Source organism: Miscanthus floridulus, chromosome 9 (genome assembly GCF_019320115.1).
Source record: "Miscanthus floridulus cultivar M001 chromosome 9, ASM1932011v1, whole genome shotgun sequence".
In the NCBI taxonomy this organism is placed as follows: Eukaryota; Viridiplantae; Streptophyta; class Magnoliopsida; order Poales; family Poaceae; genus Miscanthus; species Miscanthus floridulus.
The window spans coordinates 138741180-138813268 of NC_089588.1; the positions used below are offsets into that span (position 1 = coordinate 138741180).

General features: G+C 43.1%; 6 protein-coding genes and 2 pseudogenes across 6 annotated transcripts; all 8 read left to right on the forward strand.

Moving 5' to 3' along the window:
• Window positions 1-2980: 2980 nt before the first annotated feature.
• Window positions 2981-7376, forward strand: LOC136483089 (22 kDa alpha-zein 8-like; annotated as a pseudogene).
• A 6820-nt stretch (window positions 7377-14196) lies between these two features.
• On the forward strand, window positions 14197-14904 carry LOC136483090 (kafirin PSKR2-like). The gene has a single exon (XM_066480195.1). It carries the CDS (start codon window positions 14197-14199, stop codon window positions 14902-14904), a length of 708 nt encoding a protein of 235 aa, XP_066336292.1.
• A 3685-nt stretch (window positions 14905-18589) lies between these two features.
• On the forward strand, window positions 18590-19279 carry LOC136483091 (22 kDa alpha-zein 8-like). Its single transcript, XM_066480196.1, has one exon. It carries the CDS (start codon window positions 18590-18592, stop codon window positions 19277-19279), a length of 690 nt encoding a protein of 229 aa, XP_066336293.1.
• Window positions 19280-22947: 3668 nt separating this feature from the next.
• Window positions 22948-23655, forward strand: LOC136483092 (kafirin PSKR2-like). Its single transcript, XM_066480197.1, has one exon. It carries the CDS (start codon window positions 22948-22950, stop codon window positions 23653-23655), a length of 708 nt encoding a protein of 235 aa, XP_066336294.1.
• Window positions 23656-27338: 3683 nt separating this feature from the next.
• Window positions 27339-28028, forward strand: LOC136483094 (22 kDa alpha-zein 8-like). Its single transcript, XM_066480198.1, has one exon. The coding sequence runs from the start codon at window positions 27339-27341 to the stop codon at window positions 28026-28028; it is 690 nt and encodes a 229-aa protein (XP_066336295.1).
• Window positions 28029-31698: 3670 nt separating this feature from the next.
• Window positions 31699-32406, forward strand: LOC136483095 (kafirin PSKR2-like). Its single transcript, XM_066480199.1, has one exon. It carries the CDS (start codon window positions 31699-31701, stop codon window positions 32404-32406), a length of 708 nt encoding a protein of 235 aa, XP_066336296.1.
• Window positions 32407-36091: 3685 nt separating this feature from the next.
• On the forward strand, window positions 36092-36712 carry LOC136483096 (kafirin PSKR2-like). The gene has a single exon (XM_066480200.1). It carries the CDS (start codon window positions 36092-36094, stop codon window positions 36710-36712), a length of 621 nt encoding a protein of 206 aa, XP_066336297.1.
• A 2585-nt stretch (window positions 36713-39297) lies between these two features.
• Window positions 39298-40013, forward strand: LOC136481083 (22 kDa alpha-zein 8-like; annotated as a pseudogene).
• The last annotated feature ends 32076 nt before the right edge of the window (window positions 40014-72089 follow it).

Sequence of the window (72089 nt, forward strand, 5' to 3'; positions counted from 1 at the left end):
ATCAAAATAAAAGGATTAGAAATTTGATTTGGGTGGGAGTGGCTGCTATGTGTTGGGCTATTTGGAGATGCCGTAATGATGTTGTTTTTAATAAAATAAAATCTAACTCTATTATGCAGGTCATTTTCAGGGGAGCGTACTGGTTACGCTTCTGGGCCCAGCTGCAGCGTGAAGAGCAAGCTAAGGACGCGCTCTCGACAATAAGCAAGAAATTAGAAGTTATTGCTCTAGAGATATCCAATAACGGATGGAAACAATTTTATTGTTTAAGTTAGCGTCTTGGTCATGTTATAAGACCTTGGCTTTCTTTTTGGTTTTATCATTTTCTGTAATTTTGGGCTGTGTACATCTACGGATGTAGAGGCCGGATGTTTATCCATTATCTAAAAAAAACAGCTGGGCGACTTACGTGATGGCGAGTTCATCCAGGTAGAGTGACGATGGTTGCTCGCGATTGAGGCGAAGAGACGATGAGCTAGCCGACGGCAGGGCGGCATAGAGGCACGGAAAGTGGGCGCAGGCGAGACTGAATGGCAGCAGGGCTCTCGGTTGGGCGTACTGCGGCAGGAAAAGGCCGACGCTCGACATGGACTGCGATAGGAACAATCAGGAGAAGCAAAAAAAAGAGAACCTAAAGGAATTGAGAGGGAACAAGATGCACCAGGGCGTTGTCCAACCTTCATGCAAACCCAGCGATGAGGAGAAGAACGATGACGTATAGCTCGACGAGGCGGCAACGGGCAGCGCGACGGCAACGGAGACGGCGAGAGAAGGATGAGAAAAATCTGATTTACTATACGAGGGATTTCCCAAACTAGGGGCTTCCCTTACGGTAGTTTTGGTGTGCTTTGCCCAAGGGGTTGGTACAAATTTATAGGAAGAAAAACTCCCCACATCTACATCAACTAGCAATATGGTACTAATTGATGTTGCACGCCCTCCACATTTACTAATGGGCCTAAATAAACACTAAAGCTCATTAGTAAATAAAGACGTGTGTCTTTAGGATTTATTAGGATTATTGCACATGGGCTTTGACCCCTTGGGAAATATGAGAGATTTATTATTTTCAGAATTAATTAATTTCGTGGATAAAATAATTCTAGGAAAGTCCAGAATTGAAATTTAAGCCGCGAAAAATACTCCGAAAACTCCAAAAATTCGGGGAAAATTCCTAGAGACACTTTGGAATATGATGAACCCAAATAAAGTATTTGGAGCTCACAAAAATATTGTTGGGAACTTGGAACATAAAGATTAAGGTGAAGGAGGCAGGAATTAAATTCCAGGAAGAAGATAGATATTTGTCTCCTAAACGTATAAAAACACACACACTTTGCACATAGAAACACGATGTGCGACCGGCATGAATGCAACAAACAGGTTTCTACCTTATGATAAATTTTGAATTAATGAATTTTTTTATTTTCCTATGTTTTCATGTGCACAAAAATTCACAAATAAATCATTTTAACTCTATTTTCAAAAGTGACAAATTTTGGGGTGTTACATAAGCATGCCAATTTTTTATATTCTACTAGATATATGCCCGTGCATTGCATGGAGGCCATGAATTTTTTCCCACACGGCTATCAAATATTTTTTATTGGAAACCCTAAATTATTTCTGAACCCGAGGCCTTTTTCACTTCTCTAATTAACCCTTAACCCCAACACATGAATCCTCTATAAGACGTAAGACACCAGCATCGCCAGGCAGAGCAGTGGTCGTAGCATAAGGACACACTGCAAAATCATAGTGCACGCAAAAATTCTTCTCTAATTATTATTCTCTGGGACACCAAGCGTGCTTGTTTCGCTGACATATTCATCTTCATGTATTACATTGATGTAAAATCAACTTTTGGAAATGAAATAGCAGAGCAGAGCACGGGCACCGCTGGGCCGGTGTTCACCGCTGCGGGCATGCGTGCGCGAAAGTGGTGTAAGGAACTGCGCAATGCGCCTGGCCGGACTCTCGACGTCTTGGTCGCAGGAGCTGCCAGCGGAATGGCACCCGGCGGCGGCGCAAAGGACGGCCCAGCTCGGCCGGCGTTCGGCTTGGTGCATGTGGCCCTGTGCGGCGCTGGTGCGCGCGGCACCCATGAGCCTGGCCAGGCGCAACAAACCGCCCATGGCCGATGCTGTACATCAACACGGGCGACTCCAGCACCATAAGCGCGACCACGACGGCTTGGAGATCGATGCCCCTGGCGACAATGAACGGACACACCTAGGAAAGGACGTACATAGGTAACCAATTTGTGTATTACACTCCCTTGTTCGATCTAGGTTGAGTCACGTAGGTAAGTAGGTAACAGACGTACGTAGGAAACGAAGTCATGTAGGAACGGAGAGAAGAGTCGAGCGGGGCGAGTATTTGCGCTGACGATACCCCTAGGTATTTTTTAGGTGTAGAGATGCGTGTGCATGCATTTTAGACATACGGGGACTTCAATTAGCCATGGTCTTGCAGCATTTGTTCACTCGCTGCTTCATAACTTATCACATAACTACTGTGTATACTTTAACCATGAGTACGATGCTACAATAAATTCCGTTGATAAAGGTGTTGATTCACATGAGCAAGTCATAACTTCACATACTCATCATGTCTATAAAGTGGAACAAATATGATGTGGCTAAAGCTTTGTCATGTGTAAAGGTGAAGTTGTCACGTATGTCATTCCTCATGTATCTAGAGAACTCCTATAGAAAAGGGCACATTTTTATAGCATGTAGTGGACACTATCTTGCCAACACATACCATATAATCCAACGATAACTAAAAGTCCAAGTTGACTAGGTGCCATGTCATCTCTAGCTCATCCATTTTTTGGCAAAATCCAAGATCTGAACATATATACATGAGCTCTCACTTGTATAAATAGGCCCCAAATCAATAGCTAATCCACCACCTGTATCATTGAGAGCAATCAAAAACTTGCCAAGTGAAACGCATTAGCCACATCTTAGCAACAATGGCCGCCAAGATATTTGCCCTCCTTGCACTCCTTGCTCTTTCGGTGAGCGCTGCAACTGCGTTCATCATTCCACAGTGCTCACCAGTTACTGCTGCGGGGTATGAACACCCAATTGTGCGGGCCTATAGGTTACAACAGGTGCTCGCGGCGAGCATCTTAGAACAACCAATTGCCCAATTGCAACAGCAATCCTCGGCTCACCTACTAGTTCAGACCATCGTAGCGCAACTGCAACAGCAACAGTTCCTACCAGCGCTCAGTCAACTATCTGTGGCAAACCCTGCCGCCTACTTGCAGCTGCAACAGCTGCTTCCTACAAACCCACTGGCTGCGGCGAATGCCATTGCATACCTGCAACAACAACAGTTACAATAGTTCCTGCCAGCGCTCAGTCAACTAGCCGTGGCAAACCCTGCCGCCTACTTGCAACAGCAACAGCTACTTCCATTCAACCAACTGGCTGGGGCGAACGCCGCTGCATACCTGCAACAGCAGCAGCCACTTCTGTTTACCCAGTCGGCTGTTGCAACCGCTGCTGCCTACCATCAGCAACAGCAGCTGCTACAAGTTAACCCATTGGCAAGGCCAAGGGCATTAAATCAACTAGACCCTATTAGTAACAATTTTGAAGTACATATATAACAACAAAGTATAAAACTCGACGCCAAACTGCCATCCACTGCAGCAGAGCCGTTTCATGAGAGGGGGGCCTAAGTGCAGTTCTTTGAATCAGATCAACGTGGAGTTTAACATCCCACGAATATGTTAGAGCAATTTTTTACAGAGGGACACCAAACTTGCGTCAAATTGGCTACTCAACACGGTAGCTCACTTTTCTGCTTGGCAGCATTACCAATGATGGGATCTTTGCTGATGGGCACCGCACCGACTAAAATATGATTTAGAGTGGGGCTATCAAAACCCAAAAGTAACGTCCCGAGATTAAAGTACTAACCGTCCACCGCCATACAGTTCTCTGTAGAGAGAGAACCCATTTGGAGTGCTATTCTGACACCTAGCCTAGTCCAATGGATTGCAGTTTTCATCTATGTGTAGAATACGAAAAAGTTCATGTTATAAAATCTTAAAACTAAACAAATCCAGAAGTTTACTACTGACATGACGGTTTACTAGGGGTAGCTCATAACACTAGAATCAATGTAACTTTAACTCACATGTTATATAAAAGTAGAACAGATATCTTATCATATCTATTTGAGCACCCATAAAGCAAATTATTATAGAATCATGAAATACATTCCTTTGTAAATGAACAAGGCATAGTAAATGAAGCTATGAAGATTTTGTTGGTCTCGCTCTGATTATGTGTCATCAGAAGTTATTATTTTTAAATGTTTTTTGCCATATTAAATTTCCTTAGCCTAAAAATAATGTCCAGTCCTAGAGATTAAGGTTCTTATCCCAATGTTACTGAAATTGTTTTAGACAAGATTCAGGTCGTGTCTAGGGAAATCCAAAATATCTTTGTGTCGAATCCACGGAATTAAATATGTGTACCTATGTGCTCACTGTTCTAGTTAAAACGAATATGAACGAGTGCGTTGTCATGGAACTTCGAGACTTTTTCGCCTAAAATCAATGCAACCCCCATCTTAGTCTCCTTTATCTTGAGTTTTTGCAGCATAGCTGAGCATGGTTTATGTTAATGATCACGTTTTTTTTCTTGAACGGATCTATGCCTTTGAGCCCAAACGACTTTTTTCGGACAGCTAGGAGGTTGGCCACGATCCTCTTCATCTGTATATTGAAGGGAAGATTCATATCGTAGATGGTGGAAGGAACAAAAGTGGCATGAAACTTATCATTCTCCAAACCATATGGAAATAATTTAAGTATGAGTTTATTGAAAATTAGATGTACATCTATTTGAATCAAGAGGTAGAGTTCAACATATACGCCCTCCGCTCCAGTTTATTACTTGCTCTAGCTTTTCCCTAAGGTAATCTTACCTAACTTTGATATATTTCCTAGAACAATTACTAAAAATCTTGAACATCAAGTTTGTTTCATTGAATTCTTCAATGCATATGTCTTGATAGTGCATTTTTGTTGTCGAAATTTATTTAAAACTTTTTCAAAGTTTGACAAGCTTGCATTTACACAAAAATAAAGTGAATTGTAATCCAGAACAAAGGGAGTGTGTGGCAGTGGCCAAGATAGTAATAAGCATGCCAATTTTTTATATTCTACTTGATATATGCCCGTGCATTGCATGGAGGCCTTGAATTTTTTCCCACACGGCTATCAAATATTTTTTATTGGAAACCCTAAATTATTTCTAAACCCGAGGCCTTTTTCACATCTCTAATTAACCCTTAACCCCAACACATGAATCTTCTATAAGACGTAAGACACCAGCATCGCCATGCAGAGCAGTGGTCGTAGCATAAGGACACACTGCAAAATCATAGTGCACGCAAAAATTATTCTCTAATTATTATTCTCTGGGACACCAAGCGTGCTTGTTTCGCTGACATATTCATCTTCATGTATTACATTGATGTAAAATCAACTTTTGGAAACGAAAGAGCAGAGCACGGGCACCGATGGGCCGGTGTTCACCGCTGCGCGCACGCGTGCGCGAAAGTGGTGCAAGGAACTGCGCAATGCGCCTGGCCGGACTCTCGACGTCTTGGTCGCAGGAGCTGCCAGCGGAATGGCACCCTACGGGATGTCACCGGAGCTGCCAGCGGCATGGCACCCGGCGACGGCGCAAAGGACGGCCCGGCTCGGCCGACGTTCGGCCTGGTGCATGTGGCCCTGTGCGGCGCTGGTGCGCGCGGCACCCGTGAGCCTGGCCAGGCGCAACAAACCGCCCATGGCCGATGCTGTACATCAACACGGGCGACTCTAGCACCATAAGCGCGACCACGACGGCTTGGAGATCGATGCGCCTGGCGACAATGAACGGACATACCTAGGAAAGGACGTACATAGGTAACCAATTTGTATATTAGACTCCCTTGTTCGATCTAGGTTGAGTCACGTAGGTAAGTAGGTAACAGACGTACATAGGAAATGAAGTCATGTAGGAACGGAGAGAAGAGTCGAGCGGGGCGAGTATTTGCGCTGACGATACCCCTCGGTATTTTTTTGGTGTAGAGATGCGTGTGCATGCATTTTAGACATACGAGGACTTCAATTTGCCCCGGTCTTGCAGCATTTGTTCACTCGCTGCTTCATAACTTATCACATAACTACTGTGTATACTTCAACCATGAGTACGATGCTACAATAAATTCCGTTCATAAAGGCGTTGATTCACATGAGCAAGTCACAACTTCACATACTCATCATGTCTATAAACTGGAACAAATATGATGTGGCTAAAGCTTTGTCATGTGTAAAGGTGAAGTTATCACGTGTCATTCCTCATGTATCTAGAGAACACCTATAGAAAAGGGCACTTTTTTATAGCATGTACTGGACACTATCTTGCCAACACATACCATATAATCCAATGATAACTAAAAGTCGAAGTTGACTAGGTGCCATGTCATCTCTAGCTCATCCGTTTTTTTGGCAAAATCCGAGATCTGAACATATATACATGAGCTCTCACTTGTATAAATAGGCCCCAAATCAATATCTAATCCACCACCCGTATCATTGAGAGCAATCAAAAACTTGCCAAGTGAAACGCACTAGCCACATCTTAGCAACAATGGCCGCCAAGATATTTGCCCTCCTTGCACTCCTTGTTCTTTCGGTGAGCGCTGCAACTGCATTCATCGTTCCGCAGTGCTCACCAGTTACTGCTACGGGGTATGAACACCCAATTTTGCGGGCCTATAGGTTACAACAGGTGCTCGCGGCGAGCATCTTAGAACAACCAATTGCCCAATTGCAACAGCAATCCTCGGCTCACCTACTAGTTCAGACCATCGTAGCGCAACTGCAACAGCAACAGTTCCTACCAGCGCTCAGTCAACTATCTGTGGCAAACCCTGCCGCCTACTTGCAGCTGCAACAGCTGCTTCCTACAAACCCACTGGCTGCGGCGAATGCCATTGCATACCTGCAACAACAACAGTTTCAACAGTTCCTACCAGCGCTCAGTCAACTAGCTGTGGCGAACCCTGCCACCTACTTGCAACAGCAACAGCTACTTCCATTCAACCAACTGGCTGGGGCGAACGCCGCTGCATACCTGCAACAGCAGCAGCCGCTTCCGTTTACCCAGTCGGCTGTTGCAACCGCTGCTGCCTACCATCAGCAACAGCAGCTGCTACCCGTTAAACCATTGGCACGGGCTAACCCATTGGCTGCCGCTTTCCTGCAGCAGCAACAATTGCTGCCATTCAACCAGATGTCTTTGATGAACCCTGCCTTGTCGTGGCAGCAACCCATCGTTGGAGGTGCCATCTTCTAGAATACAAATCAGTTGTACTTGATAACAATGTTCTTGTGTCGCCGTGTTCAACTTCCCAGAAATAATCAATACATTGATTGAGATTTATCTGAGTCTATTCCTTAATTTTACTCCCGACATAATCAATTGAAAAATATCGAATCATAACTACATCCACATGCTTGATTAATACGTAGACAATACCACATTACATCATCAATATCAAGATGTGCCAGCGTGACCTCTTGAATGGTCTCATTTGGCTGTGTGCGTGGGTGTTCATAAGATAGATGCGACTGTACGTGCGTGTAGTTGAGTACTTGCATCTATTGTATGTTGTTTTAAGAAAGTCATGGGCACATATGCTTTGGACATTGTCTTTCAAGTCAGGTGCACGTATACAAAGGAAAACATAATATAAGTTCATGAGTAAACGTATTTGTGCGTGCAAAGCTGGTATGCAAAGTCACACCTCTTAATTATTGTTTCTAGTAAATATTTGTTGCATGTGTTTTTATCTTGGAGCAAAATTGTGCAAGACAACATAATATTGTAGAAAAATAAGGAAATAATCAGAGCCCATGAACTTGACAAGGCCAAGGGCATTAAATCAACTAGACCCTATTAGTAACAATTTTGAAGTACTATATAACAACAAAGTATAAAACTCGGCACCAAACTGCCATCCACTGCAGCAGAGCCGTTTCATGAGAGGGGGGCCTAAGTGCAGTTCTTTGAATCAGATCAACGTGAAGTTTAACATCCCACGAATATGTTAGAGCAAATTTTTACAGAGGGACACCAAACTTGCGTCAAATTGGCTACTCAACACGGTAGCTCACTTTTCTGCTTGGCAGCATTACCAAAGATGGGATGTTTGCTGATGGGCACCGCACCGACTAAAATATGATTTAGAGTGGGGCTATCAAAACCCAAAAGTAACGTCCCGAGATTAAAGTACTAACCGTCCACCGCCATACAGTTCTCTGTAGAGAGAGAACCCATTTGGAGTGCTATTCTGACACCTAGCCTAGTCCAATGGATTGCAGTTTTCATCTATGTGTAGAATACGAAAAAGTTCATGTTATAAAATCTTAAAACTAAACAAATCCAGAAGTTTACTACTGACATGATGGTTTACTAGGCGTAGCTCATAACACTAGAATCAATGTAACCTTAACTCACATGTTATATAAAAGTAGAACAGATATCTTATCATATCTATTTGAGCACCCATAAAGCAAATTATTATAGAATCATGAAATACATTCCTTTGTAAATGAACAAGGCATAGTAAATGAAGCTATGAAGATTTTGTTGGTCTCGCTCTGATTATGTGTCATCAGAAGTTATTATTTTTAAATGTTTTTAGCCATATTGAATTTCCTTAGCCTAAAAATAATGTCCAGGCCTAGAGATTAAGGTTATTATCCCAATGTTACTTAGATTCTTTTGGACAAGATTCAGGTCGTGTGTAGGGAAATCCGAAATATCTTTGTGTCGAATCCACGGAAGAGTGCGTTGTCATGGAACTCCGAGTCTTTTTCGCCTAAAATCAATGCAACCCCCATCTTAGTCTCCTTTATCTTGAGTTTTTGCAGCATAGCTGAGCATGGTTTATGTTAATGATCATGTTGTTTTTTTTTCTTGAATGGATCTATGCCTTTGATCCCAAATGACTTTTTTTCGAACAGCTAGGAGGTTGGCCATGATCCTCTTCTGTATATTGAAGGGAAGATTCATATCGTAGATGGTGGAAGGAACAAAAGTCGATTGAAACTTATCATTCTCCTAACTATATGGAAATAATTTAAGTATGAGTTTAGTGAAAATTAGATGTACATCTATTTGAATCAAGTGGTAGAGTTCAACATATACGCCCTCCGCTCCAGTTTATTACTTGCTCTAGCTTTTCCCTAAGGTAATCTTACCTAACTTTGATATATTTCCTAGAAAAATTACTAAAAATCTTGAACATCAAGTTTGTTTCATTGAATTATTCAGTGCATATGTCTTGATAGTGCATCTTTGTTGTCGAAATGTATGTAAAACTTTTTGAAAGTTTGACAAGCTTGCTTTTACACAAAAATAAAGTGAATTGTAATCCAGAACAAAGGGAGTGTGTGGCAGTGGCCAAGATAGTAATAAGCTGTAGCACCCGGTTTTAAGGACAAAACCAGATACACATCATATGGGAGCCCAGGAAGTCAAATCTCAGATATAGCTACAAATAACGGTAATATCAATAGACAATGCTCAATATATAACGTACTTAGTATAAAGAATATAACCTCAGAGTATAGACAGCGGAAAGACAACTCCGATCTTCAGGCGAGTACTCCAAATCCACAGGGACAATTGACTAGTTGATCACAAGCCTAATTCCTCCAAACTCTAGCAATCTGGTACCCATCCGGGATTTTTATCCAAATAATTGAAAAAATAAAGCAAGCGTAAGTAGGTTCATGAGGCTCAAAAGGCTGACACTGGTTAACTGCGATTAGCTTTTAATGAGTCATGATTTTAGCAATTGAGTAGCAACAAGTTTATCACAAGCCCATATAAACACATGATCAGGTAAACATGAATAATGAATAGCATAAACAATTAACCATTAATGAGCATGTTCATCATCCGTATCATCTGTGTTCATCATCATGGACCATTAGTGATCATCTATTCCGTTAGGGTTCCAAGGCCGCTCGTGACCGTGAGCATGGCTGATATACCAGTTTTACATTCTGCAGAGGTTGTACACTTTCACTGTGAGTCGTGATTTACCCTTTCGTCTGAGGTAGCTAATCTCTTGACCCACTTCCAAGGAAGGTCGGCAGGGTTCACTATGAAGCCTTTCAAAGGTTGATCTAACAAGTTAGGGCCATTAGATTCACTCATCAAACAGATGTAGGAACCCCCTTCCCGATGGCACAATGACACGCAGCCTATACACAAGGGGACAGAGGCTATCCTATACCCGATTCGTTCTTACGCCAATAAAGGTAACCACTAACAAGCTAGAAAAGGTCCTCATACTGAGCTAAAGCCAGAGCCATGTAGCCCTCATAGTTGTACTGTAAGTCCCGGATGATCACTTACAGATAAGTCCTTAGGGAGAGGAATCTAGAGCACCATAAAACAGCCCAATGCTCTAGCCCCCTTGTTCCATGTTGCTAAAAAGCATCTTTAAATGTTTATTGCATATACCATTAGTCAAGTTACAAGATCATGGTTGTAGTTGAGCACTAGCATCATACTACCCAATGCAATAACCCAAAGGCGTCAAGGTACAGGGTAACAAAGTACTAGGAAATCCTTAGTGGCAGTCAAGGTAGACACATGCAGTATGAATTAAATGATTAAAGATGAATAGGTAACAAGGATGATCACATGCTATACTTGCCTTTTACTCTTGCTCACATTTTTCTCATACTTTGCTTCTGGCCATCACCTTCTGATCTTCAGCACCCATAAACGGATCTTGTTCTACTCGTAGCAAGCACCACACATAGGCAAACATACAAGCAACAAATAAAAGCAACTAAGAACAGCAGAGCAAGAGCTTTAAAACAGCGTGCTAAGAGAGAACTCGCTGCTACGATCGAGAGAACGCAAGAAACGCCGATAATGGAACTATCGATAAAAAGAAACGACTATCAAGAGTTTTATATTATAAAAGAAGCAACTACGGGTTTGATTTATTTTAATTAAGAAAACTATATGAATAGTATTACTTTTGATTAATCAAAGCATATTTAGTTTTCAAAAGTCGAGTTATAGCTAATCATGTTTTAGTCATCATATAATTTAATCAGATTAAACTTTAACTTTTATAAAAGAAAAGTGCATGTGAAAGCATCTAAACGTGTTTGTCATATATGCAACATGTTTAAACTAAGCGAATTATTGCTAAAAGAATGTTTAATTTGGTATTAATCGAATTGACATTTGACTTGTGAAAACACCGAGGTTAAACTTGTTTCAGTTACATGAATATTAGTCATTTTAATATTTAAATTAATAAGCTCATACGTCACTAACATGTAGATTACAGAAACCAAGAAAAACCTGTACGTGCAAACGTGTGGGGCAGATGTGCTATGTATATGTGCAGATTTGCATGTTCATCTGCACTTAGGCATGCATCGACCGTGCATGGTGCTTGCTCTGTGACGAGGATGCAGGCGAGGTTTGCGTGGTCTGGACCAGCGAAGGCACGAGACGCTAAGCTTGGAAAGCAAAGTGAACAACTCCAACAGCTGGGCGACTTACGTGATGGCGAGTTCATCCAGGTAGAGTGACGATGGTTGCTCGCGATTGAGGCGAAGAGACGATGAGCTAGCCGACGGCAGGGCGGCATAGAGGCACGGAAAGTGGGCGCAGGCGAGACTGAATGGCAGCAGGGCTCTCGGTTGGGCGTACTGCGGCAGGAAAAGGCCGACGCTCGACATGGACTGCGATAGGAACAATCAGGAGAAGCAAAAAAAAGAGAACCTAAAGGAATTGAGAGGGAACAAGATGCACCAGGGCGTTGTCCAACCTTCATGCAAACCCAGCGATGAGGAGAAGAACGATGACGTATAGCTCGACGAGGCGGCAACGGGCAGCGCGACGGCAACGGCGACGGCGAGAGAAGGATGAGAAAAATCTGATTTACTACACGAGGGATTTCCCAAACTAGGGGCTTCCCTTACGGTAGTTTTGGTGTGCTTTGCCCAAGGGGTTGGTACAAATTTATAGGAAGAAAAACTCCCCACATCTACATCAACTAGCAATATGGTACTAATTGATGTTGCACGCCCTCCACATTTACTAATGGGCCCAAATAAACACTAAAGCCCATTAGTAAATAAAGACGTGTGTCTTTAGGATTTATTAGGATTATTGCACATGGGCTTTGACCCCTTGGGAAATATGAGAGATTTATTATTTTCAGAATTAATTAATTTCGTGGATAAAATAATTCTAGGAAAGTCCAGAATTGAAATTTAAGCCGCGAAAAATACTCCGAAAACTCCAAAAATTCGGGGAAAATTCCTAGAGACACTTTGGAATATGATGAACCCAAATAAAGTATTTGGAGCTCACAAAAATATTGTTGGGAACTTGGAACATAAAGATTAAGGTGAAGGAGGCAGGAATTAAATTCCAGGAAGAAGATAGATATTTGTCTCCTAAACGTATAAAAACACACACACTTTGCACATAGAAACACGATGTGCGACCGGCATGAATGCAACAAACAGGTTTCTACCTTATGATAAATTTTGAATTAATGAATTTTTTTATTTTCTTATGTTTTCATGTGCACAAAAATTCACAAATAAATCATTTTAACTCTATTTTCAAAAGTGACAAATTTTGGGGTGTTACATAAGCATGCCAATTTTTTATATTCTACTAGATATATGCCCGTGCATTGCATGGAGGCCATGAATTTTTTCCCACACGGCTATTAAATATTTTTTTATTGGAAACCCTAAATTATTTCTAAACCCGAGGCCTTTTTCACTTCTCTAATTAACCCTTAACCCCAACACATGAATCCTCTATAAGACGTAAGACACCAGCATCGCCAGGCAGAGCAGTGGTCGTAGCATAAGGACACACTGCAAAATCATAGTGCACGCAAAAATTCTTCTCTAATTATTATTCTCTGGGACACCAGGCGTGCTTGTTTCGCCGACATATTCATCTTCATGTATTACATTGATGTAAAATCAACTTTTGGAAATGAAAGAGCAGAGCAGAGCACGGGCACCGCTGGGCCGGTGTTCACCGCTGCGCGCACGCATGCGCGAAAGTGGTGTAAGGAACTACGCAATGCGCCTGGCCGGACTCTCGACGTCTTGGTCGCAGGAGCTGCCAGCGGAATGGCACCCGGCGGCGGTGCAAAGGACGGCCCAGCTCGGCCGGCGTTCGGCTTGGTGCATGTGGCCCTTTGCGGCGTTGGTGCGCGCGGCACCCATGAGCCTGGCTAGGCGCAACAAACCGCCCATGGCCGATGCTGTACATCAACACGGGCGACTCCAGCACCATAAGCGCGACCACGACGGCTTGGATATCGATGCCCCTGGCGACAATGAACGGACACACCTAGGAAAGGACGTACATAGGTAACCAATTTGTATATTAGACTCCCTTGTTCGATCTAGGTCGAGTCACGTAGGTAAGTAGGTAACAGACGTACGTAGGAAACGAAGTCATGTAGGAACGGAGAGAAGAGTCGAGCGGGGCGAGTATTTGCACTGACGATACCCCTAGGTATTTTTTAGGTGTAGAGATGCGTGTGCATGCATTTTAGACATACGGGGACTTCAATTAGCCACGGTCTTGCAGCATTTGTTCACTCGCTGCTTCATAACTTATCACATAACTACTGTGTATACTTCAACCATGAGTACGATGCTACAATAAATTCCGTTGAGAAAGGCGTTGATTCACATGAGCAAGTCATAACTTCACATACTCATCATGTCTATAAAGTGGAACAAATATGATGTGGCTAAAGCTTTGTCATGTGTAAAGGTGAAGTTATCACGTATGTCATTCCTCATGTATCTAGAGAACTCCTATAGAAAAGGGCACTTTTTTATAGCATGTAGTGGACACTATCTTGCCAACACATACCATATAATCCAACGATAACTAAAAGTCGAAGTTGACTAGGTGCCATGTCATCTCTAGCTCATCCGTTTTTTGGCAAAATCCAAGATCTGAACATATATACATGAGCTCTCACTTGTATAAATAGGCCCCAAATCAATAGCTAATCCACCACCCGTATCATTGAGAGTAATCAAAAACTTGCCAAGTGAAACGCACTAGCCACATCTTAGCAACAATGGCCGCCAAGATATTTGCCCTCCTTGCACTCCTTGCTCTTTCGGTGAGCGCTGCAACTGCATTCATCATTCCGCAGTGCTCACCAGTTACTGCTGCGGGGTATGAACACCCAATTGTGCGGGCCTATAGGTTACAACAGGTGCTCGCGGCGAGCATCTTAGAACAACCAATTGCCCAATTGCAACAGCAATCCTCGGCTCACCTACTAGTTCAGACCATCGTAGCGCAACTGCAACAGCAACAGTTCCTACCAGCGCTCAGTCAACTATCTATGGCAAACCCTGCCGCCTACTTGCAGCTGCAACAGCTGCTTCCTACAAACCCACTGGCTGCGGCGAATGCCATTGCATACCTGCAAGAACAACAGTTACAACAGTTCCTGCCAGCGCTCAGTCAACTAGCAATGGCGAACCCTGCCGCCTACTTGCAACAGCAACAGCTACTTCCATTCAACCAACTGGCTGGGGCGAACGCCGCTGCATACCTGCAACAGCAGCAGCCGCTTCCGTTTACCCAGTCGGCTGTTGCAACCGCTGCTGCCTACCATCAGCAACAGCAGCTGCTACAAGTTAACCCATTGGCATGGGCTAACCCATTGGCTGCCGCTTTCCTGCAGCAGCAACAATTGCTGCCATTCAACCAGATGTCTTTGATGAACCCTGCCTTGTCGTGGCAGCAACCCATCGTTGGAGGTGCCATCTTCTAGAATACAAATCAGTTGTACTTGATAACAATGTTCTTGTGTCGCCGTGTTCAACTTCCCAGAAATAATCAATACATTGATTGAGATTTATCTGAGTCTATTCCTTAATTTTACTCCCTACATAATCAATTGAAAAATATCAAATCATAACTACATCCACATGCTTGATTAATACGTAGACAATACCACATTACATCATCAATATCAAGATGTGCCAGCGTGACCTCTTGAATGGTCTCATTTGGCTGTGTGCGTGGGTGTTCATAAGATAGATGCAACTGTACGTGCGTGTAGTTGAGTACTTGCATCTATTGTATGTTGTTTTAAGAAAGTCATGGGCACATATGCTTTGACCATTGTCCTTCAAGTCAGGTGCACGTATACAAAGGAAAACATAATAGAAGTTCATGAGTAAACGTATTTGTGCGTGCAAAGCTGGTATGCAAAGTCACACCTCTTAATTATTGTTTCTAGTAAATATTTGGTGCATGTGTTTTTATCTTGGAGCAAAATTGTGCAAGACAACATAATATTGTAGAAAAATTAGGAAATAATCAGAGCCCATGAACTTGACAAGGCCAAGGGCATTAAATCAACTAGACCCTATTAGTAACAATGTTGAAGTACATATATAACAACAAAGTATAAAACTCGACGCCAAACTGCCATCCACTGCAGCAGAGCCGTTTCATGAGAGGGGGGCCTAAGTGCAGTTCTTTGAATCAGATCAACGTGAAGTTTAACATCCCACGAATATGTTAGAGCAAATTTTTACAGAGGGACACCAAACTTGCGTCAAATTGGCTACTCAACATGGTAGCTCTCTTTTCTGCTTGGCAGCATTACCAAAGATGGGATCTTTGCTGATGGGCACCGCACCGACTAAAATATGATTTAGAGTGGGGCTATCAAAACCCAAAAGTAACGTCCCGAGATTAAAGTACTAACCGTCCACCGCCATACAGTTCTCTGTAGAGAGAGAACCCATTTGGAGTGCTATTCTGACACCTAGCCTAGTCCAATGGATTGCAGTTTTCATCTATGTGTAGAATACGAAAAAGTTCATGTTATAAAATCTTAAAACTAAACAAATCCAGAAGTTTACTACTGACATGACGGTTTACTAGGGGTAGCTCATAACACTAGAATCAATGTAACCCTAACTCACATGTTATATAAAAGTAGAACAGATATCTTATCATATCTATTTGAGCACCCATAAAGCAAATTATTATTGAATCATGAAATACATTCCTTTGTAAATGAACAAGGCATAGTAAATGAAGCTATGAAGATTTTGTTGGTCTCGCTCTGATTATGTGTCATCAGAAGTTATTATTTTTAAATGTTTTTAGCCATATTGAATTTCCTTAGCCTAAAAATAATGTCCAGTCCTAGAGATTAAGGTTCTTATCCGAATGTTACTGAAATTGTTTTAGACAAGATTCAGGTCGTGTGTAGGGAAATCCGAAATATCTTTGTGTCGAATCCACGGAACTAAATATGTGTACCTATGTGCTCACTGTTCTAGTTAAAACGAATATGAACGAGTGCGTTGTCATGGAACTTCGAGTCTTTTTCGCCTAAAATCAATGCAACCCCCATCTTAGTCTCCTTTATCTTGAGTTTTTGCAGCATAGCTGAGCAAGGTTTATGTTAATGATCATGTTGTTTTTTTCTTGAATGGATCTATGCCTTTGAGCCCAAACGACTTTTTTTCGAACAACTAGGAGGTTGGCCATGATCCTCTTCATCTGTATATTGAAGGGAAGATTCATATCGTAGATGGTGGAAGGAACAAAAGTGGCATGAAACTTATCATTCTCCAAACTATAAGGAAATAATTTAAGTATGAGTTTAGTGAAAATTAGATGTTCATCTGTTTGAATCTAGTGGTAGAGTTCAACATATACGCCCTCCGCTCCAGTTTATTACTTGCTCTAGCTTTTCCCTAAGGTAATCTTACCTAACTTTGATATATTTCCTAGAAAATTTACTAAAAAATCTTGAACATCAAGTTTGTTTCATTGAATTCTTCAGTGCATATGTCTTGATAGTGCATTTTTGTTGTCGAAATTTATTTAAAACTTTTTCAAAATTTGACAAGCTTGCTTTTACACAAAAATAAAGTGAATTGTAATTCAGAACAAAGGGAGTGTGTGGCAGTGGCCAAGATAGTAATAAGCATGCCAATTTTTTATATTCTACTAGATATACGCCCGTGCATTGCATGGAGGCCATGAATTTTTTCCCACACGGCTATTAAATATTTTTTATTGGAAACCCTAAATTATTTCTAAACCCGAGGCCTTTTTCACTTCTCTAATTAACCCTTAACCCCAACACATGAATCCTCTATAAGACGTAAGACACCAGCATCGCCAGGCAGAGCAGTGGTCGTAGCATAAGGACACACTGCAAAATCATAGTGCACGCAAAAATTCTTCTCTAATTATTATTCTCTGGGACACCACGCGTGCTTGTTTCGCTGACATATTCATCTTCATGTATTACATTGATGTAAAATCAACTTTTGGAAATGAAAGAGCAGAGCAGAGCACGGGCACCGCTGGGCCGGTGTTCACCGCTGCGCGCACGCGTGCGCGAAAGTGGTGTAAGGAACTGCGCAATGCGCCTGGCCGGACTCTCGACGTCTTGGTCGCAGCAGCTGCCAGCGGAATGGCACCCTACGGGACGTCACCGGAGCTGCCAGCAGCATGGCACCCGGCGGCGGCGCAAAGGACGGCCCAGCTCGGCCGGCGTTCGGCTTGGTGCATGTGGCCCTGTGCGGCGCTGGTGCGCGCGGCACCCATGAGCCTGGCCAGGCGCAACAAACCGCCCATGGCCGATGCTGTACATCAACATGGGCGACTCCAGCACCATAAGCGCGACCACGACGGCTTGGAGATCGATGCCCCTGGCGACAATGAACGGACATACCTAGGAAAGGAAGTACATAGGTAACCAATTTGTATATTAGACTCCCTTGTTCGATCTAGGTTGAGTCACGTAGGTAAGTAGGTAACAGACCTACGTAGGAAACGAAGTCATGTAGGAACGGAGAGAAGAGTCGAGCGGGGCGAGTATTTGTGCTGACGATACCCCTAGGTATTTTTTAGGTGTAGAGATGCGTGTGCATGCATTTTAGACATACGGGGACTTCAATTAGCCACGGTCTTGCAGCATTTGTTCACTCGCTGCTTCATAACTTATCACATAACTACTGTGTATACTTTAACCATGAGTACGATGCTACAATAAATTCCGTTGATAAAGGTGTTGATTCACATGAGCAAGTCATAACTTCACATACTCATCATGTCTATAAAGTGGAACAAATATGATGTGGCTAAAGCTTTGTCATGTGTAAAGGTGAAGTTGTCACGTATGTCATTCCTCATGTATCTAGAGAACTCCTATAGAAAAGGGCACATTTTTATAGCATGTAGTGGACACTATCTTGCCAACACATACCATATAATCCAACAATAACTAAAAGTCGAAGTTGACTAGGTGCCATGTCATCTCTAGCTCATCCGTTTTTTGGCAAAATCCAAGATCTGAACATATATACATGAGCTCTCACTTGTATAAATAGGCCCCAAATCAATAGCTAATCCACCACCTGTATCATTGAGAGCAATCAAAAACTTGCCAAGTGAAACGCACTAGCCACATCTTAGCAACAATGGCCGCCAAGATATTTGCCCTCCTTGCACTCCTTGCTCTTACGGTGAGCGCTGCAACTGCGTTCATCATTCCGCAGTGCTCACCAGTTAATGCTGCGGGGTATGAACACCCAATTGTGCGGGCCTATAGGTTACAACAGGTGCTCGCGGCGAGCATCTTAGAACAACCAATTGCCCAATTGCAACAGCAATCCTCGGCTCACCTACTAGTTCAGACCATCGTAGCGCAACTGCAACAGCAACAGTTCCTACCAGCGCTCAGTCAACTATCTGTGGCAAACCCTGCCGCCTACTTGCAGCTGCAACAGCTGCTTCCTACAAACCCACTGGCTGCGGCGAATGCCATTGCATACCTGCAACAACAACAGTTACAACAGTTCCTACCAGCGCTCAGTCAACTAGCCGTGGCGAACCCTGCCGCCTACTTGCAACAGCAACAGCTACTTCCATTCAACCAACTGGCTGGGGCGAACGCCGCTGCATACCTGCAACAGCAGCAGGCGCTTCCGTTTACCCAGTCGGCTGTTGCAACCGCTGCTGCCTACCATCAGCAACAGCAGCTGCTACAAGTTAACCCATTGGCTGCCGCTTTCCTACAGCAGCAACAATTGCTGCCATTCAACCAGATGTCTTTGATGAACCCTGCCTTGTCGTGGCAGCAACCCATCGTTGGAGGTGCCATCTTCTAGAATACAAATGAGTTGTACCTGATAACAATGTTCTTGTGTCGTCGTGTGCAACTTCCCAGAAATAATCAATACATTGATTGAGATTTATCTGAGTCTATTCCTTAATTTTTCTCTCTATATAATCAATTGAAAAATATCGAATCATAACTACATCCACATGCTTGATTAATACGTAGACAATACCACATTACATCATCAATATCAAGATGTGCCAGCATGACCTCTTGAATGGTCTCATTTGGCTGTGTGCGTGGGTGTTCATAAGATAGATGCGACTGTATGTGCGTGTAGTTGAGTACTTGCATCTATTGTATGTTGTTTTAAGAAAGTCATGGGCACATATGCTTTGACCATTGTCTTTCAAGTCGGAAAACATAATAGAAGTTCATGAGTAAACGTATTTGTGCGTGCAAAGCTGGTATGCAAAGTCACGCCTCTTAATTATTGTTTCTAGTAAATATTTGGTGCATGTGTTTTTATCTTGGAGCAAAATTGTGCAAGACAACATAATATTGTAGAAAAATAAGGAAATAATCAGAGCCCATGAACTTGACAAGGCCAAGGGCATTAAATCAACTAGACCCTATTAGTAACAATTTTGAAGTACATATATAACAACAAAGTATAAAACTCGACGCCAAACTGCCATCCACTGCAGCAGAGCCGTTTCATGAGAGGGGGGCCTAAGTGCAGTTCTTTGAATCAGATCAACGTGAAGTTTAACATCCCACGAATATGTTAGAGCAAATTTTTACAGAGGGACACCAAACTTGCGTCAAATTGGCTACTCAACACGGTAGCTCACTTTTCTGCTTGGCAGCATTACCAAAGATGGGATCTTTGCTGATGGGCACCGCACCGACTAAAATATGATTTAGAGTGGGGCTATCAAAACCCAAAAGTAACGTCCCGAGATTAAAGTACTAACCGTCCACCGCCATACAGTTCTCTGTAGAGAGAGAACCCATTTGGAGTGCTATTCTGACACCTAGCCTAGTCCAATGGATTGCAGTTTTCATCTATGTGTAGAATATGAAAAAGTTCATGTTATAAAATCTTAAAACTAAACAAATCCAGAAGTTTACTACTGACATGACGGTTTACTAGGCGTAGCTCATAACACTAGAATCAATGTAACCTTAACTCACATGTTATATAAAAGTAGAACAGATATCTTATCATATCTATTTGAGCACCCATAAAGCAAATTATTATAGAATCATGAAATACATTCCTTTGTAAATGAACAAGGCATAGTAAATAAAGCTATGAAGATTTTGTTGGTCTCGCTCTGATTATGTGTCATCAGAAGTTATTATTTTTAAATGTTTTTAGCCATATTGAATTTCCTTAGCCTAAAAATAATGTCCAGTCCTAGAGATTAAGGTTCTTATCCCAATGTTACTGAAATTGTTTTAGACAAGATTCAGGTCGTGTCTATTGAAATCCGAAATATCTGTGTCGAATCCACGGAATTAAATATGTGTACCTATGTGCTCACTGTTCTAGTTAAAACGAATATGAACGAGTGCGTTGTCATGGAACTTCGAGACTTTTTCGCCTAAAATCAATGCAACCCCCATCTTAGTCTCCTTTATCTTGAGTTTTTGCAGCATAGCTGAGCATGGTTTATGTTAATGATCACGTTTTTTTTCTTGAACGGATCTATGCCTTTGAGCCCAAACGACTTTTTTCGGACAGCTAGGAGGTTGGCCACGATCCTCTTCATCTGTATATTGAAGGGAAGATTCATATCGTAGATGGTGGAAGGAACAAAAGTGGCATGAAACTTATCATTCTCCAAACCATATGGAAATAATTTAAGTATGAGTTTATTGAAAATTAGATGTACATCTATTTGAATCAAGAGGTAGAGTTCAACATATACGCCCTCCGCTCCAGTTTATTACTTGCTCTAGCTTTTTCCTAAGGTAATCTTACCTAACTTTGATATATTTCCTAGAACAATTACTAAAAATCTTGAACATCAAGTTTGTTTCATTGAATTCTTCAATGCATATGTCTTGATAGTGCATTTTTGTTGTCGAAATTTATTTAAAACTTTTTCAAAGTTTGACAAGCTTGCATTTACACAAAAATAAAGTGAATTGTAATCTAGAACAAAGGGAGTGTGTGGCAGTGGCCAAGATAGGAATAAGCATGCCAATTTTTTATATTCTACTAGATATATGCCCGTGCATTGCATGGAGGCCTTGAATTTTTTCCCACACGGCTATCAAATATTTTTTATTGGAAACCCTAAATTATTTCTAAACCCGAGGCCTTTTTCACTTCTCTAATTAACCCTTAACCCCAACACATGAATCTTCTATATGACGTAAGACACCAGCATCGCCATGCAGAGCAGTGGTCGTAGCATAAGGAGACACTGCAAAATCATAGTGCACGCAAAAATTATTCTCTAATTATTATTCTCTGGGACACCAAGCGTGCTTGTTTCGCTGACATATTCATCTTCATGTATTACATTGATGTAAAATCAACTTTTGGAAATGAAAGAGCAAAGCAGAGCAGAGCACGGGCACCGCTGGGCCGGTGTTCACCGCTGCGCGCACGCGTGAGCGAAAGTGGTGTAAGGAACTGCGCAATGCGCCTGGCCAGACTCTCGACGTCTTGGTCGCAGGAGCTGCCAGCGGAATGGCACCCTACGGGATGTCACAGGAGCTACCAGCGGCATGGCACCCGGCGACGGCGCAAAGGACGGCCCAGCTCGGCCGACGTTCGGTTTGGTGCATGTGGCCCTGTGCGGCGCTGGTGCGCGCGGCACCCGTGAGCCTGGCCAGGCGCAACAAACCGCCAATGGCCGATGCTGTACATCAACACGGGCGACTCTAGCACCAAAAGCGCGACCACGACGGCTTGGAGATCGATGCCCCTAGCGACAATGAACGGACATACCTAGGAAAGGACGTACATAGGTAACCAATTTGTGTATTAGACTCCCTTGTTCGATCTAGGTCGAGTCACGTAGGTAAGTAGGTAACAGACGTACATAGGAAATGAAGTCATGTAGGAACGGAGAGAAGAGTCGAGCGGGGCGAGTATTTGCGCTGACGATACCCCTCGGTATTTTTTTGGTGTAGAGATGCGTGTGCATGCATTTTAGACATACGGGGACTTCAATTTGCCACGGTCTTGCAGCATTTGTTCACTCGCTGCTTCATAACTTATCACATAACTACTGTGTATACTTCAACCATGAGTACGATGCTACAATAAATTCCGTTGATAAAGGCGTTGATTCACATGAGCAAGTCACAACTTCACATACTCATCATGTCTATAAACTGGAACAAATATGATGTGGCTAAAGCTTTGTCATGTGTAAAGGTGAAGTTATCACGTATGTCATTCCTCATGTATCTAGAGAACTCCTATAGACAAGGGCACTTTTTTATAGCATGTACTGGACACTATCTTGCCAACACATACCATATAATCCAATGATAACTAAAAGTCGAAGTTGACTAGGTGCCATGTCATCTCTAGCTCATCCGTTTTTTTGGCAAAATCCGAGATCTGAACATATATACATGAGCTCTCACTTGTATAAATAGGCCCCAAATCAATATCTAATCCACCACCCGTATCATTGAGAGCATTCAAAAACTTGCCAAGTGAAACGCACTAGCCACATCTTAGCAACAATGGCCGCCAAGATATTTGCCCTCCTTGCACTCCTTGTTCTTTCGGTGAGCGCTGCAACTGCGTTCATTGTTCCGCAGTGCTCACCAGTTACTGCGTCGGGGTATGAACACCCAATTTTGCGGGCCTATAGGTTACAACAGGTGCTCGCGGCGAGCATCTTAGAACAACCAATTGCCCAATTGCAACAGCAATCCTCGGCTCACCTACTAGTTCAGACCATCGTAGCGCAACTGCAACAGCAACAGTTCCTACCAGCGCTCAGTCAACTATCTGTGGCAAACCCTGCCGCCTACTTGCAGCTGCAACAGCTGCTTCCTACAAACCCACTGGCTGCGGCGAATGCCATTGCATACCTGCAAGAACAACAGTTACAACAGTTCCTACCAGCGCTCAGTCAACTAGCCGTGGCGAACCCTGCCACCTACTTGCAACAGCAACAGCTACTTCCATTCAACCAACTGGCTGGGGCGAACGCCGCTGCATACCTGCAACAGCAGCAGCCGCTTCCGTTTACCCAGTCGGCTGTTGCAACCGCTGCTGCCTACCATCAGCAACAGCAGCTGCTACAAGTTAACCCATTGGCACGGGCTAACCCATTGGCTGCCGCTTTCCTGCAGCAGCAACAATTGCTGCCATTCAACCAGATGTCTTTGATGAACCCTGCCTTGTCGTGGCAGCAACCCATCGTTGGAGGTGCCATCTTCTAGAATACAAATCAGTTGTACTTGATAACAATGTTCTTGTGTCGCCGTGTGCAACTTCCCAGAAATAATCAATACATTGATTGAGATTTATCTGAGTCTATTCCTTAATTTTACTCCCTACATAATCAATTGAAAAATATCGAATCATAACTACATCCACATTCTTGATTAATACGTAGACAATACCACATTACATCATCAATATCAAGATGTGCCAGCGTGACCTCTTGAATGGTCTCATTTGGCTGTGTGCGTGGGTGTTCATAAGATAGATGCAACTGTACGTGCGTGTAGTTGAGTACTTGCATCTATTGTATGTTGTTTTAAGAAAGTCATGGGCACATATGCTTTGACCATTGTCCTTCAAGTCAGGTGCACGTATACAAAGGAAAACATAATAGAAGTTCATGAGTAAACGTATTTGTGCGTGCAAAGCTGGTATGCAAAGTCACACCTCTTAATTATTGTTTCTAGTAAATATTTGGTGCATGTGTTTTTATCTTGGAGCAAAATTGTGCAAGACAACATAATATTGTAGAAAAATTAGGCAATAATCAGAGCCCATGAACTTGACAAGGCCAAGGGCATTAAATCAACTAGACCCTATTAGTAACAATGTTGAAGTACATATATAACAACAAAGTATAAAACTCGACGCCAAACTGCCATCCACTGCAGCAGAGCCGTTTCATGAGAGGGGGGCCTAAGTGCAGTTCTTTGAATCAGATCAACGTGAAGTTTAACATCCCACGAATATGTTAGAGCAAATTTTTACAGAGGGACACCAAACTTGCGTCAAATTGGCTACTCAACATGGTAGCTCTCTTTTCTGCTTGGCAGCATTACCAAAGATTGGATCTTTGCTGATGGGCACCGCACCGACTAAAATATGATTTAGAGTGGGGCTATCAAAACCCAAAAGTAACGTCCCGAGATTAAAGTACTAACCGTCCACCGCCATACAGTTCTCTGTAGAGAGAGAACCCATTTGGAGTGCTATTCTGACACCTAGCCTAGTCCAATGGATTGCAGTTTTCATCTGTGTAGAATACGAAAAAGTTCATGTTATAAAATCTTAAAACTAAACAAATCCAGAAGTTTACTACTGACATGACGGTTTACTAGGGGTAGCTCATAACACTAGAATCAATGTAACCTTAACTCACATGTTATATAAAAGTAGAACAGATATCTTATCATATCTATTTGAGCACCCATAAAGCAAATTATTATTGAATCATGAAATACATTCCTTTGTAAATGAACAAGGCATAGTAAATGAAGCTATGAAGATTTTGTTGGTCTCGCTCTGATTATGTGTCATCAGAAGTTATTATTTTTAAATGTTTTTAGCCATATTGAATTTCCTTAGCCTAAAAATAATGTCCAGTCCTAGAGATTAAGGTTCTTATCCGAATGTTACTGAAATTGTTTTAGACAAGATTCAGGTCGTGTGTAGGGAAATCCGAAATATCTTTGTGTCGAATCCACGGAACTAAATATGTGTACCTATGTGCTCACTGTTCTAGTTAAAACGAATATGAACGAGTGCGTTGTCATGGAACTTCGAGTCTTTTTCGCCTAAAATCAATGCAACCCCCATCTTAGTCTCCTTTATCTTGAGTTTTTGCAGCATAGCTGAGCAAGGTTTATGTTAATGATCATGTTGTTTTTTTCTTGAATGGATCTATGCCTTTGAGCCCAAACGACTTTTTTTCGAACAACTAGGAGGTTGGCCATGATCCTCTTCATCTGTATATTGAAGGGAAGATTCATATCGTAGATGGTGGAAGGAACAAAAGTGGCATGAAACTTATCATTCTCCAAACTATAAGGAAATAATTTAAGTATGAGTTTAGTGAAAATTAGATGTTCATCTATTTGAATCTAGTGGTAGAGTTCAACATATACGCCCTCCGCTCCAGTTTATTACTTGCTCTAGCTTTTCCCTAAGGTAATGTTACCTAACTTTGATATATTTCCTAGAAAATTTACTAAAAAATCTTGAACATCAAGTTTGTTTCATTGAATTCTTCAGTGCATATGTCTTGATAGTGCATTTTTGTTGTCGAAATTTATTTAAAACTTTTTCAAAATTTGACAAGCTTGCTTTTACACAAAAATAAAGTGAATTGTAATTCAGAACAAAGGGAGTGTGTGGCAGTGGCCAAGATAGTAATAAGCATGCCAATTTTTTATATTCTACTAGATATATGCCCGTGCATTGCATGGAGGCCATGAATTTTTTCCCACACGGCTATTAAATATTTTTTATTGGAAACCCTAAATTATTTCTAAACCCGAGGCCTTTTTCACTTCTCTAATTAACCCTTAACCCCAACACATGAATCCTCTATAAGACGTAAGACACCAGCATCGCCAGGCAGAGCAGTGGTCGTAGCATAAGGACACACTGCAAAATCATAGTGCACGCAAAAATTCTTCTCTAATTATTATTCTCTGGGACACCATGCGTGCTTGTTTCGCTGACATATTCATCTTCATGTATTACATTGATGTAAAATCAACTTTTGGAAATGAAAGAGCAGAGCAGAGCACGGGCACCGCTGGGCCGGTGTTCACCGCTGCGCGCACGCGTGCGCGAAAGTGGTGTAAGGAACTGCGCAATGCGCCTGGCCGGACTCTCGACGTCTTGGTCGCAGCAGCTGCCAGCGGAATGGCACCCTACGGGACGTCACCGGAGCTGCCAGCGGCATGGCACCCGGCGGCGGCGCAAAGGACGGCCCAGCTCGGCCGGCGTTCGGCTTGGTGCATGTGGCCCTGTGCGGCGCTGGTGCGCGCGGCACCGATGAGCCTGGCCAGGCGCAACAAACCGCCCATGGCCGATGCTGTACATCAACATGGGCGACTCCAGCACCATAAGCGCGACCACGACGGCTTGGAGATCGATGCCCCTGGCGACAATGAACGGACATACCTAGGAAAGGAAGTACATAGGTAACCAATTTGTATATTAGACTCCCTTGTTCGATCTAGGTTGAGTCACGTAGGTAAGTAGGTAACAGACCTACGTAGGAAACGAAGTCATGTAGGAACGGAGAGAAGAGTCGAGCGGGGCGAGTATTTGTGCTGACGATACCCCTAGGTATTTTTTAGGTGTAGAGATGCGTGTGCATGCATTTTAGACATACGGGGACTTCAATTAGCCACGGTCTTGCAGCATTTGTTCACTCGCTGCTTCATAACTTATCACATAACTACTGTGTATACTTTAACCATGAGTACGATGCTACAATAAATTCCGTTGATAAAGGTGTTGATTCACATGAGCAAGTCATAACTTCACATACTCATCATGTCTATAAAGTGGAACAAATATGATGTGGCTAAAGCTTTGTCATGTGTAAAGGTGAAGTTGTCACGTATGTCATTCCTCATGTATCTAGAGAACTCCTATAGAAAAGGGCACATTTTTATAGCATGTAGTGGACACTATCTTGCCAACACATACCATATAATCCAACAATAACTAAAAGTCGAAGTTGACTAGGTGCCATGTCATCTCTAGCTCATCCGTTTTTTGGCAAAATCCAAGATCTGAACATATATACATGAGCTCTCACTTGTATAAATAGGCCCCAAATCAATAGCTAATCCACCACCTGTATCATTGAGAGCAATCAAAAACTTGCCAAGTGAAACGCACTAGCCACATCTTAGCAACAATGGCCGCCAAGATATTTGCCCTCCTTGCACTCCTTGCTCTTACGGTGAGCGCTGCAACTGCGTTCATCATTCCGCAGTGCTCACCAGTTACTGCTGCGGGGTATGAACACCCAATTGTGCGGGCCTATAGGTTACAACAGGTGCTCGCGGCGAGCATCTTAGAACAACCAATTGCCCAATTGCAACAGCAATCCTCGGCTCACCTACTAGTTCAGACCATCGTAGCGCAACTGCAACAGCAACAGTTCCTACCAGCGCTCAGTCAACTATCTGTGGCAAACCCTGCCGCCTACTTGCAGCTGCAACAGCTGCTTCCTACAAACCCACTGGCTGCGGCGAATGCCATTGCATACCTGCAACAACAACAGTTACAACAGTTCCTACCAGCGCTCAGTCAACTAGCCGTGGCGAACCCTGCCGCCTACTTGCAACAGCAACAGCTACTTCCATTCAACCAACTGGCTGGGGCGAACGCCGCTGCATACCTGCAACAGCAGCAGGCGCTTCCGTTTACCCAGTCGGCTGTTGCAACCGCTGCTGCCTACCATCAGCAACAGCAGCTGCTACAAGTTAACCCATTGGCTGCCGCTTTCCTACAGCAGCAACAATTGCTGCCATTCAACCAGATGTCTTTGATGAACCCTGCCTTGTCGTGGCAGCAACCCATCGTTGGAGGTGCCATCTTCTAGAATACAAATGAGTTGTACCTGATAACAATGTTCTTGTGTCGTCGTGTGCAACTTCCCAGAAATAATCAATACATTGATTGAGATTTATCTGAGTCTATTCCTTAATTTTTCTCTCTATATAATCAATTGAAAAATATCGAATCATAACTACATCCACATGCTTGATTAATACGTAGACAATACCACATTACATTATCAATATCAAGATGTGCCAGCATGACCTCTTGAATGGTCTCATTTGGCTGTGTGCGTGGGTGTTCATAAGATAGATGCGACTGTATGTGCGTGTAGTTGAGTACTTGCATCTATTGTATGTTGTTTTAAGAAAGTCATGGGCACATATGCTTTGACCATTGTCTTTCAAGTCGGAAAACATAATAGAAGTTCATGAGTAAACGTATTTGTGCGTGCAAAGCTGGTATGCAAAGTCACGCCTCTTAATTATTGTTTCTAGTAAATATTTGGTGCATGTGTTTTTATCTTGGAGCAAAATTGTGCAAGACAACATAATATTGTAGAAAAATAAGGAAATAATCAGAGCCCATGAACTTGACAAGGCCAAGGGCATTAAATCAACTAGACCCTATTAGTAACAATTTTGAAGTACATATATAACAACAAAGTATAAAACTCGACGCCAAACTGCCATCCACTGCAGCAGAGCCGTTTCATGAGAGGGGGGCCTAAGTGCAGTTCTTTGAATTAGATCAACGTGAAGTTTAACATCCCACGAATATGTTAGAGCAAATTTTTACAGAGGGACACCAAACTTGCGTCAAATTGGCTACTCAACACGGTAGCTCACTTTTCTGCTTGGCAGCATTACCAAAGATGGGATCTTTGCTGATGGGCACCGCACCGACTAAAATATGATTTAGAGTGGGGCTATCAAAACCCAAAAGTAACGTCCCGAGATTAAAGTACTAACCGTCCACCGCCATACAGTTCTCTGTAGAGAGAGAACCCATTTGGAGTGCTATTCTGACACCTAGCCTAGTCCAATGGATTGCAGTTTTCATCTATGTGTAGAATATGAAAAAGTTCATGTTATAAAATCTTAAAACTAAACAAATCCAGAAGTTTACTACTGACATGACGGTTTACTAGGGGTAGCTCATAACACTAGAATCAATGTAACCTTAACTCACATGTTATATAAAAGTAGAACAGATATCTTATCATATCTATTTGAGCACCCATAAAGCAAATTATTATAGAATCATGAAATACATTCCTTTGTAAATGAACAAGGCATAGTAAATAAAGCTATGAAGATTTTGTTGGTCTCGCTCTGATTATGTGTCATCAGAAGTTATTATTTTTAAATGTTTTTAGCCATATTGAATTTCCTTAGCCTAAAAATAATGTCCAGTCCTAGAGATTAAGGTTCTTATCCCAATGTTACTGAAATTGTTTTAGACAAGATTCAGGTCGTGTCTATTGAAATCCGAAATATCTTTGTGTCGAATCCACGGAATTAAATATGTGTACCTATGTGCTCACTGTTCTAGTTAAAACGAATATGAACGAGTGCGTTGTCATGGAACTTCGAGACTTTTTCGCCTAAAATCAATGCAACCCCCATCTTAGTCTCCTTTATCTTGAGTTTTTGCAGCATAGCTGAGCATGGTTTATGTTAATGATCACGTTTTTTTTCTTGAACGGATCTATGCCTTTGAGCCCAAACGACTTTTTTCGGACAGCTAGGAGGTTGGCCACGATCCTCTTCATCTGTATATTGAAGGGAAGATTCATATCGTAGATGGTGGAAGGAACAAAAGTGGCATGAAACTTATCATTCTCCAAACCATATGGAAATAATTTAAGTATGAGTTTATTGAAAATTAGATGTACATCTATTTGAATCAAGAGGTAGAGTTCAACATATACGCCCTCCGCTCCAGTTTATTACTTGCTCTAGCTTTTTCCTAAGGTAATCTTACCTAACTTTGATATATTTCCTAGAACAATTACTAAAAATCTTGAACATCAAGTTTGTTTCATTGAATTCTTCAGTGCATATGTCTTGATAGTGCATTTTTGTTGTCGAAATTTATTTAAAACTTTTTCAAAGTTTGACAAGCTTGCATTTACACAAAAATAAAGTGAATTGTAATCTAGAACAAAGGGAGTGTGTGGCAGTGGCCAAGATAGGAATAAGCATGCCAATTTTTTATATTCTACTAGATATATGCCCGTGCATTGCATGGAGGCCTTGAATTTTTTCCCACACGGCTATCAAATATTTTTTATTGGAAACCCTAAATTATTTCTGAACCCGAGGCCTTTTTCACTTCTCTAATTAACCCTTAACCCCAACACATGAATCTTCTATATGACGTAAGACACCAGCATCGCCATGCAGAGCAGTGGTCGTAGCATAAGGAGACACTGCAAAATCATAGTGCACGCAAAAATTATTCTCTAATTATTATTCTCTGGGACACCAAGCGTGCTTGTTTCGCTGACATATTCATCTTCATGTATTACATTGATGTAAAATCAACTTTTGGAAATGAAAGAGCAAAGCAGAGCAGAGCACGGGCACCGCTGGGCCGGTGTTCACCGCTGCGCGCACGCGTGCGCGAAAGTGGTGTAAGGAACTGCGCAATGCGCCTGGCCGGACTCTCGACGTCTTGGTCGCAGGAGCTGCCAGCGGAATGGCACCCTACGGGATGTCACAGGAGCTACCAGCGGCATGGCACCCGGCGACGGCGCAAAGGACGGCCCGGCTCGGCCGACGTTCGGTTTGGTGCATGTGGCCCTGTGCGGCGCTGGTGCGCGCGGCACCCGTGAGCCTGGCCAGGCGCAACAAACCGCCAATGGCCGATGCTGTACATCAACACGGGCGACTCTAGCACCATAAGCGCGACCACGACGGCTTGGAGATCGATGCCCCTAGCGACAATGAACGGACATACCTAGGAAAGGACGTACATAGGTAACCAATTTGTGTATTAGACTCCCTTGTTCGATCTAGGTCGAGTCACGTAGGTAAGTAGGTAACAGACGTACATAGGAAATGAAGTCATGTAGGAACGGAGAGAAGAGTCGAGCGGGGCGAGTATTTGCGCCGACGATACCCCTCGGTATTTTTTTGGTGTAGAGATGCGTGTGCATGCATTTTAGACATACGGGGACTTCAAATTGCCACGGTCTTGCAGCATTTGTTCACTCGCTGCTTCATAACTTATCACATAACTACTGTGTATACTTCAACCATGAGTACGATGCTACAATAAATTCCGTTGATAAAGGCGTTGATTCACATGAGCAAGTCACAACTTCACATACTCATCATGTCTATAAACTGGAACAAATATGATGTGGCTAAAGCTTTGTCATGTGTAAAGGTGAAGTTATCACGTATGTCATTCCTCATGTATCTAGAGAACTCCTATAGAAAAGGGCACTTTTTTATAGCATGTACTGGACACTATCTTGCCAACACATACCATATAATCCAATGATAACTAAAAGTCGAAGTTGACTAGGTGCCATGTCATCTCTAGCTCATCCGTTTTTTTGGCAAAATCCGAGATCTGAACATATATACATGAGCTCTCACTTGTATAAATAGGCCCCAAATCAATATCTAATCCACCACCCGTATCATTGAGAGCATTCAAAAACTTGCCAAGTGAAACGCACTAGCCACATCTTAGCAACAATGGCCGCCAAGATATTTGCCCTCCTTGCACTCCTTGTTCTTTCGGTGAGCGCTGCAACTGCGTTCATCGTTCCGCAGTGCTCACCAGTTACTGCTGCGGGGTATGAACACCCAATTTTGCGGGCCTATAGGTTACAACAGGTGCTCGCGGCGAGCATCTTAGAACAACCAATTGCCCAATTGCAACAGCAATCCTCGGCTCACCTACTAGTTCAGACCATCGTAGCGCAACTGCAACAGCAACAGTTCCTACCAGCGCTCAGTCAACTATCTGTGGCAAACCCTGCCGCCTACTTACAGCTGCAACAGCTGCTTCCTACAAACCCACTGGCTGCGGCGAATGCCATTGCATACCTGCAAGAACAACAGTTACAACAGTTCCTACCAGCGCTCAGTCAACTAGCCGTGGCGAACCCTGCCACCTACTTGCAACAGCAACAGCTACTTCCATTCAACCAACTGGCTGGGGCGAACGCCGCTGCATACCTGCAACAGCAGCAGCCGCTTCCGTTTACCCAGTCGGCTGTTGCAACCGCTGCTGCCTACCATCAGCAACAGCAGCTGCTACAAGTTAACCCATTGGCACGGGCTAACCCATTGGCTGCCGCTTTCCTGCAGCAGCAACAATTGCTGCCATTCAACCAGATGTCTTTGATGAACCCTGCCTTGTCGTGGCAGCAACCCATCGTTGGAGGTGCCATCTTCTAGAATACAAATCAGTTGTACTTGATAACAATGTTCTTGTGTCGCCGTGTGCAACTTCCCAGAAATAATCAATACATTGATTGAGATTTATCTGAGTCTATTCCTTAATTTTACTCCCTACATAATCAATTGAAAAATATCGAATCATAACTACATCCACATGCTTGATTAATACGTAGACAATACCACATTACATCATCAATATCAAGATGTGCCAGCGTGACCTCTTGAATGGTCTCATTTGGCTGTGTGCGTGGGTGTTCATAAGATAGATGCAACTGTACGTGCGTGTAGTTGAGTACTTGCATCTATTGTATGTTGTTTTAAGAAAGTCATGGGCACATATGCTTTGACCATTGTCCTTCAAGTCAGGTGCACGTATACAAAGGAAAACATAATAGAAGTTCATGAGTAAACGTATTTGTGCGTGCAAAGCTGGTATGCAAAGTCACACCTCTTAATTATTGTTTCTAGTAAATATTTGGTGCATGTGTTTTTATCTTGGATTAAAATTGTGCAAGACAACATAATATTGTAGAAAAATAAGGAAATAATCAGAGCCCATGAACTTGACAAGGCCAAGGGCATTAAATCAACTAGACCCTATTAGTAACAATTTTGAAGTACATATATAACAACAAAGTATAAAACTCGACGCCAAACTGCCATCCACTGCAGCAGAGCCGTTTCATGAGAGGTGGGCCTAAGTGCAGTTCTTTGAATCAGATCAACGTGAAGTTTAACATCCCACGAATATGTTAGAGCAATTTTTTACAGAGGGACACCAAACTTGCGTCAAATTGGCTACTCAACACGGTAGCTCACTTTTCTGCTTGGCAGCATTACCAAAGATGGGATTTTTGCTGATGGCCACCGCACCGACTAAAATATGATTTAGATTGGGGCTATCAAATCCCAAAAGTAACGTCCCGAGATTAAAGTACTAACCGTCCACCGCCATACTGTTCTCTGTAGAGAGAGAACCCATTTGGAGTGCTATTCTGACACTTAGCCTAGTCCAATGGATTGCAGTTTTCATCTATGTGTATAATACAAAAAAGTTCATGTTATAAAATATTAAAACTAAACAAATCCAGAAGTTTACTACTGACATGACGGTTTACTAGGGGTAGCTCATAACACTAGAATCAATGTAACCTTAACTCACATGTTATATAAAAGTAGAACAGATATCTTATCATATCTATTTGAGCACCCATAAAGCAAATTATTATAGAATCATGAAATACATTCCTTTGTAAATGAACAAGGCATAGTAAATGAAGCTATGAAGATTTTGTTGGTCTCGCTCTGATTATGTGTCATCAGAAGTTATTATTTTTAAATGTTTTTAGCCATATTGAATTTCCTTAGCCTAAAAATAATGTCCAGTCCTAGAGATTAAGGTTATTATCCCAATGTTACTGAGATTCTTTTGGACAAGATTCAGGTCGTGTGTAGGGAAATCCGAAATATCTTTGTGTCGAATCCACGGAACTAAATATGTGTACCTATGTGCTCACTGTTCTAGTTAAAACGAATATGAAGGAGTACGTTGTCATGGAACTTCGAGTCTTTTTCGCCTAAAATCAATGCAACCCCCATCTTAGTCTCCTTTATCTTGAGTTTTTGCAGCATAGCTGAGCAAGGTTTATGTTAATGATCATGTTGTTTTTTTTCTTGAATGGATCTATGCCTTTGAGCCCAAACGACTTTTTTTCGAACAGCTAGGAGGTTGGCCATGATCCTCTTCATCTGTATATTGAAGGGAAGATTGATATCGTAGATGGTGGAAGGAACAAAAGTGGCATGAAACTCATCATTCTCCAAACTATATGGAAATAATTTAAGTATGAGTTTAGTGAAAATTAGATGTACATCTATTTGAATCAAGAGGTAGAGTTCAACATATACGCCCTCCGCTCCAGTTTATTACTTGCTCTAGCTTTTCCCTAAGGTAATCTTACCTAACTTTGATATATTTCCTAGAAAATTTACTAAAAATCTTGAACATCAAGTTTGTTTCATTGAATTCTTCAGTGCATATGTCTTGATAGTGCATTTTTGTTGTCGAAATTTATTTAAAACTTTTTCAAAATTTGACAAGCTTGCTTTTACACAAAAATAAAGTGAATTGTAATTCAGAACAAAGGGAGTGTGTGGCAGTGGCCAAGATAGTAATAAGCATGCCAATTTTTTATATTCTACTAGATATATGCCGGTGCATTGCATGGAGGCCATGAATTTTTTCCCACACGGCTATTAAATATTTTTTATTGGAAACCCTAAATTATTTCTAAACCCGAGGCCTTTTTCACTTCTCTAATTAACCCTTAACCCCAACACATGAATCCTCTATAAGACGTAAGACACCAGCATTGCCAGGCAGAGCAGTGGTCGTAGCATAAGGACACACTGCAAAATCATACTGCACGCAAAAATTCTTCTCTAATTATTATTCTCTTTGACACCACGCGTCCTTGTTTCGCTGACATATTCATCTTCATGTATTACATTGATGTAAAATCAACTTTTGGAAATGAAAGAGCAGAGCAGAGCACGGGCACCGCTGGGCCGGTGTTCACCGCTGCGCGCACGCGTGCGCGAAAGTGGTGTAAGGAACTGCGCAATGCGCCAGGCCGGACTCTTAACGTCTTGGTCGCAGGAGCTGCCAGCGGAATGGCACCCTACGGGACGTCACCGGAGCTGCCAGCGGCATGGCACCCGGCGGCGGCGCAAAGGACGGCCCAGCTCGTCCGGCGTTCGGCTTGGTGCATGTGGCCCTGTGCGGCGCTGGTGCGCGCGGCACCCATGAGCCTGGCTATGCGCAACAAACCGCCCATGGCCGATGCTGTACATCAACCCGGGCGACTCCAGCACCATAAGCGCGACCACGACGGCTTGGAGATCGATGCCCCTGGCGACAATGAACGGACATACCTAGGAAAGGACGTACATAGGTAACCAATTTGTATATTAGACTCCCTTGTTCGATCTAGGTTGAGTCACGTAGGTAAGTAGGTAACAGACCTACGTAGGAAACGAAGTCTTGTAGGAACGGAGAGAAGAGTCGAGTGGGGCGAGTATTTGCGTTGACGATACCCCTAGCTATTTTTTAGGTGTAGAGATGCGTGTGCATGCATTATAGACATACGGGGACTTCAATTAGCCACGGTCTTGCAGCATTTGTTCACTCGCTGCTTCATAACTTATCACATAACTACTATGTATACTTCAACCATGAGTATGATGCTACAATAAATTCCGTTGAGAAAGGCATTGATTCACATGAGCAAGTCATAACTTCACATACTCATCATGTCTATAAAGTGGAACAAATATGATGTGGCTAAAGCTTTGTCATGTGTAAAGGTGAAGTTATCACGTATGTCATTCCTCATGTATCTAGAGAACTCCTATAGAAAAGGGCACTTTTTTATAGCATGTAGTGGACACTATCTTGCCAACACATACCATATAATCCAACGATAACTAAAAGTTGAAGTTGACTAGGTGCCATGTCATCTCTAGCTCATCCGTTTTTTGGCAAAATCCGAGATCTGAACATATATACATGAGCTCTCACTTGTATAAATAGGCCCCAAATCAATAGCTAATCCACCACTTGTATCATTGAGAGCAATCAAAAACTTGCCAAGTGAAACGCACTAGCCACATCTTAGCAACAATGGCCGCCAAGATATTTGCCCTCCTTGCACTCCTTGCTCTTTCGGTGAGCGCTGCAACTGCGTTCATCATTCCGCAGTGCTCACCAGTTACTGCTGCGGGGTATGAACACCCAATTGTGCGGGCCTATAGGTTACAACAGGTGCTCGCGGCGAGCATCTTAGAACAACCAATTGCCCAATTGCAACAACAATCCTCGGCTCACCTACTAGTTCAGACCATCGTAGCGCAACTGCAACAGCAACAGTTCCTACCAGCGCTCAGTCAACTATCTGTGGCAAACCCTGCCGCCTACTTGCAGCTGCAACAGCTGCTTCCTACAAACCCATTGGCTGCGGCGAATACCATTGCACACCTGCAACAACAACAGTTACAACAGTTCCTGCCAGCGCTCAGTCAACTAGCCGTGGCGAACCCTGCCGCCTACTTGCAACAGCAACAGCTACTTCCATTCAACCAACTGGCTGGGGCGAACGCCGCTGCATACCTGCAACAGCAGCAGCCGCTTCCGTTTACCCAGTCGGCTGTTGCAACCGCTGCTGCCTACCATCAGCAACAGCAGCTGCTACCAGTTAACCCATTGGCACGGGCTAACCCATTGGCTGCCCCTTTCCTGCAGTAGCAACAATTGCTGCCATTCAACCAGATGTCTTTGATGAACCCTGCCTTGTCATGGCAGCAACCCATCGTTGGAGGTGCCATCTTCTAGAATACAAATGAGTTGTACTTGATAACAATGTTCTTGTGTCGCCGTGTGCAACTTCCCAGAAATAATCAATACATTGATTGAGATTTATCTGAGTCTATTCCTTAATTTTTTTCTCTACATAATCACTTGAAAAATATCGAATCATAACTACATCCACATGCTTGATTAATACGTAGACAATACCACATTACATCATCAATATCAAGATGTGCCAGCGTGACCTCTTGAATGGTCTCATTTGGCTGTGTGCGTGGGTGTTCGTAAGATAGATGCGACTGTACGTGCGTGTAGATGAGTACTTGCATCTATTGTATGTTGTTTTAAGAAAGTCATGGGCACATATGCTTTGACCATTGTCTTTCTAGTCAGGTGCACGTATACAAAGGAAAACATAATATAAGTTCATGAGTAAACGTATTTGTGCGTGCAAAGCTGGTATGCAAAGTCACACCTCTTAATTATTGTTTCTAGTAAATATTTGTTGCATGTGTTTTTATCTTGGAGCAAAATTGTGCAAGACAACATAATATTGTAGAAAAATAAGGAAATAATCAGAGCCCATGAACTTGACAAGGCCAAGGGCATTAAATCAACTAGACCCTATTAGTAACAATTTTGAAGTACATATATAACAACAAAGTATAAAACTCAATGCCAAACTGCCATCCACTGCAGCAGAGCCATTTCATGAGAGGGGGGCCTAAGTGCAGTTCTTTGAATCAGATCAACGTGAAGTTTAACATCCCACAAATATGTTAGAGCAAATTTTTACAGAGGGACACCAAACTTGCGTCAAATTGGCTACTCAACACGGTAGCTCACTTTTCTGCTTGGCAGCATTACCAAAGATGGGATGTTTGCTGATGGGCACCGCACCGACTAAAATATGATTTAGAGTGGGGCTATCAAAACCCAAAAGTAACGTCCCGAGATTAAAGTACTAACCGTCCACTGCCATACTGTTCTCTGTAGAGAGAGAACCCATTTGGAGTGCTATTCTGACACCTAGCCGAGTCCAATGGATTGCAGTTTTCATCTATGTGTAGAATACGAAAAAGTTCATGTTATAAAATCTTAAAACTAAACAAATCCAGAAGTTTACTACTGACATGACGGTTTACTAGGGGTAGCTCATAACACTAGAATCAATGTAACCTTAACTCACATGTTATATAAAAGTAGAGCAGATATCTTATCATATCTATTTGAGCACCCATAAAGCAAATTATTATAGAATCATGAAATACATTCCTTTGTAAATGAACCAGGCATAGTAAATGAAGCTATGAAGATTTTGTTGGTCTCGCTCTGATTATGTGTCATCAGAAGTTATTATTTTTAAATGTTTTTAGCCATATTGAATTTCCTTAGCCTAAAAATAATGTCCGGTCCTAGAGATTAAGGTTATTATCCCAATGTTACTGAGATTCTTTTGGACAAGATTCAGGTCGTGTGTAGGGAAATCCGAAATATCTTTGTGTCGAATCCACGGAATTAAATATGTGTACCTATGTGCTCACTGTTCTAGTTAAAACGAATATGAAGGAGTATGTTGTCATGGAACTTCGAGTCTTTTAGGTGTAGAGATGCGTGTGCATGCATCATTTGTTCACTCGCTGCTTCATAACTTATCACATAACTACTGTGTATACTTCAACCATGAGTTCGATGCTACAATAAATTCCGTTGAGAAAGGCGTTGATTCACATGAGCAAGTCATAACTTCACATACTCATCATGTCTATAAAGTGGAACAAATATGATGTGGCTAAAGCTTTGTCATGTGTAAAGGTGAAGTTATCACGTATGTCATTCCTCATGTATCTAGAGAACTCCTATAGAAAAGGGCACTTTTTTAAAGCATGTAGTGGACACTATCTTGCCAACACATACCATTTAATCCAACGATAACTAAAAGTCGAAGTTGACTAGGTGCCATGTCATCTCTAGCTCATCCATTTTTTTGGCAAAATCCGAGATCTGAACATATATACATGAGCTCTCACTTGTATAAATAGCCCCCAAATCAATAGCTAATCCACCACCCGTATCATTGAGAGCAATCAAAAACATGCCAAGTGAAACGCACTAGCCACATCTTAGCAACAATGGCCGCCAAGATATTTGCCCTCCTTGCACTCCTTGCTCTTTCGGTGAGCGCTGCAACTGCATTCATCATTCTGCAGTGCTCACCAGTTACTGCTGCGGGGTATGAACACCCAATTGTGTGGGTCTATAGGTTACAACAGGTGCTCATGGCGAGCATCTTAAAACATACCATATAATCCAATGAAACTGATAACTAAACGTCGAAGTTGACTAGGTGCCATGTCATCTCTAGCTCATCCATTTTTTGGCAAAATCTGAGATCTGAACAGATATACATGAGCTCTCACTTGTATAAATAGGCCACAAATCAAAAGCTAATCCACCACCCATATCATTGAGAGCAATCAAAAACTTGCCAAGTGAAACGCACTAGCAACATCTTAGCAACAATGGCTGCCAAGATATTTGCCCTCCTTGCACTCCTTGCCTTTTCGTTGAGCGCTACAAATGCGTTCATTATTCCGCAGTGCTCACCAGTTACTACTGCGGGGTATGAACACATATTTGTGCGGGCCTATAGGCTACAACAGGTGCTCGCGGCAAGCATCTTACAACAACCAATTGCCCAATTGCAACAGCAATCCTCGGCTCACCTACTAGTCCATACCATTATAGCGCAACTACGACAGCAACAGTTGCTGCCAGCGCTCAGCCAACTAGCTGTAGCTGTGGCAAACCCTACCGCCTACTTGCAGCTGCAACAGCTGCTACTTCCTACAAACCCACTGGCTGCGGCGAATGCCATTGTATACCTGCAACAACAACAGTTACAATAGTTCCTGCCAGCGCTCAGTGAACTAGCTGTGGCGAACCCTGCCGCCTGCTTGCAACAGCAACAACTGCTTCCATTCGACCAACTGGCTGTGGCGAATGTCGCTGCATACCTACAATAGTAGCTGTCGCTTCCATTGACCCAGTCGGCTGTTGCAACCACTGCTGCCTACCATCAGCAACAGCAACTGCTTCTAGTTAACCCATTGGCACTGGCTAACCCATTGGCTGCCGCCTTCCAACAGCAGTAACAATTGCTGCCATTTAACCAAATGTCTTTGACGAACCATGCCTTTCGTGGCTGCAACCCATCGTTGGAGGTGCCATCTTCTAGAATACAAATGAGTTGTACTTGATAACAATGTTCTTGTATCGGCGTGTGCAACTTCCTAGAAATAATCAATACTGTCGACGACAAAAAAGCGACAGGGAGCCACCGACACACAGCAAGCCGAGAGAAACCACGTTGAGCAGATCCCGAGCTCTCTTCGGACTTAGGAAGGGCGTCGAGCCAGATGGTTGTGACCGAGGGTGTGCCGGTCAATTTAACCCTGCAATTGACAAGGAGAGAAAATGATTAGTAATTTAAGGTGGAACATGCCAGTGTTTGTCTAGACAGTTCCAAATATACGGCCAAGTGGCTAGCACAATAAGGCTATCAACTAGAGAGTCGATATCCAGCATGTTCATGATGTAATGTAAACAAAATGAGCATATCGGTAATTATTATTTTTTCGGTTGCATGAATCTAACTTAGCCGATGATCATGAAAACATGCGAAAGAAGTAAGGGTAGACATGTAAGCATACATGTGAGAGACATACTAGCTTTTAACCATGACAAAAATAAGTAAAATCATATAAATGGCCAGTACATCCTCAACAAAGCGGGCTATCGGCTAAAACGGTTGATTCCAGTGATCGTGTCGCATGGCATACGATCACTCATCCGTTCGATACAAATAAATCTACAAACAACTAGACTCAATCTATTGTACCGACAATAGGTCGAGTCGTCTGATACAGCATTGACAGCGGGACCCTAGATCAGAGACCAGCAGTTAATAGATCTACTTATATCATAAAGGAATCATGAAAGCATGTCATACGCGTGAAAGCTCAAGCCATCGGCTAAATAGCCGATGGGGACATGGTGGGTGGCTGACGCCATGCTCTTCTTAATAGATAGATTTATCAACTAACAATGTCCAATCTAGCATGCTATCAAAAGATTGAGTCATCTAATGCAGCATTGATAGCAGGATCATACCAGATACTACCGAGCTCTTTTCAATATTCGGAATCATATCTCTGACTTCTAATCAATACTGAAATAATCTGGTTCAACATCCCTAATAGATCCTCTGTACTGATAGAGCAATTTTTTGGGCCGACTAAGGCGTCTGGTATGAGGTATTGAATTTCCCTTGAGCTGGCCGTTGCACAACCTACTGAGTAACTGGTGAGGTTGGCTGCTGGACTGAATATACTTGAGTTTTGTCCAGTAGGTTGTTGATTCGTCAGCTTGATAGGGGCACTTGATGATTGTTGTGCTGGTGGTTACCCCCCTGTCATCTGACCTTGCCCCCTACCGTTGGTAGGGCTTGATCTTGCCCTCCTACGGTTGGCAGGGCTTGACCTTGCCCCCTACTGCTTGCAGGGTCTAATCTTGAGCCTATCCTCTTGGAAGCTGTTGTATTGGTGGCTGTTGGAACTGTCCACTATTCGGCTGCTGACTAGAACTAGGTAGGTTGTTCCCCACAGACGAAGGATCAAAGCCATTAGAGTATGCTGGCCCAACTTGATCAACTGGCGCTCCAAAGAAAATTTCTTTCAAAACATTGCCAATCGTGTTGGCCAACACCTAATTGTGGTTTGTAAAGGCTTCACGAACAGTCTTGTGGACCGAATGAGCAGTAGTCCTTGCTTCAACATCTTCACTTTAGCCATATAGGAGGACGCTTGGCGGAGGAGTCTTCTGGACGACTGAATCGCGCATCCTACTGTAAGACAGCAGGCACTTTTCTCTGAATTCCTCTGCTGTTTGATCAATGAGTGCCTTCTGGTCATCAGGTAGGTCTTCAAGATTGACCTTGAGGATCGCTTCATTGTTCATGTTGACGATTGTGGTCCCACTGGGCGTGCCTATCTGTGCCGATGGCAAAAAAGCGAGGGGAGCCGCCGACACACAGCAAGCCGACTACGCGGAGCAGATCCTGAGCTATCTCCGACTTAGGAAGGGCGCCGGACCAGATGGTCATGATCGAGGGCGTGCCAGCTAATTTGACTCTGCAATTAACAATAAGAGAAAATGATCTGTAATTTAAGGTGGAACATGCCGGTGTTTGTCCAGATAGTTCCAAATATATAGCCAAGTGGCCAGCACGATAAGGCTATCGACTAGAGAGTCGATATCCAGCATGTTCATGATGTAATGTAAACAAAACTAGCATATCGGTGATTATTATTTACTCGGTTGCATGAATCTAGCTTAGCCAATGATCATGAAAACATGCGAAAGAAGTAAGGGTAGACGTGTAAGCATACATGTGAGAGACATACTAGCTTTTAACCAGGTTAAAAACAAGTAAAAGCATATAAATGGCTAGTACATCCTCAACAAAACGGGCTATCGGCTAAAATGGTCGATTCCAGTGATTGTGTCGCACGTCATGCAATCACTCATCCGTTGGATACAAATAATTCTATAAACAAATAGACTCAATCTATTGTACTATCAATAGGTCGAGTTGTCTGATGCAGCATTGACAATAGGACCCTAGATCAGAGACCAGCGGTCGATAGATCTACTTATATCGCAAAGGAATCATGAAAGAATGTCATACGTGTGAAAGCTCAAGCCATCGGCTAAATAGCCGATGGGGACATGGCGGGTGACTGATGCCATGCTCTTCTTAATAGATAGATCTATCAACCACCAATATCCAATCTGACACGCTAGCAATAGATCGAGTTGTTTGATGCAGCATTGATAGCGGGATCATACCGGATACTGTCGGCCAATGAATATACCTCTTAATAGAACATGACTTCAAGCACCCGCCATGTACGATCAGGATCGAGGTAGATTAGTCATCAAAATAGGATTTAACATCAAGAATTGAATTCAACTGTGACAGTAATCAGCTAACGATAGATCAAAACAATAAGACCAATAAATCTCAATCTAGATCGTGCAATTGGTGATATTATGTTAAATAGGAAATTATTTAGCACAATATTGATAACTTTGATCAATACCAACATTTACAAGAGATCAGTAGTCTGTTGCTACCTTGTAAAGGTTGATACGAATCGATAACTAATCTATACCACGATTTGTAAGATATCAGTCATCTATTGCAACCTTACAAATAATAATATAGATCGATAACTAACTTATATTGTGACTTGTAAGAGATTAGTCGTCTGTTGCAGCCTTACAAGTAACAATACAAATCGTGACGGATACTCACAAACAAGCTAGAGGTCAGGTCGTTCGATGCAGCCCTGCTTGCCTAAAGAACTTGTCGAAATCTACTCTACTCCTACTCCTATGGGGTGGCCTGAGCCTGAAAGTAAAGGTACTTGTTTGGTTGATCAATGGGAGATGTCCATTACAATAGACCATGAACTCGTATATATACACATGCACGAATCGGTTGGCCTTTGTTGTGTACAAGCATGACTCTAAAATAAAGATGGAAATATAATCTAATTTTACAAGACCAATATATCTCCATTCACTAGTAGAGAAACGACCTTTGATCCAGCTCAAAATTTGGCTTTAGTCCCGGTATTTTTCGCGCCCGGGACTAGAGAGACCTTTAGTCCCGGTTTGTAGCTCCAACCGGGACTAAAGGTCCCTGCTCAACGGCTACTGTGGCAGGCTTTTGCTGCAGGGGACCTTTAGTCCCGGTTGGAGCTACCAACCGGGACTAAAGGTTAACTTTTACTCCCGGTTGGTACCTCCAACCGGGAGTAAAAGTCTACTCCCGGCTAGAGGCTCCGTCCGGGACTAGAAAGGGACCTTTAGTCCCAGTTTCTATCTCCAACCGGGACTACAGTTCCCCTCCTATATAGCCCTTCTTCCTCCCCAAGCCCGAGCCACTTCGAGCTCAGTCGTCGCCGGCCTCTCTTCTTCCTCATCGCCGGTAATCACAAGATTTTCTTCGATTCCTCCATCGATTCTTCGGTTCTAAAGGTTACCAACTTTATACTCTCATGTTTCATTAGTAGCATATCTCATTTTGTGGACTAGATATATGTGGTTTTTTATGGTGGAATTTTTTTTTATTTGTAAGCCATTTAAGCTCAAAATCACTTTAAAGTTTGCATATTTGGATGAAGGAAGGTTAAAGTAGTTATTCAAAACTAGTATTTAGCTTTCATTTCTAGCATGCATAGCACACTTCATGGTTTAGAGATACAGAGAATTTTAGAGTTTTTTTTAATTTTATTTGTTTATAAAATGAGAAATTTATATTATATTAAAAATGAGTATAGAGAGTAGATGGCAACTGCTTCCGGGTCCTCGGCCTCTCATCGGGTTCCAAAGCGACTGAGGCCGGACCTCCCTCTCATTGCATGCGGCAAGTGTGAGGAGAAGATTATGATGGAGTACCGGGTGAGGAAGGAGTGTCCCAACAAGGGCCGTATCTTCTACAATTGTCCGGATCGCAATGTGAGTTATTTTGTTGCATTTGATGATTATGGTTAATTTATACTTTTTTCATGATGATTGTGATTAAAGTTCTAATTTTTTGTTTTAATTTCAGTGGGATGGCACTGGATGTTTAGGCTAGTACTGGGAGGAAGAGTATGTTGAACACGTGCAAAACTCTCTTGCACAGGCGGCTACGGCGGCTGATGAGGCAGTGATCCTGCGGAAGAAGCCCATAGATGTTGAACAAACGCATGATCTGTCTGTTTTAGTTGGGATTGGTCGCGAAATCCTTATGCTGCTGAAGTGCATTTTAGCTTTAGTTTTTTTAGTGGTAGTTGGGATTGTCTACATTGTAGCGAGACTTTCATAAATTAATACCTTGTGTGGTGGCATGCATGTCGTATAATTAACTTTGGTCATGAAATACCTTGGGATCAGGCGAGATGACCCTGGTGATGTTGAGGGCGAACGTCCCACGAAGAAAATCCCTGCCAAGATTATGTGGTATGCTCCTATAATACCATGCTTGAAACGTCTGTTCAGAAACAAAGACCATGCAAATTTGTTGCGATGGCACAAAGAAGACCATAAGGTAGACAATATGTTGAGACACCCTGCTGATGGGTCCCAGTGGAGAGCAATCAATAGAGAATTCCCGGAGTTTGCAAATGATGCAAGAAACTTAAGGTTTGCTTTAAGTACGGATGGTATGAATCCTTTCGGGGAGCAGAGCAGTAGTCATAGCACTTGGCCTGTTACTCTATGTATCTACAACCGTCCTCCCTGGTTATGCATGAAGCGTAAGTTTATTATGATGCCAGTGCTCATCCAAGGCCCAAGGCAACCTGGCAACGACATCGATGTGTACCTAAGGCCACTAGTTGAAGAACTTCTACTTTTGTGGAACAGACCAGGTGTACGTGTGTGGGATGAGCACAAACAGGAGCACTTTGACCTACGAGCATTGTTGTTCGTAACAATCAATGATTGGCATGCTCTAAGTAATCTTTCAGGACAATCAAACAAGGGATATAATGCATGCACGTACTGTTTCGATGACATTAAAGGTATATTCTTGAAAAAAATGTTGAAAGGTCATGTACCTTGGCCATCGTCGATTTCTTCCTGCGAATCACCCCCTAAGAAAGAAAGGCAAGCATTTTAAAGGTAAGGCAGACCACCAGACCAAGCTGGGCAACCGAACTGGTGAGGATGTACTCAATATGGTCAAGGATGTGAAAGTAGTATTTGGAAAGGCACATGGCAGCGAACCTATTCTGAACGACGTCGACGGTCACGCACCCATGTGGAAGAAGTCCATATTTTGGGAGCTACCCTATTGGCAAGTCCTAGAGGTCTATAGCATGATCGACGTGATGCACCTGACGAAGAATCTTTGTGTGAACCTGCTAGGCTTCATGGGTGTGTATGGGAAGCCTAAGGACACACTTGAAGCATGACAGGACCTGCGGTGTTTGAAAGAATGAGACAACCTACATCCAGAGAAGACAGATGATGGACGCCATTACTTAAGTCCTGCCAGCTACACTCTTAGCAAAGAAGAGAAGGAAAGCATGTTTGAATGCCTAGCAAGCATCAAGGTACCATCTGGATTCTCCTCGAATATAAAGGGTATAATAAATGTGCCAGAGAAGAAATTCCTAAACTTAAAGTCCCATGACTGCCACGTGCTCATGATGCAATTGCTTCCAGTTGCAATTAAGAGGAATTCTACCTCCAAATGTACGTCTAGCCACCGTGAAGCTATGTGCATTCCTCAATGCAATTTCTCAGAAGGCAATCGATCCAATGGATCTAGCTAAACTATAGAATGATGTGGTTCAATGTCTTGTCAGTTTTGAGTTGGTGTTCCCTCCTTCCTTCTTTAATATCATGACACACCTCCTAGTTCACCTGGTCAAAGAGATTAGCATTCTCGGTCCTGTGTTCCTGCACAACATGTTCCCCTTTGAGAGGTTCATGGGAGTCCTAAAGAAATATGTTCACAACCGTGCTCGGCCAGAAGGAAGCATCACCAAGGGCTATGGAACAGAGAAGGTCATTGAGTTTTGTGTTGACTTTATTCCCGACCTTGACCTAATTGGTGTTCCTGAATCACGACACGAGGGGAGACTAAGTGGAAAGGGGACACTAGGGAAGAAAACATATATTGGTACGCAGGACAATTATTTTAATAAAGCACACTACACAGTTCTACAAAACTCCTCCTTGGTGGATCCGTATATCGAGACACATAAAGAGTTGCTCCGATCCGAGTTTCTAGGGAAGTCTGAAGCTTGGATTACGCGTCAGCACATGGAAACTTTCAGCGACTAGTTGCGAAAAGAATGTCAGGGTGATGAGAGTATTGATGAGCAACTGTATTTGTTGGCTAGGCAGCCATCGTGGCATATCCTCACATACAAAGGGTACGAGATAAATAGGAATACATTTTACACAGTAGCCCAAGATAAAAGGAGCACCAACCAAAACAGTGGTGTCCGCATAGATGCCACCGACCCTAATGGAAATAAGCAAACATATTATGGCCGCATAGAGGAGATAAGGGAACTAAACTATGCACCTACTTTGAAGGTACCTTTGTTCAAGTGCCAATGGGTAAAGGCGACTGGAGGCGGGGTAGCAGTCGACAACCAGTATGGAATGACAACCGTGGACCTCAACAATATTGGGTACAAAGACAAACCGTTCGTCCTTGCCAATGATGTGAATCAGGTGTTCTATGTCAAGGACATGTCTACAAAACCAAAGAGAGGGAAAAACAACAACGACCCAATCAATGAGCCAAAGTGCCACATAGTTCTTTTAGGGAAAAGAAACATCGTCGGAATTGAAGATAAATCAGACATATCAGAAGATTATGAAAAGGATGACCGAATTCCACCCTTCACAGTGAACAAAGACCCAAGCATCCAGCTAAATGATGAGGACACTCCATGGTTACGGCGCGATCATAACCAAGGGATATACGTTAAGAAGAAGTTCACTACTGTGTCCGCTTGATATATATATATATAGTGATGTATTAGACCTATTATGTAATAATTGTGACTTCAGATTTTTTTGTCGTGTTTTCATATTTTCTACGGTTTAAATGAATTTTCTGCTTGACGGTGGATTTCCCGTGGGGAATGCGTGATGAAAAAACAAATGATCAACGTTAATAAGATGTGAAAACTTATTTCCTGTCGAAAAGCAATAGTTTTAATGATTTTAATCAAGTAGTATATTTTTGCATGGTGCAAATTGTAATTATTATTTACACTATGTTAAATATTTATACAGTAAAACAAAGGAGTTTAGGTTATAAATTTTTGTTGTGTATAATAATGCAAAACCAAGTTCAGGAATTTTTTTTATAATTTTTTGGATAATATTTTATTTATTAGGCAATTAATAACTCTCTGCATATTTATATAAAAGAAATATATAAAAAAAAGGAAAAACTTCTGGAAACTGGCAGGAAGCCAACTGCAGCCCACCTTTACTCCCGGGTCGATCAACCACCCGGGACTAAAGGTGGGCCACGTTTTCGCGGCCTGCTAAAAAAATAACTTTAGTCCCGGGTCATGGTTGCACCCGGGACTAAAGGTCAGACCTTTAGTCCGGGTTCTTACCATCACCCGGGACTAAAGGTCCTTTAGTCCGGGGCCGTGCCTTCACCCGGGACTAAAGATCCGCCAAATATATATCACCTCATCTTCTTCTCCCCATCCATCGTCTTCATTCTTCGCCCGAGAGCCACCGCGCCGCCGCCGCTCCCCATAGCCTCCAGCCGTCTCCACGCGCCTCTCTCGTCTCTCGCCATCTCCGCCAACGGCCTGGCTCGCGCCTCTCCCATTCGTGTGCGGTGCCTAGACCCGGATCCGCCGCCATCATCCTCGCCCTCGCCCATATTAGATTTGGATCCACCGCGGCCTCATCGCCGTCGTCGATCCTCGTCCTCGTCATGGCCAGCTTTGTCCCCGGTTCCACGCGCTCGCACGCCTCGCCGTGCGCTCGTCGTCCCCTTCACCGGAGCGCTCGTCGTCGTCCCCTTTGTCAGAGCGCTCGTCGTCGTCCCCGTCGTATCCTCATCGTCGAGAGATCACCTCCGGCCATCCTCGTCGTCCTTGTCGTCCTCCACCCTCGTCGTCCTCGTCAGCAACAGTGTGTGTATGAGTGTGTGCACATAGAAAAAATATAGAAAAATTAGATAGATTTTATTTGTAGATTTTATTTGTGTATGAGTGTGTGCTCGGACCGACGGCCATGGAGAGGGAGCAGGGGAACGGGGTGGCCATGGAGTACAGCTCGGGAGGACTTCATCTCCAATGACTCGAGTGTTGTCATGTGTCTGCAGCAGCTCCCACCCGCGTCCAAATCCTAACCCTGTCATCTCATCCCCCATAGCCCAAGCTTGTTCATTCCGGTTACTGAAATTGGAGTAGGAAGAGGACGCCAGCAGGCCCAGCACAGGCATTGGCCTAGCAATTCCCCCGGCAATTGCAGCAGTTGCTCTCTGCTCTCGGACGACTGCAGGTTCTCCAGGGACAAGGGCATGTGTGGCTTGACCTACAGACGCGCAGTCAGGCAAGCGCTTGGGCCGCGTCATGGGCTCATGGCCAGGGAGGCAGCGCTAAAATTAATCGATATGTTCATCACAAAATTGTCTTATTGCGCTCTAAAGTGAACAAAACGAGAGACTGAAAATATTAGTAATTTTAGTTAGTTGTAGATACTAAATACAAACTTCTAATACATATATATGTCCTAAGATTTTAGGTCGTGCAGAAACATGAATTGATGAACTAGTTATAATAAATATTAAGAATGTAGTATAAGATTTAGAATCTATATTTTAAAATATGACAATACAGAAAATTGTAGAAAATCCGTACTAGTTGAACTTGCGAACCGTGTTCATCTCGGCTAGCATGTTCTCTGCCGAGCGGTAACGGACATCAAGGAGGAGCTTTGATTCTACGAGGGAGAGCAGCAACGGTCGTGGAAGACCGTGTTCCCTTCCTCGTAGAATCGGAGCTCTTCCGTGGCCAAGTATGGTGCCGTCCGGTAGAGAAATGCTCGCCGAGATGATCACGTAAGCAAGGTCAACTAGTACGGATGGTTATTTATTTAAACATGTTTTTGAGCTAGAATTTGATGGATATTTGATAACTTCAGACCTACAAATGTTACTATCCTCGAGGTGGCACGTCCTGCAGGAGTCCATTTTATAGATATAGTTTTTATTTTTTGTAGATATATCTAGTAGAGTAAAAGCTAGATGGCTGCCCCAAGAGACAATATGGATGAAGAAATGATGGATATTATCAACACCGGCACTCAATTTGCCGATGGTGACCAGCAGGATGTAGATGACGGGAGTCAATACCTGGCCCTTGAAGATAACCAAGAAAATATTGTGCAAGAAAATACTGGCGAGGTATATATATTTATATATATATATTTGAATATTATATATATATTTGAATATCTACCATCTATTATGTGTACACATGATATTTATTTATTCTTTTTTTATACGTAGCCCTCTGGATCGACGACCACAACGGCGAAAAGCAAAAATATTCGAGGCCCGAAAAAGCCATTGGAGGGGCGCTACATAATATCGGAATTCAATATCGAGACAAGCGAACCACTTGGTCCACATGCAAGGAAATTCATGCAACAATGTGGGTACCTTGTAAGGGACAGACTTCCGATCAGTGTCCGTGAATGGAAGCAAAAGATCAATGAGCCTCATGTTAGTTTTGTCTCTGATCTTGATAAGAATTTAATTTGGGATGATATCCTTCAATATTTCACGTTGCAAGCGGATGATTATGATGCTATCAACAATGATGAATTGAAGGAACTAGTTCGAAAGTGGGCTATGAAGAAGATGGCCACACAATTCCAGACTTGGAAGAAATCCCTATACACGAAATACGTCAAGAAGAACCTAACGCCCAATTTCAATACTAGCGGCCCGCTCGCGAAGTTGAGGCCCTACTGGAATGATTTTGTACAGTACAAGACATCGGAAGAGGGTGAGGAATGGGTGAGAAGGAACCAAGAGAATGCCCGACAGAAGGTATACCACCATGGCATGGGATCAGGTGGCTACGCGACTACTAGTCCCAAGTGGGAGAAAATGGAAGCGGACATTCTTGCCAAGGGTATCACACCAGAATCACTCAATTGGCCCAAACGCGCGAAGAATTGGTTTTTCGCTCATGGGGGAAGACTGGACCTAGAGACCGGGAAGCTGGTTCATGGCCCAAAACTCAAAAGAGCAACACAAAGATTTTCTTATGCTCTACAAGCTAAAGCTATTGGTGCGTTCAGGCCCAATAGAGAGAAGGATGAACTGACGTATGTCATCGGGACTGCTGAACACAGTGGCCGAACAAGAGGTTTAGGACGGAACATTTCTTGGGAGCATGGTTTCCCTAACGATAGAGATACCTACAGAAGCCGGTAGAGAAGGAAGGATGAGGATGCAGCGCGGATCAGCAGGTTGGAGGAACTAGTTCGTGAGTCACGGGAGGCGTTGCTTCAAGCACAGGAGCGCGAAAAAGACATGCAAGCTAGAATGCAGGACGAAGTCATAAAGCAAGTGCAAATAGCAATGAGTGCCCAAAGGCAGGCATCAGATCAAGGAATCAACATTAATATTAGCTCCCCTGATCAGTTGAAAAGCAGCTACGCTTCCATGGAGTTGCCAAATCAAGATGACGCAATGCTACGTTTCCCCGTGGATGACATCATTGCACCATTTACATCATGTGAGCTACATATTCCAAAAGAGAATGCCACAATCATGGTGGCTCCCGGTGTTTTTTCTCCTCCAGATCCTACCAAGACACCAAGAATTCATGGGGCAATAATACCACCAGGATATGTTAGCATCTTAGTGGATAGAGTTAACAAAGGTTTTAGTGATCTGGCTCTTGACATTCCAGGAGGTGATGGGGAGAAGACTCTAGGAGAAGCAGAGAAGACATTCATACTATGGCGCAAGCGCTACATCATTATTCCCAGGGTCTCTAGTCCACCGCTGCTTCCTCAACTGCCAGACAATAGGTGCGGACAAAAGTGAACGAAACAATTTTTCACTAATTTTCTATTGACATGCATGATTAATAATAACAATTTCTTATACCTAATTATTCTTTTTTGTACTCACACAGCAGGGCCTCCGCCAACCTAAGTCCAATTATTCAATCTCCAGATCATCATAGTGCTCTGGGCAATGATTATGCAACGCCGCCACCGCCGCCACCTCCAAGGAGGTCTCCACTGCCGCCACCTCCAAGGAGGTCTCCAACACCTCCCTTGATGATCAAGAAGCAGCCAGCTCCTAAGAGGTCCGCCCCGCAAACGAAGCCGTTGGCCCACCAGCCGGCAAAGAAGAAAGCCTCCTCTAATCTAGTTTTTCCCAAAAACTGTCTTACGAGAAAAGTGAAAAAGGAATTAAAGGATGCAGTACAAAAAGATGTGAAAAGTTTCTTCAAAAAAGTAAGAAAGCAACGAGAAGCGAGGGAGAACCCGAAGAAACCGTACTTGTACCTACCTCCAGATCTTCTAAGAAAGAAGGTGGACCAGAAAAAGCGGGAATCTCAAAAGACCCTTCCAAAATCGGACTACGACCGCTCTCTCACCAAGTCATTTGAGGCGGCGCAGAAAAAGACTAGAGCAGGGAAAGGTGTTGCACAACTCGGACAACAATTGCAACAATCGGCCCCCCCTCTTGTCATTCATAATGAATATGGTTCAAACTTAGACTTACAGGATGTCGATTTTGAGGACCTGGTTCGGTTTTACGAGAATACTGGTTTGGACCTTGCCTAAGTGCTCGCTGAAGGACCATCTACTCCGAAAGTGGATCCTTGGAAGAAATTTGAATATGGAAAGAGTCTATACAACCCTGAGGCCTTAGGTGAACTGGGTACGCAAATGTACCTGCTAAACAAGTGGTACATGGCGACGTGTGAACGGGGAGAGAACTTTGTTTCTGTCAGAGTTAGAAACCAACATTACTTCCATGGCGATGACGTTATATATGTCGAGTTTTTAAAATTACACCAACTATGCCACCTGGACTCTCTCGACAAAAGTCTCATTAGCTGTTATTCTCTGTAAGTGTGATTATTTTCTACTATTAAAGTGTATATATAAAAAGCTACATGTATATATATAAATTATATATCCTCACACTATATTTTTATATATGCAGATATGAGATGACAGAACTCAGAAAGGGAAAGGATAATGATGTTGGTTTCGTTGATCCAAATGTCGTATTCAAACACCCTGATCCCCCGCCTCAATGGAAAGCTGAACTCAAGAAAAAATCTCATGAGGTTCTTAGTGAACCAACAAAACAAGGACATACTCTTCCCCTACAACTTCAAGTGAGTGTTAAATAATTAATGTTGGTCATATGGACATTTGTTCAATTATTTGCTTACTAGCTAAGCTATCTCCCATATGCAACATATATATATGATTGCTGCATATGTTTTTATACACAAATATGATCGACATTAACTAGAGTCAACATATATATATATATATATATATATATATATATATATATATATATATATATATGTGTGTGTGTGTGTGTGTGTGTGTGTGTGTGTGTGTATGTTGACTCTAGTTAATGTCTTGACTCTAGTTAATGTCGATCATATTTGTGTATAAAAACATATGCAGCAATCATATATATATGTTGCACATGGGAGATAGCTTAGCTAGTAAGCAAATAATTGAACAAATGTCCATATGACCAACATTAATTATTTAACACTCACTTGAAGTTGTAGGGGAAGAGTATGTCCTTGTTTTGTTGGTATATATATATATATATATATATATATATATATATATATATATATATATATATATATATATATATATATATATATATACTCTAGTTAATGTCGATCATATTTGTGTATAAAAACATATGCAGCAATCATTGGATATTGATGGTCATTAATATGGCCAATAGTCGGTTGAGCATCTTAGACTCGTTAAGAAAAGAGCAAACAGAGTACTAAGACATGATAGATATTATCTAAGGGTAATTTGGTCTCTCTAGCAACTATATATACCCCTATCTCTTAACTGCAACAATTATTAAAGGCCAAATTAATTTTTTATTTTATTAGGCATAGTGTTTGGAAAAGTTTCATTGAGGAACACCACATGAAACATTGCAAAGCGCCACTGGATGTAATCGCACACAAAGTAAGTACTAGCTACATTTATATATATATAATTCAATTAACACCATGCATGCTTTCAATTCACTGGATCTTTTTTCTCATAAATGTGGGTTCTGAGGCAAGAACAGGGGACCAACTACTGCGGATACTATGTTTAAGAGTTCATCATGGCGTACTCAAAAAGAACTCATGAAGACATCATCAAAGTACGTTATATAAATATATTCATATATTCACAATTTCTTTTATTGCTCATATATATAAGTAATCACGTGACCAACACACACACACACACACACACATATATATATATATATATATATATATATATATATATATATATATATATATATATATATATATATATATATATATATATATATATATTAATACTTTTCCTTTAACTTTTATTGAAGACTCTGTGGTTGAAGGAAAAAGTCATACGACGTGACCAACTGAAAGCAATTCAAGAGACCATAGCAGGATTTCTTAATGACCAGGTCCTAAACCCCGTCGGCGAGTTCTACAATGACGTGAACGAAACATGGAAGCCAAACCAGATGGAGTGAATTTGTTATCCCAAGGATATGATAGAATATACAATGCAAGCTTTATTTGTAATATATATATACATATGTACATAAAATAACGTACAATATATGTATATGCATGTAATATATATGTTAGCTTCATACTTTAGTTTGTACAAAATGTTCGAACATTATAAACGTGTAGAATACATATATTATTAACAGCGTAGAATGCGTATTCGAAAACCTATTAGAAAACCAAAACGAATCATCAATTGCAAATAGAAACAAAAAAAGAAAAAAAAGAAAACCTTTAGTCCCACCAACCGGGACTAAAGGGCCGGCCCACGTGGCCAGGCCGGGAGGCCTCTTTAGCCCCGGTTGGTATTACCAACCAGGACTAAAGGTGAACCTTTAGTCCCAGGCGTGAAACCGGGACTAAAGGAGGGCCCTTTAGTTCCGGATTCGTGCTCCCAGTTCCAAAACCGGGACTGAAGGGGGTTGAGAACCGGGAGTACAGCTCGTTTCTCTACTAGTGATTGATTGAGCTGGGTCCGGGTCTCCCATGCATGTTCCGCAAACGGCAATGCAAACTTACGGCCAGGCCACATTATTATCAATCTCCAATAATTCCCGACATGTGCTTCTTTCTTTAATTATTTACCATCTTGTGCACCTGTCAGATGACTCCCGTAGACTTCATTGGTAAAGAGAAATAGATTTGGCTTTCAGCTCGTATGGCAATTGGACTTAACTAAATTATTCTTCGACTCTTTGCTTCCAAAGTTGTTGCCGTCCCAGTAGAACACGTAGTGAGGAGAGGCCGGTGAGCATTGGGGCTACCGACCAACCCCGGAGACGGCAGATGTATGTGTCCAGCTCGTCAGACGACCACGAGGCAGCGGCGCCTCCTTCCCCGAGGGCCATGATGCCTCCGCCATCTGCGCTAGCAGGGTCGGAGACATGCAAAAGGCGACGGATGTGGGAAGACGCCATACCGATACCCGATAGTGCCCGGGCGATAACCGCAGTGGCATCCCGGGCGACACTGGCAGTCCCGAGACCGCACGTGCAACTCTAGTGGCAGCAACGCAGGCGGCCACCAAAGCCCCTGGGAGGTGCTGGGTGGCCCGGGTGCCGAATTTGGCGGCTCTAGGCGATCGCACCAGTTTCGAACAGCACGGCAGGAGTCCCAATTGTAAGTTTCCCTCTTTGTGCATAAGTTTTATTAAGCGTTGTTTGCTGATTGCTGACGAGTTGTTTGTGGGCCGAAGTGCAGAGTCGAGTGAGGACCTGCAGGCCGCCGCTGCTGATGTCATGGAGCGTGCGGCAGAACCGAAAACTCCCCATGTCCAGCAGGAACAAGGGGGAGCAGATCCAGTTGCCCCCACCGAGCAGCTAGTGGCTGCGGAACCGGCCTCCCCTGCCATGGAGGAGCCGCCAGTCATCGACCCGACCTCGCCTAGAGGTGGGGCGCATGACGAGGGGGATCTAGGCGATGAGGGGTTGTCTGCCACAGGGGCAACGCCAGCTGATCTTGATGAAGCAGGAGCAGAAGCCACAGGGGATGCGCCGAGCATCGCGACGCAGGAGCCGCCCACGGTTGCTGAGCAAACGACGGCACCGACGGCATCAACAGCAGAGGCAAGGCCTCGACAACCCGTTCGAGCACAACAGCGACCGAGGAGAGCCCCTCTAGAGGCGGCGGCTATGGTTATTGAAGAAATCGTGTGGGAGCCCTCTTCGCCTCCCCAGCTCCTCCGCACGGTTATCCAGCATGGTGAGGAATTTGAAATGTTGTAGGAGGGGGAGACGAGCATAGAGACGAAGAGGTTAAGGAGCGACCTGGCGACATTGATCAGCCGCATTGACGTAGGCTTAAGAAAATCCTTCTATTGTGTCCCTTGGTTATCACAATCTTTTTAACCCATTGCTTGTTGTAGAACGTTATGAAAGTATCCGAGCAGCGCCGGCGGCAACTAGAAGGGATGGCCCTGGTGCTGGAGGAGAACAAGAATTTGTAGGAGTCAGTGGATGACCTCCAAGCGTGCCTACTCTAAGAATGCCACCGTAGAGAATATGTGGAGGTGAAAGTCCTGGTGTTGGAGGCGGAGCGTTGGCAGATGGAGGTGGAGAACCAGACACAGGCCGAGCAGCTTAGCCGCAGTGCCGACCAGCAGAAAGATGATTTTTAATCTTGTCTTGTTAATGCTTAGTGTTGTGAGACGTCTTGCTGTGATATGCAGCGTTGGAAATGGAGCTCGGCCTTTCCCGGGAGGCCATCATGTAGTTGACTGTGGTGGAGGAGGAGGCAGATGAAAAGGCCGAGAAGATAGCTAAAGATCTTTGACATGAGTGCCTAGCATTTTATTTTTACCTGTGCAGTGTTGAACGCATACTTAGCATACAGTCACTTTTTTTGCAGAGCATCGGCACCAGGCGTCGCGCAATTCTAGGTCTTTGGAGACCAAGTCAAAACGTGGGATGAGGAGATTGAAGCGATGAAGACAGGGATCAACTCCGTGCTTGACTGCATTAGCTTCGAACCATCCGAAGGGAGAGAGCTGCTGCTTGGAGACCCACGACCTTGGTCAATCCTGGACCGGTGTTGTACGGCATGGTCGGACTTCAAGGAGTTCGCACGCAGCGTCACCCATGGAGTCATCATCCATGCACTTGCCCAGCTGCGGTCGCATTACCCTGCGGTGGATCTCCAACGCGTGGTGACCGGCTATGCCCACAGAACAGATGCGACGAAGATCGTTAGGCTAGAGGACGAGGCGGAAGAGCCAGCGAAGAGGTTGGCTAGAGACGTTGACCTGTTCGGCGAAGGGGGGAGCGGTGCTCCGTAGATTAGTAAAAACTCATGCTGAATCGTTGTATAGAAGTGCCTAGCAACTTTTGTTGAACGCTTGTTGTTATGGTATGTTTGTGTTTATATTTGATATAAACCATCCGATCAGTAGTTTATAGTTGAGTCCCCAGTCCTAGCTAGCCTGTTAACCGTAACGCGAGGCGTAGGGCCGTGTGCATGTGGGAAGAACAGGGCATCGCTAAAGAACCGCTGCTGACCACCCATGACGCAGAGGGCGAACGCTTATGCACGTGCAGGGAGAAGTCGGAGATAGGGTCGTCTCTGGAGACATCCGAGCGTCAACATGTTTGTTCGGGTATTTGCCTTAGGCATAGTTGGTGTGTCATCTTTAAGTTGTTGTACGCAGAATCAAAATCGCTTAGTGGAAAAGCATGGAGAAAACAATATGGAGAAACATCAGTGTTGAATACTCAAATATGAATGGTACATATCTTTGAAATGAACGCTTCAAGGGTAGAAACGTCAAGCAGATCGATGTGCCAAGAATGGAATGATTACAGTTCACCCAGAATGGAATTTCATTTTCCTTGTTGGGAAGGATAGAACACTGATTACATATGACATGGATCGCAGAAAGGTTCATGTCATCCATGTCCATGTCATCCGCTTTTGTAGATCAAGAGGGCATTTCCATATAAATAGGCCATACTATCTTCCTTATGTTTCTGTGTTCATGCAGTCATTAGCAGAGCAGTAAAGGTGTATTGTTGTATTTCGTCGTCTTTGTTCAGGTAGGGAGTTGTTTTTATTCTATGTATGTATAGGCCAATTTTGGCTTGTTAACTAAAGGAATGGTATGTTCAATATTATTAATTCTACTGCTTTGTTTAGGTTGTGGATCGGAGATGAAGAAGAGGGGTTCCATGGTGCACTGGCTACTAATCCGAAGGATGCACTAATTATATTTATTTGTGCCTAGCAAGCAGGAGTGCCACATGGGAGGAACACAGCTATGTCATTTCGTTATGTAAGCCTGTAGAGAGCAGTACCTTTAGTTTGCAATCTATGTATCGCTTATGTTAGGTGTTTACACCAAAATTTGGGAGAAGAACATGGGAACTCGCAGGCTTCAAAGTTGTGCCAAACAAGGAATCGATTGCATGAAGATCGATATCAGCTGATTCGGATACGACTCTGGAATCGGATCTCTTGGATGATGTCAGTGGATAGCGATGATGAGCTACGGTTGACGCTAGGAAACTACATAGCGGACTCTACAAAAACGGAAAGATTAGGGTCCAAGTTATCTTAAATTAGGAATGTTTTCCTTTATGCCAAAGATTGTAACGAATCGTGATCGAGTAGAATTCATGTTTAGACTCCGGGTATAAATATCGGACCCCGGTTATTGTAAAAAACACATAATCAAACAAATACAAGTTACTTACTTTTTGGGCTCTGGCCACCCCTTAGGATTAGGAGTATAGTAGATCTCGGCGAGTTCTTCAGCAACTACGGCTGCATCGATCCGGTCAACCTCCACTGCTTGTCTGCAAGTACCGTCATGGCTTATACCTCTGTTCGTATGGCTGCATCGATCCGGTCGACCTCCACTGTGACTCTGGTATAAGTTAGTTATCGACTCTTGTCTAGTTCAAGTACGGCTGCATCGATCCGGTCGACCTCCACTGCTCGAACTAGATTAAGGTCAAGTTATCGGCTCTATCTAAGGGTGACGTTCCTTCGGATAGATTCATTAAGTTAACGATATTGCTTATTGCTTCCATTATTTATTTAATTACAGCAATATCACTTCGCCCGATTGGGATTGATTTAGATCGGCCTTATATCCTTTTTAACCCATCATTTGTTAAATCCAAACTTATATAATCTGCACTTTAAACGATGAGTTATGTTTTATCGGTTGTTTTATATCAATCTTGATCGTGCATAGCGTGCGGTTAAGGCATGTCCGATCTTGAGTAGATCTATTGGCTAGCAAAAACTGTTCCATGGCCTGTTATCATGGCCTGTGTGATTCTGCCTCACACCCCACTGTTAGCACCGTGGAGTGGGGATCGCTATTTGGTAGATCTGTTCTTGAAAGGGCATGACCTTAACTATGCGCTATGCCTGAATCGGCTGTTTTAGCCGATGTTGAGCGCTTTTACAAACAGTTCTCGTCACGAGACCATTGAAGTAGTGATAGGTTGAAAGATGTGTTAGCCCCATGATCTTATTATTGTATTATGGCCTGCATTATTCTGCCTCATGCCCCACTGATATTAGTAATAAGTTAGGGTCATCAAGTCTATTGTTGTTTCTATGGCCTGCATGATTCTGCCTCATGCCCCACTGGTCATAGCGATAGATGAGATCTAATATGTTCATTAGATTTATCTCTATTAAATGGTTGAATGATGATGAACTGTTTCTTTTATAAAAGGGGTTCGGTTACTTGCAGTCATTGGCTCAGTATAAACTAATTATCGTTAATATCTTATTGCCATTGACCAATATTTGTCTAAAGAATGATATTCATCCTCAACGATAATTGATTCTTCTTATACAACCCCATGAGCTTTAACTGATTTATTCTTATGAATATGCTAGAATCGACTATTTAGTCGATCTCCTTCCATATCAGCTCTCAGAGCCGTACATTCGGGACTGTCTTGCAACACCGGCATGTTCCGCCCTTAATTACTGATAAACTTTGTCTCCTTATCAATTATAGGATCAAATTGACTGGCACGTCTTGGGAGAAGTGCGTAGGTGGACCACCCCTGCGCTGAAGCTAGGCGGATCTCCGACTCCATCGAGCGGACCCTTCCGACTTGCTCGTGTGTCCTTGGCACGGGACGAAAATTCCATGTCGACACATGTTTCTGGCATGCCTAGTGGGACCCCACAATCGTCATGGCAGTTCACAACAACAATGACATCCTTATGATACATTATGAAGATCTACCTGATGGAGATAAAGATGTCATCGGCAAAGATACAGAAGAATTTCAGAGCAAATGTTTGTTGTCCTACACCAAAACATGTGACAACACAATTGTTCAAAAATTTCCACTACCAAGAGTTCTATTACACGGGCAAACAGATACATCTGAAGCTGAAGACAGGCGTTTCTTTACGGAAGTTGTAGACAAATCTGTTCATGATGCCATATCAAGCCATGATGAAGCTTTCTTAGACACATTCCACAACGCCATGAAAGAGGCAATTCATGGGTTTCCAGTTGGTCAAGTTGGGCCAGCTTATTACAACATTCCAGATCCATCGACTCAAGGGACTGATCAAGTCGGTACCAGCCATCAAGGAGCAGCACTAGCTGGTAATAATGATGTCCAGGCAGTTCAGGGTTTATCTGAACAAGCTCAAGGAACTACTATGAATCAGATATAGTATAATCTAGGACCGCCAGTACAGCATGTGCAATAGCCGGTGGGGCAAGGTCAGAACTAGGTGATCAACTTTGGCACATCAGGCCACATACCGTCGTCGGCTCAAAAAATAGCACCATCAATTCAAAGGGTCCATAGAGATATAGATCCTCATGTCTACAATCAGAGACTTCAAGCAGCAAGCCAGCAAAGGACCCAGCAGATAGAGATTCCATAGGGTTATCATTATGGCATAGATTATAACACCCTTCACATGATTTCGAATCCAGGGTATCAAGGCACATGGGATTTCAATCCACAGATGGGTCAGCAAGTGCAAAGGAATCCAAATTCACATGCTGATGAGTTGTTGCTGAGGGTGACCGAGATGATGAAGAATCAGTTCGGTCTAAAGCCAAAAGGGCTGACCTTCTCGTACAAACGCCCATATCCATAATGGTATGATTTGGTCGCTCTTCCTACAAATTACAGGCTTCCAGAGTTTGCTAAATTCACTGGCCAAGACAGTACAAGCACGATAGAACGTGTCAGTCGGTATCTTATGCAATTGGGCGAGGCGTCAGTTGAGGATGCCCATCGAGTTCATTTCTTTTCCTTGTCCCTGTTAGGGCCAGCCTTCACTTGGTTTTCATCACTGCCAGTCGATTCCATCGCCAATTGGGCTAACCTAGAGAAGAAGTTTCATACATATTTTTATACTGGGACTGGAGAAAAGAAGATTACCGATCTGACAACTATAAGACAGAAGACTAATGAATCGGGCACTGAGTTTCTTCAGAGGTTCTGAGAGACCAGGAATTTGTGCTTCTCATTAAACTTGGCTGATGATCAACTAGCTGCTTTAGCCATTCAAGGAATGTTGCCAATGTGGAAGGAAAAGCTACTAGGACAAGAATTTGACAACTTGGGTCAATTGGCTCAACGAGTGGCAGGACACAATAGCCAATTCTAGAGTATGCGCAGATATACCCAATTTCAGAAGAGTACCACAGTGGCTGAAGCTTATGATCCATACTCAGTCGACGATGGCTATGAAGATGAAGAAGAAGAGGTCGCTGCGGCTAAATAGAATTGGGGCAAAAATAGTAATGGTGCCAAATCCTTGGGGAAGAGGAGTCGAGGAGAGCTATGACTTTGATGTTACCAAATCAGACAAGCTCTTCGATTTCTTGCTTGAGAAGGGGCAGATCAAGTTGCCCGATGGTCATGTTATGTTGCCCCCTGATCAGTTGAAGAATAAGAAGTTCTGCAAGTTCCATAATGCTACCTCTCATTCCACTAATGAATGCAGAATCTTTCGGCAGCATATACAGAGGGCTATTCAGCAAGGAAGGCTTAAATTTGACACGCCTCGGAAAATGAAAGTTGATGATAATCCTTTCCCAGGAGATCAAAACATGGTAGATGCTAGACTAATCAAAGGAAAAACTAAGGTCCTAACATTGACCAAATCGAAAGAAGCTGGAACAGTTGATCCCAAGATGCAAATATCGACTGATGAATACAGGAAAATTAAGAGATGTCGCGATAAGCAAAAGAGCCGATATGAGTAGGGGGAAACGTCAAAAGATGGGGCGACAAAGCCGCGAGTTACATCTCGGATCCTATTGAATAAGTGGCAGTGGCAGAAGGAAAAGGATTATCAGCATTGGTTAAAGGATCAAGAATACCAGCGTCAACTGGAAAAAGAGAGGTATGAAAGGAAACAAGCTGAATCACATTAGAATTGTCCTTTCTTCAGACATTGCTGGAATGAAGGTTTGAAGTTGCCTACCAGACATGACTGTCCAGAATGCATCAATCAATGTTGAGAGTTTAGGCAATCTCAAACCAACCGCCGGTCTATCCATGCTCAAGATACATATCATCATAATAATACATATCAATCAATATTGAGAGTTTAGGCTTTATATGTGAAAGGTTTTGTTGATGGGAAGCCGATGAACAAGATGTTGGTGGACGGAAGTGCTTCTGTCAATCTTATGCCTTACACCACTTTTCGTAAACTTGGCAAGGGACCAGGAGATCTGATGGAAACTAACATGATGCTTAAGGATTTTAGAGGTAATGCATCTAAGACCCGGGGGGCAATAAACGTCGGACTAACAATCGAAAGTAAGACCCTGCTCACCACATTCTTTGTCATCGATGGAAAAGGGTCGTACAGTCTGCTCCTTGGTCGTGATTGGATACATGCGAACTGTTGCATACCATCGACCATGCATCAGTGTTTGATTCAATGGCATGGAGATGATGTCGAGCTGGTTCGCGCTGATGAGTCTATGAGCATTGCAATAGCAGATCCAGTCTTCTGGGAACTAGGAGACTTCGAGTGCTTTTCTAGCAAGTTATGGGAAGGAGGCTTCATTAAGATCAGCAATGAAAGCCAACAGCCGATGCAAGCAATCGGCTCTGAGAGTTTGTTTTAGTGAATAGTCATGGCTTCACGTTGGCCATTGGAATAAAGAAAAATAAGCATTAGTTCTGAGTATGGGTTTAGGCCGATGTATGAATGCTAAATGGAATCCTAAGTGCGGATCAGAATTGACGGATTTCTTAAATGAAGTTTTGTTGCACTTAATGAAATGCTTGCTCCGGGTTGATCAATCGTTTAACCCTTGATATGAAAAGTTCTGCGACAAAATATTTAAAGGGATATTATCCTAGCATTCAATCAATATTTGACAGCCGATTTGTTTAGTCATCGGCTCTAATAGCCGGTACCAAAAGGGTGTCGCCTCTAGTTCAAAAAACAAACCTGAAGACATGAAAGCCGATATGATATGTATCGCATCCAGAGCAAAGAATAAAAACAAAGATATTCACGATATACACAAGGGGCATTGCACTAAGACAATCATGGAAAAGCAGAAGATTTCATTCATTAGTTCGCCCTAAATACAATCTAATCGAAGACCTTGTTCACCACATCCTGAGCGGATGTGATGTCTACTATGGCCTCCGCTGCCATAACAAATTCTTTGAGCAGGTCCTCATGTTCCCTAGGGCCATCGCCCATTGGGAAACCAATATCCATGGTGTGGAGCTCGTGCCCAGTTTGGACTTACGCCGCGGTCAGCGCCACCACCGCACCATGACGAACGCCATGGAGGGTGATCTCCTGAACGCATACCGGGATGTCTTGGAGATGAGCATCGATGGGGGAACCCGAGCATTGATGGCGTCCGCAGCCGCATTCGCCGCCAGATGGAGAGATTCCAACTGCACCATCAGGGCTGGCAATCACAGGAACAGAAAGACTATCAAGATAAAGATGGAGGAAATTAGAATGGAAGCATTTATGGAACTCATCTTACCTGCCACCGCGGCGTCATATTCAGCCAGTCGCGCTCGAACAGCATTGGCCTCCTCCTCGGCCGCATGAAGGGCAGCCTGAGAGACCTCGAGGCGAATCTCGAGTTGGCCGTTCTCCCAAGTCGCCTCAGAATAACGATTCTGAGCCATCCTCCACTCATGAAGGTAATGCCAGGTGTCGTCGCCATTGTAGGAGTCAGAAGAATCCGACGACGAGGCCGGCACAGAAGATGCGACGTCAGAGGGCCCGCCAACCCTGGGGAGAGGACGAAGACTGTCGTTCACAACAAACCTATAGGCGAGTCAGAACAGTTCATCATCATGAACATGAAATGTCAATCTCACCTCATGCGTCGGAGATGCTGGTTCATCGGCATGTTCTCCGGGATCTCCGCCGCCGCGCGCTTGCCCCGGTTGTCCTCACCGGCCATGAAAGATGATTGGATCTACGGAAGGGAAAAAGAAAACCGCTACAAGGTTTCGGCAAGTGGAGAAGAGCAAAGGAACAGTTGCGAGTGGAGATGTGTTCGAGGCCGAAGCCATCGGCTGGTATTTGAAGACATGAAGCGAAGAGGCGGATGCATCGGGGCACGCAAAAGGCAACCGCAATTAATAGAAGGCGAAGCGCCACTTCACTAATGCCGATCAGAATACGGCGTTGGGCAACTAAGGGCAAGAAATCAAAGGGTTCTCTTAATAAAAGCCATGTTTTCAAACTTAATTGGATCAAGATTGGAAGTGTGGAGTCGGCTGTTTTCAAATCGGCTCTTTAGCCTAAACAAGAAATACAACGAGACAACAAAATTAGGGTTATCATTGATCCTACATGAGACACATGTTAACATACAGATTACAAGTTTAGGACATCCTGGATGACTTTCAGTACATCTAGCCGGATAGCATCAGCTTCTGCAATCTTTTGCTCATATTCTTCGGCTGTCCCAGGAGTGTTCTCAAGGCTGCTTTGGATGGCTCTGCCTTCTTTCACCTTGGCCAACAGTTCCTGTTTCTTCTATTTGATGGCATCAGGTATTTGGGCTAGAGTGGACTTGCGATGATCAATGGCAGCCTTCATGTTTTCCAGCTCCTTCTCAAGTTCTGCACGCTTGATTTCCAATAGGGACAACTCAGGATCAGTCCTGAGGGAGGAGTTCTTCAAGTCATCAATCAACTGCGCCAGCTTGTTAGCCTCTTGCCTATTGGAGTTCCCCCTGGCCAGCAGGGCTTCACGATTGGACAAATTTCTTTGAGTCTTTTTTACCTTCAAAGCCTGATCTTCAAGAGTGGACAAAGATGATAAGACTCTGGAGAGAGCTGGAGATGGATCGCCCTTAATGGCCAAGAAGACTCTCTTCATTGAATCAGTATCTTGGACCAGATCGGCTATATTCTTCTCGAATATTGGCAGCATATTTCTCAGTCAATTTCTGGTCTCCTCTGACAAAGCTTCACTAGAGGAAGTAGCTGACAGTCTGATTTCATCTTCATCAAAATATTCCTCAAGGTTGAAAGAGTAGCTTCGAGCTGGAAGATCGAGTGCCTGTGTATAAGGGAAATCTTGATTAGGGGGTTTGGATTAGTTTATCACAAAGCGGATGGCAAAGAGGATACAGTACCTTCTCTTTAGTAGCCTCTATCCGAAGAGTAGGAATAGCTGACAATGCACCCATAACATCTGGTTGAATCGGCTCTAAGCTTCGAGCGTTGGTATCTGCAATGGCAAGGAAAATTTTTAATTCATGATTATTGCAATAAAAAGGGGCATACGACTTCCTTACCATCAGGTGTGTGGCGGGTTGGGGAATCGGCAGTATGAGTATCAACAACAGGATTATTCCCAACGTCAATAGGATCGTCGTTAATAGGTGAACTGCCAGACCCCTGTTCTTCCATGGGTGTTTCCTCAGAAGGTATCTGGCATGATAAATAATCAAATAAAGGGTGGAAAGCCAAGTGAATCAAAAAGTTAAAGAAAATACTCCAACGAAATATCAAGGGTGCAAGCTCATGTTTTCTGCTATTATGGAAGTATGGGTTATTTCAACCGAGATCGGCTCTTTCGTGGAACAGTCGATGGGGGTTCAGTTGGTGTTGAATCAAGCGCCTGGGATAGCAGTTCTGCACCCAAAGAAGACTGGGACGCAATGCTCGATAACTGTGAAAAAATGGGATCAGAAAGTTGAACATCAGTTCAAGAAAAACATGAATCGTTCATCTAAGCAGCTGATGGTCTCGTCCTATGGAGTCTTTTTCCAATAGTGGCTTTCTGAGTTGCCCCTTGAACTGCCTTGTGCTTTGGAGATTGACATGTCATAATCATGGGAGCAGCATGAGTTTGCACCAATTTCTTCAACAAAGGTGCAGCCAATCCTAATCTTGCAACCGGACATGATGGACGATAGTCTATAGGACACCCCTTCCTATCCAAGCTCGGGGGATCAAATTCAATGTTCTGAAAAAAGGATCGGTTAGAATGGTTCGCGAAAGAATTCTTCGAACAATGTTCTTAAAAGAAATGGCAAGTTACCTCTCTATCAGAAGCAAATTCCCCATCTAGAGCCATGCACATAGGGTGAACCAACCCACAGAAGAGGTGGGAGTGCCATTCTTGCCACCAGGAGTCAAAGAGATTGGAAGAAAAGCTGACTTTGGCCCAGTCATACAAGAAAGGGGAAGGGAGATCTGATCCTAGTCGGAAAACTCTAGAGGCTTCCAATATTTCACTGATATCTTCTCTTGGCCTCAGTATATCCTTGAAGAAAAGTTGGGGGGGCAATTGGCCGAGACCAAACTAACGAGCTACAAATGAAGGGTTGTAAAACTCATAAGTTGGGAAGCCGCCTAGAATGAAGGAACCTGTAACCATTTTGCCACGACCGTGGCGAAATTCGGCTGGAAGAACACAGGGCTTGATAAAAGAATTGAAGATCGCAGCTGTTGTCTCGTCCGAACAGCCGGATTCAAATCGAAATTTGAATAGGAAAGACAGTTCACTATTCTCATCCTCATCATAAGGTAGCCAAGTCAAGACGTCTGCATCAAGCCCTTTGTAAAACTTTTTGAAGAGATGGCCAACATCAACGTTAATTATTATGGCCGATGCAGCTTCACCATAGCTAGTGCACTGGCGGGTTCTTCCTCCTTCACCCTTATATTCCTCATCAAAATTAGAGGAAGGAAAGCTCAGGTCTCTGAGATCAGGCCTTACCAGCCTGTGCATATACAAATTGAGCCATAGTTATATTAGCCACCAGGGGCCGCTGATAGTATGCACTGGTTCATTCTTCAGTAGTTGGGTAGCCACCTGGTACATCAGATGATAAGCAGCTCCTAGCAGATACTTTCCAAGAGGGATATCCTTGCCTAATGCTAGGTGCTCCGCCATGAGTTTATGATTGTAGGTTGGACCACAAGATGACCCACAGAAAATGAATCTTTCCAACCACATGTTTAGGAAGGCCACGTATTCCCTTTCGCTGACAACTGATCCATCTCCAACATGGTTCAGAATGTAACTAGCACATCCTGTACAGTCTACTATTTTGGCTAATCTCTTGGAATCAGCACTCAAATACTCATAAGGCTGCACGGATCTGGTGATTCTGAGGCCGGTCAACATGTAAACATCGGCCAGGGTGATAGTCATTGGACCGTGACCAAAAATAAAAGCATTCAGAGCATTGGATCAGAAATAAGAAGCAGAGATCAGGAGTGAATCATTCCTCTCCATTTTGGACAGCGAGAGCATCAAGCATTGATTCAAATCATAAAGCTCCCAATCTCCACCCTTTTTCTCGAAGATCCTACGAAACCAATTTCTCCATCCCTTAGGCACTTTAGGCTAGTTTCTGAAGGAAGTTTTATTCCAGGAAGATGAATCCACTGCAGACTATTTGAAGGGGATCTGGTTGGTTTCTTGATGGATAAAACCGGATGGATCAGCATCACCCATAGGCCCGAGGAAATAGACATTAGGAACAACAGCTGATACAATCAAGATTTCGTTCCTCATTTCCTAGAAATTGGATGAAATAAATTCAAGAAGAAAAATACGGGGTAGCGGCCAATACTTGGAGAATAGAAACTTGGGAGCATACCTCAGGAACATGGTCGTTGGTCATCATTACAGTCAGAACAGGTTTGGATCTAATGAAGATAGCTTGGATGACAGCTCGATAGAATAGAGGATTTGCTAGGGTTTGGAGCCTTGGCGATGACGGCATTAGCTGTTGGAGTTGGCTCAAGAAAGGAGGAGAAAGCGAAAGCGCCGAGTGAATCGGAAGAGATGCTATTGGGTTATATGAGACTCAGACCGGGAAGTCAAAAGTTATGCGTATATCTCAGAATAGAATGGTTGCGGCGTGGTAAACCAATAAACTAGAATTTTGGAATAAAATCATTTTATCCCAAAATTGGGGGGCATGTGTTTACACCAAAATTTGGGAAAAGAACGCGGGAACACGCAGGCTTCCAAAGTTGTGCCAAACAAGGAATCGATTGCATGAAGATCGATATCAGCTGATTCGGATACGACTCTGGAATCGGATCTCTTGGATGACGTCAGCGGATAGCGATGATGAGCTACGGTTGGCGCCAGGAAACTACATAGCGGACTCTACAAAAAGGAAAAGATTAGGGTCCAAGTTATCTTAAATTAGGAATGTTTTCCTTTATGCCAAAGATTGTAACGAATCGTGATCGAGTAGAATTCATGTTTAGACTCCGGGTATAAATATCGGACCCCGGTTATTGTAAAAAACACACAATCAAACAAATACAAGTTACTTACTATTTGGGCTCTGGCCACCCCTTAGGATTAGGAGTAGAGTAGATCTCGGCGAGTTCTTCAGCAACTACGGCTGCATCGATCCGGTCAACCTCCACTGCTTGTCTGCAAGTACCGTCATGGCTTATACCTCTGTTCGTATGGCTGCATCGATCCGGTTGACCTCCACTGTGACTCTGGTATAAGTTAGTTATCGACTCTTGTCTAGTTCAAGTACGGCTGCATCGATCCGGTCGACCTCCACTACTCGAACTAGATTAAGGTCAAGTTATCGGCTCTATCTAAGGGTGGCGTTCCTTCGGATAGATTCATTAAGTTACCGATATTGCTTATTGCTTCCATTATTTATTTAATTACAACAATATCACTTCGCCCAATTGGGATTGATTTAGATCGACCTTATATCCTTTTTAACCCATCGTTTGTTAAATCCAAACTGATCTAATCTGCACTTTAAACGATGAGTTATATTTTATCGGCTGTTTTATATCAATCTTGATCGTGCATAGCGTGCGGTTAAGGCATGTCCGATCTTGAGTAGATCTATTGGCTAGCAAAAACTGTTCCATGGCCCGTTATCACGGTCTGTGTGATTCTGCCTCACACCCCACTATTAGCACCGTGGAGTGGGGATCGTTATTTGGTAGATTTGTTCTTGAAAGGGCATGACCTTAACTGTGCGCTATGTCTGAATCGGCTATTTTAGCCGATATTGAGCGCTTTTACGAACAGTTCACGTCACGAGACCATTGAAGTAGTGATAGGATGAAAGATGTGTTAGCCCCATGATCTTATTATTGTATTACGGCCTGTATTATTCCGCCTCATGCCCCACTAATATTAGTAATAAGTTAGGGTCGTCAAGTCTATTGTTGTTTCTACGGCCTGCATGATTCTGCCTCATGCCCCACTGGTCATAGCGAAAGATGAGATCTAATATGTTCATTAGATTTATCTTTATTAAATGGTTGAATGATGATGAATTGTTTCTTTTATAAAAGGGGTTCGGTTACTTGCAATCATTGGCTCAGTATAAACTAATTATCGTTAATATCTTATTGCCATTGACCAATATTTGTCTAAAGAATGATATTCATCCTGAACGATAACCGATTCTTCTTACACAACCCCATGAGCTTTAACCGATTTATTCTTATGAATATGCTGGAATCGACTATTTAGTCGATCTCCTTCTATATCGGCTCTCAGAGCCGCACATTCTGGACTGTCTGGCAACACCGGCATGTTTCGCCCTTAATTACTGATAAACTTTCTCTCATCAATTACAGGGTCAAATTGACTGGCACGTCTCGGGAGAAGTGCGCAGGATCGACCACCCCTGCGCTGAAGCTAGGTGGATCTCTGACTCCATCGAGCGGACCCTTCCGGCTTGCTCGTGTGTCCTTGGCACGGGACGAAAATTCCGTGTCGACATTAGGACATCAGTTGAGAAAGATATTATGATAAGCGTCCATTATTATTGTAAGAACATGGTTTATGGATACAATGATTATATTTTTATGCTTTGTGTTCAGTAAGCAACTAAGGGTCGTTTATTGTTTTGTTATCACCACCGCCGTTGGTGGTGCATACATCCAACATCGTCGCTATACGTATTATATGGTAGAGATGAAAAGTGTATCACCACCGAATCGTTTAGTAACCCGACACCAAATAAACAATCATCAAAGGCGGATCATGGTGCAAGGCGACGGTGACCATGACCTTTGTACTGGTGGTTCATACGCTGAAGCAATGGTGGTGTTAACCTCTACACAGACATCTCGGCCATCGAAACGATAGCGAAGCTGCATTATAGACAGTCGGGTCGAAGAACAAGGCAACGGTGCTGATAACCACTACATAGGTGGTTGATGTGCCCACACAACGGTGATGATAGGCTCGACACAAGCGGATCATTTGCCAATGCGGCGGTGTTAGTGTATACCCATAGATGAGTCATGCTCCAATGCGACGGAAGTAAGGATCTTATCATGGACGGATGATAAGCCAATACAGCGGTGTAGTCTACACCACAGTCGGTCTCAGATGACGACGGTGATGGCTATGACTATCACTATCGACAGCTTACTGCCGAGACCAAAATTGGACTGCAATGGGGGTTACGACACGGCTGTGAAAGGTCCGAGTGTAGTAGTTTCTAGAATCCGAGATGGATTCCAGCTTGAGTTGGATTGGACCTCCGCCATGACTTGGATGACTTGGACGCCCACGCTAGTCCCCTTCGTCTCCATGTCTTGTTTCGATGGAGTGATGTCCTCATCAACATCTCCTCTCCTCCTCCCTCTTGGATGATGATCTTCTTCTTCTAGAACCACATGCCTTCTTCTTCATGAACTTGCCAAAGTTGTGCAAAAAGAGTTATTTCTTCATCTTCTACACTTAGCTTGTCATAGCATCATCATCACTTGATTCTACCTTCTTGCTCTTGCCCTTGGAGGATGTAGCCTTTAATGCCACACTCTTCTTCTTCTCATATTTCTTATCAACCCTTTCCTCATGGTATATATCTTGAGTGACCACATCACCTAGTACTTGGGTCGGGGTGATGCCCTTCAAGCCACCCCTCACAATGATGGTGACCAATGTGTCAAATTTGGTGGTAGGCATCTCTAGAATCGGTGGGACTAATCTTCATCATCCACCGTACCTTGTGCCTGAAATTCCTTAGCTTATTTACAATGACATTGAGTATATGGACACATCTCCGACACACTTTCATCTTCTTATATCTTGAGCTTAGCATAGTTGTCTTTGAAGATATAGAGTTTGGCCTCCTTGACCGCCGAAGTCCCCTCATAGGAATGCTCAAGCTTCTTCCAAACTTGATGTGCCATCTCAAGTTTTTGATTGAATTGAAATCTTTGGATCAAGAGCTTCATAGATCACATTGGGAGCTTGATCATTCAATTGCAAGTTTTCTTCCTCTCTTGGGGTAGGATCTTTCATGTCCAACACAATAAACTCCTCTACTACTCCCCATATCTTTCGGCTCAGTCTTAAGGTGCAAGCACATCCTCGTCTTCCAATAATGATAATTAGGTTTTGTCGGAAGAGACGGGAAAAGGCACAGAAAAGAATCGCCATCAGGTACTGTAGCTACGCTGCAGTAAACGCAGTTACTAGTCTGGAATCAGCGTTGACTAGCGATGTTTGGGGCTCAACATAAGAATGTTTTACAGATAAACTTGTCGGAGTGCAAGCACGTTATAGATTGGTCACTCCTCTTTATTTGGCATAGGTCTGATGAGCTTTGTTGGGATTTTGATATCTTTGTAAGTGTTCAAAATAGGCAAAAAAGTACTGTCAACCAACACTTACAAAATTTTCCGATTCCCAGAAACAAGATTCATGTTTCCAACCAAATTCCTTCAAAGGTGAAACGCGAACTTGGTCAAGTGATAAACTAAGATTTGTAACTTACACCAGTGATTCTTTACGGTGTTTAACCTGTTTAGCACGTCAAGAATCGAATCAAAGTTGGCAAAAATAGATGAAACACCCTGAACTCTGAATCTCTGGAAACTCTATAACAATGAAATTGACAAAACTTTGATCCCCTCAAATCTCCTGTACCACAAGCTAAATCAACCAAGTGCCTTAACAAATATTGGCGACCTGTGATT

Coding starts and splice junctions, on each gene's coding strand:
- LOC136483090 (XM_066480195.1), top strand. CDS start 14,197: ATGGCCGCCAAGATATTTGCCCTCCTTGCACTCCTTGCTCTTTCGGTG.
- LOC136483091 (XM_066480196.1), top strand. CDS start 18,590: ATGGCCGCCAAGATATTTGCCCTCCTTGCACTCCTTGCTCTTACGGTG.
- LOC136483092 (XM_066480197.1), top strand. CDS start 22,948: ATGGCCGCCAAGATATTTGCCCTCCTTGCACTCCTTGTTCTTTCGGTG.
- LOC136483094 (XM_066480198.1), top strand. CDS start 27,339: ATGGCCGCCAAGATATTTGCCCTCCTTGCACTCCTTGCTCTTACGGTG.
- LOC136483095 (XM_066480199.1), top strand. CDS start 31,699: ATGGCCGCCAAGATATTTGCCCTCCTTGCACTCCTTGTTCTTTCGGTG.
- LOC136483096 (XM_066480200.1), top strand. CDS start 36,092: ATGGCCGCCAAGATATTTGCCCTCCTTGCACTCCTTGCTCTTTCGGTG.